Source organism: Ixodes scapularis, unplaced genomic scaffold, assembly GCF_016920785.2.
Source record: "Ixodes scapularis isolate PalLabHiFi unplaced genomic scaffold, ASM1692078v2 PGA_scaffold6__148_contigs__length_123643588, whole genome shotgun sequence".
NCBI classification, from domain to species: Eukaryota; Metazoa; Arthropoda; class Arachnida; order Ixodida; family Ixodidae; genus Ixodes; species Ixodes scapularis.
This window is the reverse complement of record NW_024609881.1, coordinates 49,830,477-49,899,227: the sequence shown is the minus strand read 5'-3', so window position 1 is coordinate 49,899,227 and position 68,751 is coordinate 49,830,477. Positions and strand designations below refer to the sequence as shown.

The window sequence follows — 68,751 nt, the reverse complement described above, 5'->3', positions numbered from 1 at the left end:
ACTACAGCCTACCCCATGGTGGCTAATTCTCGGAATTCCAGAGACTTATGATATCAGGTCGCGCCTGTTAGTGAAAAGGTCTATCGTACACCTGCCATCGTTTCGTCTATTCTAGTCGGGTATAATACGTACTAATACAGATCTCAGCCTGAAATAAAATTAATTAACAGTTTGCACATGCTAGCTGTTTTTCTGTCATGGGTTGGCGATCCGTTCATTGAACATCCGGAAAATTAGTCACCACCGTGCACCAGGTGGCTAATGGCTATGCCTGACAAAATGTAAAAAAAATAAAAATAAAAAAATAAAAAAAAAACATTACACCCTCACTACAACACGCCGGTCTAGAGAAGGGGCCCACAGTGATAAATTTCCCGATATTTACAAAAATCTTGCGCAATACTGATTCACAATTCAAGCCACTAAACTAGACTTCGAAATGTTGCAGACTGCCGTGAACTATCAAAAACACTCCACCACCATGCACATTTCAGTAGTTCGGTTACGCAGCCCAATCCGAAGAGAACACTTCAGCGTTGTCAAAAGGCTCTTTTAGCCAGGAGTTTGAGCTTATGACAACCGTGAATTTATTTAAAGTAATGAGATCATCAAAGTCATCCGTTTTATCTCTCACGTAACAATCGCGATGATAAATTCACGCGCGGTTCTTATCTTGCGCCCAGCTTGAAACAGTGATTGCAAATAAGGTTTTTTTCTTTGCGCACCCTTTCGCATTATCGTAAGAGTAAATCTTATTTTTGATGTATAGCTTAATAAACCGCAACTTAAACGACGTTTCAAATGACTTTTCGTACTCTAGGAGCTGTTTACCTTGATATCTGGTATAACCTGAAAAGCCTCCGTAGACTGAAAAGACACTTTCTTTTAGCTTAAATCCTTCGGATTGTATGTATGTACATCTTGTTTACCTATGAAAGAAAAACTTAACGATTCTTGATCTTTGCCTTTCTGGTTTCGGGCAGCCTAGTCTTTGCGAGCTTTGAATGTCGTTCGCCGCTACGGTCACTGCACACTCGTCACAGGACGATTGGTCACAGGACGATTCGTCACATAGGAACATTCGTCACAGGATGACTCGTCATGTGGGGAACTGGTCACATCGATCGGGCAGGGGACGGTAGTAAATTGTAAATCTCAACAACCGCCCACATTCCCTGATGAGGAGTTTCACGACTTCCCAATGTGACATAAACCAATAGTTAGAAAAACTAATCTTACGATACTCATCCGCTTTTCCTTTCATCATATTACGACTCTTCGGCAGGTTGACCTAAGTTGCTGGCTTGAACGAGCAATAACCGACTGGTAGCCAAATAAGTTTTTACTTTGCCTTGCATACAGCTCTTCGAGAAAACCAATAAGTATCGGAATTCTTTCTGCTGCATGCATGGCTCCACCTCTCTCTTACTCTCTCTGTTGCGATCCCCTCTATCCTTTTGAATGTAGCCCGAGTTTGAAAATAGTCGCTTTTATAGACCTTTTCTGTGTACTGTTGTCCCCAGCCACCTAATAGGCGTATCCGGTATGGGCGACGAAAAAATAATCCAACGTTTCTGGGACCGGACATTTCATCGAACGCCGTTTCGTCGAACGTCGTTTCATGGAAGCCGTTTCATCGAACGCCGTTTCATCGAACGCCGTTTCATCGAACACCGTTTCGTCGAAGCCGTTTCATCGAACGCCGTTTTATCGAACGCCATCTTATTGAACGCCAGGGTGGCATTTCCGCTTCCTGAAGCTGGTCGGAGGGGCCCATCCCGGGTTCTTGAAGTTTTTGACTTGCATCGCCACAGAACATCAACTGACGGAAGACAAGCTGGAGGCGATGCTGAGTTCCCAAGAGCCTCCTCGCCAGAAGAAGGCCATAGCGGCAAGAAATGAGAAGGTCCACCTTTTTTATGAGAAGCGATGGCTGTGGGGGACTTTTTGAGAGCAATTACTCATCATTTGAAAGAGTGAATGGCCGTCGCACGAACACATGAACCCCCGAAAATTTTCAAATAAAATTTGAAGAGACGTACTTACTTTCGACTTCATTAAGTCTTAAAACTAAAAAAAGAAAAACAATGTTGCGTTGGAGTTTCATAAATAGCACCTCAGCTTTAGCTACTGCAAGCTTCGGGCAGTATCAATAGAAATACATGAGAGGCTAGGAGGCTCACATGGCTACAGTTGTTGTGCCTGCGCAAAACCTAAATCGCCTTCTGGCTACAGTTGTTGTGCCTGCGCAAAACCTAAATCGCCTTCTGGCCTCCATGAGTTGGAGTGCGCTCTTACCGGGAGTGCGACTTTTTATTTATTTGTTACAATACCCTTAAGGCCCATCGGGTAATACAAAGGGGGTGAACAGATAAGCACAATATGCGAAACAAACATAAAAATCGGTACTTGAATAAAAATAAATTGTAACAGCTACAAGTTTGGACATTAAAAAACCTGACGATGAACTGGGTAATGACACGAAAATGCACGCGATCCGTGCATGAAAGACCATCTTTCACACTTTTTATATAAACGACATTCGATGAAACGGCGTTCAATGAAATGGCGTTCGATGAAACGTCATTTTTCTTTTATGAAACGGGGTTCGACGAAACGGCGTTGGATGAAATGTCCGGGAACACAACGTTTCAACCTGCAAATAGTAAAAAAATTAAGGGGAGGCAAAACGAGGAAGTGTGACGGTTACGCTTATCCTATATGCCTTCTATTAGCGTGGCGAAGGCAAAACAATGTTTTCGCCCATAGTGGAAGTGACGTCAATTGACCTTTTTCAGAGATCGCTGGGCGCATGCGCCGACTCTGAGAGAGGAGAGGAAAGGGAAAGGCGTTATTTTTGATGGCTCTCTCGCCCGCTCGGTCGCTCAGACAGTGCTGGTTATGCTTGACTCTTCCGGTATTCTCGCGGCTTGGCTTCATGGTCGTCATGCCTCACCACCGCGCAGCAGAAGGTTGCACAAATAGATGCAAACATTGTTAAAATCCCAAATTTTATAAAGTTCTTGTAGCTTTTGGCGTGTGGTACACGAAAGCACCCGATGTCAAACGCCCCGCCGTTTTTGCCCTGTTTTCAAAAGCCTATGACGAGAGTCCCCCGCGTCCAGTGGCTGGAACATCAATGTGACGGCGGAACATTCTGCTTTTAACTAAAATACAGTAATGTGAATATGATGATATACCTGAAATTGGGGCAGGAAAAGGAAAACGCAAAAAGGACACAAAAAAAGGACAGGCAACGTCTCCTGAGACGTTGCCCGTTTTTCCTTTGCGTTTTCCTTTTCCTACCTCAGTCTCAGGTTTAATAATATAAAATGAGCGTGTTGCTGAATAGATACGAATACATGAAAGGATAAAACATCAAGGACGGGGACGGATACAGGACTTCTTGAAAGAGGTACTCTTTCCGTCCCTGTCCTCGATGTTCCATGGAGCTTTCGTGTATTCAACTTACACCAGCTCGCCTGCACTCTGATTACTTTTGTTAATAGTAAACGTGCAAACGAGGTTGTGTGACGTAATCATGCCATACCCCGTACTGAATTTAAAAATAACAGCATAAAGCTTTACGTTCTTCAGGCGTGCGCTATACACATTCGCGTCTTGCCACGTTAAAAAAAAGAAAAGACAAAACATTTAAAGCGAGCGAAACGAATTTATGCCTTACGGAGACAGAACCTTGATGAAATTTCTTGGCAACCAACCGTGAGCTTGTGGCTGTTTGCTGGGCCCACTTTGTCGAAGGTTCGTAAACGTGCCGAATTCAAAGATGGGTTGTTTCTAACATACCGTTCTTTACTTTTTGACGGTGCAGGCCATCCTTCGCGATATCAAGATGGCCCGGATTTCGCACCGTCCGAGTTTGTTTACACATGCCCGAATACGGCCATGCCCCGTGCCCTCGCGCGGTACGCAGGACGGCGAAGTGACGGGCGCAATAAGCTTGAATAACTTAGGCGATCAAAAAGAGTAAAATCAGCTGTTTGTAGTGGCCGGGCCTTATAAACGGAGCTCACAATCTCCTCACAAGGTGGATGGTTGGGTCGGTATCCAAGCTGGTCACCATTACTTTCCTTACATAACACTCTGCGACTCTGCTTTGAAAGCAGACCCCTTTTTTAGTTGCTTGCAAGGCGCGACACCGAAGTGACGATGAAGTGACTCCGAGTCGATGGTAAGAACCGATGCGGCGTCGGCGGTCTATCCATCCCTGAAGGTATAAAAACGAAAGAGGTCCTCTGTATCCTAGACATTAACTTTTGTTAATCCTACAGGTCGTTCTTAGCCATTTCGAAGAAAATATTCACGCGAAGCGACGACAGAAAGACGCGTTCAGATTGGTGAAGGACGAAACAACGCCACCAGAGAACACACACAAACACATGGACCGGGAGACAAGCCACGCCTGGCGCGGACGACGGAGAGACGTTCCCGGAGCCACCAAATGTGTTTCTAGGGATTCCCGCGAGGGCGCGCCACGATCGTGGCCAAACTCTGAAAAAGGTCAATTCAAGATGGCGGCGCACTTGCAGAAAAGGTCTATATGGTCTCCCCATTCACCGTTTGGGACGGACCCAGAAGTTAAAACGTCTGCTACAAATTCTTCGATCTTGAGAAGCGAAAGACGTGCTAAGAGAAGAGGTGACCCACTTTGTCAGGCCGAATCAACATTCAATGTTCGGGACCGAACCAGAAGCTAAAACGTTTGTTACAAATTCTTCGCCTTTCAGAAGCCGAAGACATACTAAGATATGGGGTGAGGCACGTTGTCCGCCCGAACCAAATTGAACAATACATTTTTGGGGGGACGAACTATTGTAGGACCGTTTGGCCGCGTCACGAGTCATCTTATGACGAATGTTCCTGTGTGACGAACCGTCCTGTGACCAATCGTCCTGTGACGAGTGCGCATGTGACGAATGGACCGTATCCCGAAATCGCCAACTAAATGACTCAAAGTTTTATGAACCTCTTGCGGATGACCCTACGGTGCACCACACTCAGATTGTAACCTCCGTCCTTAAGAATCTCCTAGACGAGGGCAAAATAACCGCTAACGAACATAAATTAATGAAACCGGTACAGCTCTCCCCGGGCCGCTTCTGCATGCTCCCGAAGATTCACAAACCTGGTAACCCAGGGCGCCCAATCATATCCGGAATAGGTACAGTAACCGAACCCATATCAGGATATTTAGACAGTCTAATTAAACATATACCTACAAATCTCGGTTCGTACATTAAAGACACAACTCACTTCTTAAGGGAGATATCAAATTTATGCATACCGAAAGGATCATATCTGGTTACACTCGATGTGTCATTGCTGTATACGAATATCCCACACGATGATGGAATAATTTCTTTAATTGACATGTACGAACTCCACAAACAACCGGATACCCCAGATGGACACGTCGTCGCTACTCTAGCGAGGCTTCCCTACCCAAAAATCCGGTATAACTTTTCACTATCCGGATTATGGGACCGAAAATTTGTTACTGGAAACCTGAAATCCAAATTTCAGACAAATAAATAATTTCTGAAAACATAAATTCCAGATGGAGTCCAGATAGAATTCAGATATATTTCCGGTTCCATAATCCGGATAGCGAAAAGTTATACCGGATTTTTCGGTAGGGTTGTCTTAGAACTCAACACGTTTGAATTTAACAATAAACACTTTAGGCAGGTTAGCGGAACCGCGATGGGCACCAAAATGGCCCCGAACTATGCCAACGTGTTCATGGGAAAATTATAATCTCAGTTCCTTTCTGAATGTCCCATAAAGCCGCTAATGTACAAAAGGTTTATAGATGATATATTTATTGTCTGGCCGCACACTGAGGAGGAGCTGGTGGACTTCATAGGTCGATACAACGCTGCTCCTCCGAGCATCCGTTTTACACATTCGTACTCTCAAACCGAAATAAACTTCCTAGACGTCAACGTTAAAATAGACGAAAGTAAACTCGCCACGAGCCTGTACCGTAAGCCAACAGATCGACAGCAATACCTGCATTATCAAAGCGACCACCCACACCATTTCAAGAACAGCATTCCCTATAGCCACGCTCATCGTTTCAAACGAATTTGTTCAAAAGAGACAGATTTTGATGCGAGCAGTCAAAATTTAAAGTCAGTGCTTGAGAAACAAAAGTATCCACCCCGTATAATCGACGATGCAATCAGAAAAGTCAAGCAACTGAACCGCGCCGACCTTATCAGCCCGCGCCCCACGCAAAGCGACACACAACGCACAAATCTATGTCTAACTTATGTCTAACTCCTAATGTAAATAATATCTTAAGACGACATTATAACATTCTCGAACAAAGCGAGCGCCTTAAACGCGCGTTTCCATCCGCCCCTGGGGTAGTCCACAGACGATCCCGTAACCTCAGAGACACGCTAGTAAACTCTCGGATAAATTCTTTGCCAGCACCTAACGAATGTAGGCCTTGCATGCTCCCAGGATGTCTGATCTGTAGACAGATGCAGCACACAAGCACGGCCAGCAGCACGCACTCGCAGTTCTCGATCAAAATTAAAGGAAACTGAACATGTGCCTCGTCGAATGTCGTATACTTATTCAAGTGTACGGTATGCAAAATGCAATACATAGGGCAGACTAGAACGGCATTTAGACTGCGCTTTAATAATCACAGATTTCACGCCATAAATCTTCCGACACTGCCTCTATCCAAACATCTCGCTCTCCCAAAGCACTCGTTTGATAAATTGTCAGTGACGCTCCTAAAATCTGGATTTAAATCCAATCGCGAACGTGAACCGCGTGAATCCTACCTAATTTACCGATTCAACACTATTAAACAAGGAATAAATGAGAGCCCCGGTACTCTGGCATCGATTAAAATGCTAACAGACGAATAGCAAGAACGATGAAAAAACTCTTTTTTTTTTTTTTTTTTTTTTCTTCAGGTTTTAAACTTCATTGTTAACAGTGGTACTTTGTTTGTGGCCGGAACTGGACCATCAGCGTTTTACTTTTATTTCCAGGTTTTGAAGTTCATTGTATTTCTTTTTTTATTTCTAGGTTTAACATTGTTCCCTTCCAGATCTGACTCATGCATGCCCCAGAAAACAACACAAGTGACCGTGCCGTGTTTTTTTTTTGAGGCAGCACTTTAGTTTGCGCATGTAACTTTCATCTATTGTACGCTATCGTCCAGGTCACCCCTGCCCGCCCGGACACAAAGTGACCCTGCGCCCCCTTCTCAAGAAGCTACAACCGTCCCCCCGCCGTCCTTGAAACTTGGCCCCGACCGTCAAGCTTCTTCACCCGGATAAAAACTGCCCTAGGCTTCTCTCTCACGAAAGCTCCAACCGTCACCCCGCCGAAATTTGGACTCGACCGTAGCATTGTATAAATACCACCCGCGTTCATCTGTAAAAGTTAAGGGAAGGAAGTGGCCGAGTGGGCTAACGCGTCTCAGCTCGGAGCGTGGATCGAAAGCTTGCGCTGGGAACCTCCTGGGCTCGATCCCCGCCGCCCCCGCCCGTTTCGATCTGATTATCTGGATGAGTTTCGTACCGGCACGCGTTCGTGTGATCACTACTGCGTGATGCACGTTAAAAATCCCAGGTTAGCGGTTGTACCGCACTGGCTAAATTTCTCATCTACAGCTAAGAGACCGATTACCCGTTGAGGCGCATCTCCTTCAAGGCTGTATAAACATAAAGGGCAAGCCAATTTTTTCTGTAAAAGTTCTTCCTGACGAAGGCCGGACTCCGGCCGAAACGTCGAAGATTAAATCGTCCGTTGTTGCTGTTTTCCCTAAGGGTCTTTTCTTCTTCTGTACCCACGCCTTCGGCCCCCCCCCCCCCCCCCCCCCACCATGCCCGTTGTATATATATATATATATATATATATATATATATATATATATATATATATATATATTAATACAATTAAACGCCCTGAATACACCCGCACAAGAAATATAAAATGAGGCATCGAAGCGTTCTAATATGAAACGTAATAACTATGTTACACGAAATAAATAATCTGGACAATCAAAGTCATGTTTTTATTGGCCATCTGGTGGACTTTGCTGTTTCTTAGAAGATTTTCTGGCCCCCTGTCTGGTCAAAGCACCGCTTCGTCTTTGTCCTGAAAAAGAAAACCCAGTTCGTCTAAGCGCAAGAGTAACATCGCTCCAAAATGAGAGGACATTATGCAAAACGTGCCCTCGAGGCCTACTTGTACGAAACGAGGGCTTTCCAGCGAACATCGGAAAAAAAGACTAGTTAAATTTGGGCAGTTTTATCATTTGGCCCCACGTTCCAGCGGATAAAGTCAAGCTTGACTGTGTTTGCCGTATGGTGGCGCCCGTCGAGTCTCCTGCGGGAGAGATGGCCGCTTCCCGCAATACGTGGAAGTCGAAATTTGAGACCGCACCGTTACTCTGCTCCTCGAGTGCAGCATACAAAGTTACTCTACCGTGTTCCTTTCCAAAAATAATACAACAACAGAACAACTACTTTTTGTTTGTCACCGTTTAGTCGGAGGATTGTATGAATATAAAAGCAATCAGGTAATCTATTTACTCAATAAAACACATAACAGTTGGTTTCGAGGGTTCTTATTGAGAACTACAGGGTGTCACAAAAGAAAATTTACACGGTCTTTTTTACGGCAAAAATAAACTAGGCATCGCCGAACGCTCATTCTCCGCCCAAAGGTAGAGCTAGAGGTCACAACCAGATGCCAAAGTTTCAGCCCGATCCGATAACTTAATCAAAAGTTATAAGTGACTTTCTGAAAATTTCAATGGGAAAATGGAGCCCATTTTTGGCCGTTTTCGGTTTCTGGTGCCATAGAGCCCCATGTGTTTGAAAACTCCGTCGGCCGCCATTTTCCCATTGAAATTTTCAGAAAATCCCTTATAACTTTTGATTAATTTATCGGATCGGGCTGAAACTTTGGCATCTGGTTGTGACCTCTAGCTCTACCTTTGGGCGGAGAATGAGCGTTCGGCGATGCCTAGTTTATTTTTGCGGTAAAATAGACCGTGTAAATTTTCTTTTGTGACACCCTGTATTTACTCGACTGGTGATTTTAGTCTGGATGAAGTAATAACAGGGAGCTTCAGCGCGATGTCACTGGACAGTTCGAGAAAACGCACGGAGTCTCGACTATTGAGCATCTCATTATAGATGCGCAGCCATTGCAATATGCCTTTCCCAGAGCCGTTTCTTGAGAGAGTTTGGCAATACATTGGTTTGAATAGGCGAGCATCTCGGGGCCAACCACAGGCCGCGAAACAGCCCCTAGCGGTGGTCGTGTGCTCTTAATATCTGACACGACTAATGTGAGCCGTTTTAGCGTCGCTAGAGTGAAAAGGTTTAGCTCTCAGTGACTGAAAACTTTCTGCATGTGAGGTTTTAGCCACGCCAATATTCAAGTGTAGAATACACGAACGTGCGCTCCAAACCACGGCCGACTTGCTAGAAACAGCGTCTCAGCTGAGACGGGAAAAGAAAGCACTGCCAAAGCCAACGCACGAGCCGAGCGGGACTCCGCGTCTCAAGACGCTCGCGCGCCCCACCCTTTGCACTGTTTTCTTTCAGCCAGTCTCAGCTTAGACGCTGTTCTAGCAAGCCAGCCCTGAGCGAACAAACATCAGCAGTGCAGACAAAGGCATGGGCACGAGCGCGTGGTTTTGGAAAGTGAATCCTATGCACAAGTTCTCGTACAAACAAAAGCGTTTTGCTGAGTTAGGCTGACGCGCCTGTACCTGTGTCTTCACTGCCGACAATTGTGAGATGGAGTAGAGAAGCCGAGATTGAACGCTTCTATTTCACGCTTTGAATGTCGTTTGCAATATTGTGACGTCGCGGTCTCCTGATTGGTTGACGCTGTGTCACAAATTTAGTTTACGCTCTAAGCGTGGGGGGAATATTCGGCGCTGGCAGCGGCCTTTGCTCCGCCTATTGGCCAAACTCTCCCAATACACGGCTCTGGCCTTTCTCAAAAGTGAGCGCCACCTAGTAGTCCCTGAGCCAGTTATCCGAGGTCGCTATTGTTATGGCACGTGCTTTGATCACGTGATGGACACGAGGGCTGCGTCAGCCTTGGGCGTGAACTCGGCTCAGCTCACATGAAAAACGAGTAGACGTCATTTCGAGTCCAAACAAGGGCTCCAAGAAGTAGAAACTTTATGAAATTTCTTTAATTTTTTATTCAACTTGGATTTGGGTGTTTGTTACAATATTTTTTCCTCTGTTCCCTTAAAACTAATAATTTAATTGCTTGTACTAAATTTTCAAAGCCTCGTTTTTGTTGAGTTTTGAATGAATGTAAAAAATCTCCAGTTTATGCAAAGAAGGCTATATCGAAAGCTAGAAAAAGCAATGTGGGCAGCGGCGCCCCGAACTTTCGAAGTAGTCAAACGTTAAAATCTCCTCATTTGTTCAACATACCAGAAGATTGGGAAAGTACTTTTTCTTGTTCCTGATAAATTATTTTTCTAAATTATTTTTCATAGATTCTTCGACCACGCCTCCAGGCGCCCGTCTCGTAGGCGGCGCTCGCCGGCGTTTGCCAGCGAGGCTTGAACGGTAGGAGACGCCGTCGCTAAGTCTTCAACGCTCCCCTGAAAACACGTTTTATTCGCTTTGATGTTCACCATATCCTGACTTTCATGCATCCGCATACTATTTGCGTTACGTAATGGTACTGGTTTATAAAGAATTCAGACCGGACAGGTCTTCACAGATATGAAATGATAACGGAGACGTCGCTCTTCTATTGAACTTCAATGTATTTCGATAGAATATGTAGTTCTACCAAGAGCAGTGTAATCACAGAAAAAGCATTTAATTATTTGCGGCGAACACATCACACATCTGAGATTCTGTTAGTGTGCAGTATTTTAGCCTCTGAAATACACTGGAGGCCAGCAGAAGACGTCTCGAATTCTGAACTCACTATTATTTTGGAGGACGTGTGTTTGATAAGAGGTGGGTGTTACATGGTTGCCGTTTTCGCCATCTGAGTATCAGACTCGTCAGACATTAGATGACGTAATGACCTTCATGGTAGTCGGTTTATTAAAAAGATAGTTTATTATTTTTTTCATTAATGGTTTCATGGCTCATGTTGCCATATTAGTAAGGACGCCAAATACTATCAGAGGCGTCACCAATCAACAGAATTTGCGAAAATATAATAGTTTCCTTGACATACAACGATCAGTCGTTTCTTTTTACTCCCGATTTCAATATTGTGCACCAAAAGATTCTCATAAGCCCTGCCCACAATGACGCTTACAAGAATGACGCAGTCGTTTCCATGACGACGTCACTATCACCACAACGCCTCCTCGGGAATGCGTCAACGAACTTAAGTACATCTCAATTGCACCTCAATACAATTTAAGTCCAATGGGGAAGCGACTCCTTCGTAATCATATCACATCGGTGAAGAGCACTCCGGTCTGAATTGCATTTATATCTGGACATATGACAGACGGGGCCGCAAAGCATGTAAGTAGACATTTCGAAACTCGGAAAGCAGGCGATGCAGGCCTGCGTTCGTCGGCATGCAGTTATCTGGGCAGGAGTAAAGTATAATGAAGACGCCGGCATCATTACGTAACGCAAAGAGGATACGGGTGCATGAAAGTGAGGATAACCTCCGCATCAAGTGAATAAAACGTGGTTTCAGAAGAGCGTTGAAGACCTTCCGGCGGCGTTTCACACCGTTGACGCCTCGCAGGCAAACGCCGACGTGCGTCGCCTACGAGGCGGGCGCCTGGAGGCGTGGTCAGAAAACGTAATCTTTAAAAAAATAATTTCTCAGCAACCACAGAAAGCACTTTTCTAATTTTTTTAGATGTTCAACAGATGAGCTGGGTTTAACTTGTGGCTATTTAGACAGTTACGGGAACCGCTTCCCAGATCGTTTTTTTTCTGGCTCTCAATATGGCCTTTTCTCCATAACCGTCTAATTTTTAAATTTAATTAAAACTCAACAAAACGAGGCTTTAGAAATTCAATGCGAGCATTTTTTTATTAGTGTTAAAAAAACAAGGGAATAATATTGTAGCTAACACCGAAATCCAAGTCGAGTTAAAAGAATAAAGAAATATAATCGGTTACTTTTTAAAGCTCCCATTTGCACGCAAAAGGGCGTCTTTCAATGTTTGCAATTTAGTAAAAATATGTCATTTTTTTCAGTAATTAGGCGTCCACCTAAATTTGTGTAGTATGCAACCGTTTTATTAGAATGTTTTTCTTAATTACGTAAGTTTTATGCAAATTCCAGAAATTTAGAGAATGATATAAGAAAAACAAAAATTTATTCTTGCACGACAAAAAACATTTCCTTGGAGTTCAGAGGCTTCATTATCCAAATTATTTTTTTAGTACATATTCCAGACATGAAAAATTGCCGCGACTCCTCTGGCATGGAAAGACCCCGTGTGTGTTTTGCGGGTGCACTCTGAGCAGTTGGGCTTTCTTTAAAATTAAATTACCGTTTGTGTCGCGGAAAATAAACATTCGGATATTGTGCGGATGATATTCCTAAAAGTAAGGACACTATAATTTATACTGTTTTCTGAAAGACGAGATTTTACTGGACAATCCTTTAAGTTGTTAGTGAGAATAAAACCAATTTACTGCGGATATTTAAAAAAATTATACCGTGTTTTCCGCTTCATAAGCCACTATAACTTTATTAAGTTTATTATTATTATTATTATTATTATTATTATTATTTCCATTCCTTTAAAAAAAACCACATCTATTTTGTTTTTCGATAACTGGATTTTAACTGCGGAAATTTTCCACGGTATACATTATATTTCTGGTGCGAATCGTTGGCAAGTATATTCAAACTTCCTTTCGATTACACATGCACCGGCATCTTAACACACACGTGCAAAAGTTTTGAGTGCTGTTTCGCCCGCGCTGGCTGTACAAATCTATAAACCGGCGCGAATTATACGTAAGCTAAACTTATAGACCGAAAAAAAAAAAAACGGTACATAGGGTGAGGGAAGTGGTCTTACATCAGACAACCTTTCGCCTGGTCTTGAAGACAATACGAGAAATAGTTCGGTGGTTTGCCACGACCCAACACGTATCCGTGGTCCTTCCCTTTGCAACGGAGCGTTTCCTTCCCCGGGGTAGAATACCAAGGACAATATCCTTCATGAGTCATTCCAAGCCTGAAACGTTTGTTCCAAAGGTTTGTTGTTAGATGTACATATATATATATATATATATATATATATATCGCAGGATCAAGGCGCGTTTACTCTGTGCGATTGGTCTCACCGGTGACGTCATACGCACAAAGAGGGTGGGCGCCATGACCATGCACTTTTGGCGCTGGTTGATTGGCCCCACCAGATACTATAGGGAGCGCAAGTTCGTCTGCGTCTTGAACGAGGGTTGCGGTGACGTCAGAACGACGCCGAGTTCTGATTGGTTCTTGATTGGGAAGATAGTTGGTCTACCTCAGTGTTAGATTCCTCGAAGGCTACCCAGTAGCCTTTTTTTTTTTCGATCAGCCAATAAAAGCTCGGCGTTCTGACATCATCTCAACCCTCGTGTCCAGAAACAGACGAAATTGCGCTCGGCACAGCGTCGGCGGCGGTTGGATTTAGAGTGACACGGAATATAAATGGAACCCGAAAGAACTTTCCTCAGAACCGGATTTTGCTAAATGTCTCAAGATTACGTTCAAGCATAAAGCTATTAGAAAAGGAAAGACGCGCAAGCACTACTAATCATTGAACCGGGGGTGGGGGAGGATGGTCATTCTTGTAGCTGTCTTCACTTTTGTCGTTCATTGACAAGTAGGAATCATTTGATCGTTATCACTTTGCACTCTGATCAAATGGTCATGTAGTTTTTTTAAGAAATTAAAGTTAGGAGCTTTATGGTACGATAATTAAGTCAGAAAAACCTCACGATAAACGCAGGCTTTCACTCGTAGGCAGCCATGTCTTAAAGTTTGTTTTGGTCACCGTGAATGGAAAATGTCTTGTTTCAGCCAGGCTGGCAAAACATGTTTTGCTAGGCTGGTAGTTACGCGAAGGCTTGACTATCAGACAATTTTCACCCTCCGGTAGCAAGGCGGTGGCTCCCAGAGGCCCTGTACTTGCGCAGATCTATACTTTCTGTTACCCTAAATCAGAGCGCTGCTGACGTCACCACGCAGATGGTATATTCACGCAACGGCGAGAGAGCAACACCGCGGCGTTTGCTGTCTTTCTGAGTGTACACCATCCATGTGGCAACTGCCTACGAGTGCATGCCTCAATGGACCTGATGATGATGATGATGATGATGATGATGATCTTGCAGCTGTTCCCTTTGTATCGGGCGGTTCCGAACCACGTTCGTACCTAACCCCCCCCCCCCCCCCCAAAAAAAAAAATATATATATATATATTAAACGAAAAAAAAACAACACTTATTTCTTTCACTTTCTCCTTGTCCTTCGCGTTCAATTTGCTTTTGTCCTTCGCCACCAGTCCTCCAGTCTGCTTTTCGTTCTTCCGATTACTTTCCAGCTCCGTCCAATCGGCTTCGTGGACGCTGCGGCACGCGTTTCAACCTCACTTCGAGGGATAGCAGCACCATCTCTATCTAGAAACGCGTTCAGCGCTGACCCCGTCGCAGATGATTGGAAGCCGAGTGCTTCCGCCAGCAATTGGGCTTGTGGAAGGGGCTGGCCAGGTGTCTGTACGTTTTCAGGAGCGTAATACCACTGCACCGGATGGCTTGGTTGCAGGCTTGTGCATGAGAGGATGATGTGTTCGATGGTTTCGTCCGCTTCTCCACAAGCCCGGCATGTTGTTGTTTCCACCATCCGATTATATTTCTGTTGGTACACTAGTGTTCTCAGCCCTCCTGCACGTGCTCCAAAATGCAAGCGGCTGCCCAGGCTGTAACTTATAACTTAGCCTCAGCTGATATTGTTCTTTTGCTGAGGTTGTACACCCGTAGCGTTGACTTGCTCTTGGCCGCCTTTGCCCACTGAAGGGCCTCCTCCTCACGCACTCTCTTCCGCACCTCCGTTTCCCACTTTGTGTCTGTATTGGCACTCACGGGCACTGTGAAGAAACTAATTTTTTTTTCCAGTTGATATAGCCGCTTCCTCCATCTTGTCTGTATACTTGTAAGGTGGATGTATACGAAGAGTTTTGCCCACCGATTTCGATCCATGAATCGCAGCCGCCCGTTGTAGCCGATCTTGCTCGTCGCTTGTCTGGCTTCGAAGAATGACCACCCGAGGTCTCCTTGGACAGCCTCGTTGGCCACCATACCATGGCATCCTACGGCCTGCCTCCCGACGTCTCGCTGATGGCGCTCCAAGACCTCCCGCACATCCCCGGGTACGCAGATAACAGCGTTGGCAAAAGTCAGTCCCGGTACTATGGCCGCTTTCCAAAGTTCTCGTGTAACAACAAACCGGTTGCAGCTCCATAAGTTTCGTTTGCGAAGAAGGTTGGTGCCTCGTATAGCTGCCTGTCGGAGATGTAGATGGTGCTCGGCCAAGTAGTCTTGCTTATTGGTGAGTGTAATACCGAGGTACTTTTAAGTGTCTTGCTCGGGTTTTTCGCCATTCAGCACGCAGTTACCAATATTAGGCTCTTGAAGTCCAACCAGCTGCATCACTGCCGACGTTTTGTTGTTAAAGCGAAGGCCTCGCGCATCCGCCTCCTCATCGCACATGTATAACAGTTTCTGTAAGTCTTCTGCAGTCGCCGCCATCAGTATAGAGCCATCTGGGGAGTTGTCTGCGAACTACAAATGAAGAGCAGCCCAACATGCCTCCGCTCGTCATAACACATTATCGTCGTGTCGTTGTATCGGTTTTCAGTCCTTTTTCTACCCATACTTCCGATACAAAAACATAAAGTGTCAAAATAGACTCCATACGCGCGAAGATACATGCTGACAATGTTGTTGTCGCCACTTTCGCAGGGCACCGCGTCCCGGCGTCCTGCAAAAATGGCGACAGTGGGAGTGTACGGATGCGCCGTAGCTTACTGGAAAAGGTCCATTAGGGTTCTCTGCTTTTGATACATACCGATAAACCGCGAAAATTAAACACTCAAGTCGGCTTTATCAATATTACACATATATATATATATATATATATATATATATATATATATATATATATATATATATATATATATATATATATATATTTAATATTGATAAAGCCGACTTGAGTGTTTAATTTTCGTGTATATATATATATATATACATATATATATATACAATATATATATATATATATATATATATATATATATATATATATATATATATATATATTGTTGAGAGGTTGATAAAAGAGATTTAATAGAAGATAGGAGGAAAATGCGACCAGTATGAATGGCGGTACAGCATTCAAGAAGCGCCCGTGCCGAGCGCGCGCTTGGTCAAACCCCTGCCTGTCTGTCCGTGCCACTTCTTCTTCCTTACAATATCCCCCCGGTGTTGTAAGTGCCGGTCATCCGGCGCGTTTAGATTATGAGTCTTGGCGGTAATAGGGCTTCATGCGGCTGATGTGTACTACGTCGGAGGACTTGGAGCGAAGGTCGCGGTGCGGCGTAACGGGCTCGACTTCATAATTGGTTGGGGAAAGCTGTCGGATGACACGAAAAGGGCCAACAAACTGTTTGAGAAACTTCTCGCACTTGCCCGGTGCTCGCCGGGGAGACCACAAGAGGACTTCGTCACCTATGTTATAGGCAGTGGGGAGGTGGCGGTCGTCATAGCGCAGTTTCTGTTGTTGCTGGGATTTAAGGGTGCGGATGCGGGCAAGCTGACGGGCGTCTTCTGCTCTGGAGACAATCTCCCCTGCGTAGGGTTGCATGAAGTTGTCAGGTCGGTAGGGTAATATCGTGTCAAGGGGTGTTAGGGGTTCGGATGCATAGAGCAAGTAGTAGGGAGAGTGTCCCGTGGTAGATTGTCGTGCAGTATTGTATGCATAGGTTACGTAGGGGAGGATGATGTCCCAATTGTCGTGATGATCGGCTACGTACATTGAAACCATGTCAGCGATAGTATGGTTGAAGCGCTCTGTTAATCGATTTGTTTGTGGGTGGTAGGCTGTTGTAACGCTGTGAACAGTCGAAGAAAGGCGGAGGACATCTTCAAGTACGTTGGATAGAAAGGGAGTGCCTCGATCGGTGATTATGTATTGTGGAGCTCCATGGCGCAGCAGTATCGAGTGGATGAAAAAGTTTGCGACTTCGTGGGCGGTAGCGGCGGGAACGGAGGCCGTCTCGACGTAGCGTGTTAAATGGTCACTCGCAACAAGTATCCACTTGTTGTTGCGAGTGGATTGGGGAAAGGGACCAAGGAAGTCAATTCCGATGCGTTCAAATGGGCGGTGTGGTTGGGGAAGGGGTTGTAGGCAACCTGGAGGCTTTGTGGTAGGACGTTTCTTGGTCTGGCAGTGGTGGCACGCTCGAACGTACTTGCTGATGCTGCGGGTCATGCCTGTCCAAAAGAAACTGCCTCGGATGCGAAAGTAAGTTTTAGAAAATCCAAGGTGGCCAGCTGTAGGGTCGTCATGGTTTGCTTGGATAAGATCCTTTTGTAGTCGGCGGGGAATCACTAAAAGCCATGGCCGTCCTTGTTGTGTGTCGTAGTTTCGCCTATAAAGAATGCCATCTCTGAGTTGAAAAAGACGGGCACGGCGCTGAATTTGCACAGAAGGATGCGGCAAAGCACCTTCAAGGCATTGAATAATGGGGTGCAATAAAGAATCGAACCGTTGCTCTTCTGCAATGTTGACGGAGCTCAGGACAGCAGTTGTGTCTTCGTGGGCGGAGGAGTTCGAACATTGCGACCCATGGGGAAGGGGGCATCTGGAAAGGCTGTCAGCATCAAGGTGTCGTTTTCCAGATTTGTAATGAATCGTGTAGTTATAGTCTTGGAGTTTCAGGGACCAAGGTCTGAGTCTTCCTGAAGGGTCTTTTAGGGTGGCTAACCAGCATAGGGCGTGATGATCGGTTACAATAGTGAAGTGTGTGCCGTATAGGTAGGGACGGAACTTCGAGATCGCCCACACAACGGCCAAGCACTCGCGTTCAGTTATGGTATAGTTCCGTTCACTTTTCGTTACTGTGCGGCTGGCGTAGGCGATTACTCTCTGGACACCGGAAATGTTCTGGGCCAGTACGGCGCCGAGGCCATGGCCACTGGCGTCTGTACGTATCTCAGTGTCAGAGCCAGGAACGAAGTGACCGAGCACTGGGACACTGGTTAGGGCGGTTTTCAGGGCTTGAAAAGCATTGCTTTGGGGGCGATTCCATTGGAAAGCGGTGTTGTTACGGAGTAGCGTGTTGAGAGGTTCAGCGAGGTGGGAGAATCCGGGTATAAATTTTCTGAAGTATGTGCAAAGGTCGAGAAAGGACCGAAGGTCTTTTAAATTTTTCGGAGATGGAAATTCGGAAACAGCTTGTAATTTAGATGGATCAGGGCGAATGCCATCTGCACTAATGATATGACCGAGGACCTGAATTTGGCGAGCTGCAAAGATACATTTTTTTGTGTTTAGTGGCAAATTGGCGGTGAGAAAGCAATTCAGCACTTCTAGCCTGTGCAAGTGCTCGTTGAATGAGGCGGAGAAAACAATTACGTCGTCGAGGTAACAAAGGCAGGTTCTCCACGTGAGACCCCGTAGCACATTGTCCATCATGAGTTCGAATGTGGCAGGCGCATTGGACAGGCCAAACGGCATTACGTTAAACTGGTATAGGCCGGAGGGTGTAACGAAAGCAGTTTTTGGCTTGTCAGCGTCGGCCATGTGTATTTGCCAATAACCGCTTCTAATGGTCCATGGAGGAAAAGAATGATGATCCCTGAAGAGTGTCGAGGGTGTCGTCGATTCTAGGTAAGGGATAGACGTCTTTAGTGATGATCTTGTTAAGTCGACGGTAATCTACACAAAATCGCCATGATCCGTCTTTTTTCTTGGTGAGAACAACAGGGGCCGACCATGGGCTGGATGAAGGCTCGATTATGTTTCTTTGGAGCATATCTCTGACGTGATCGTCGATGGCCTTACGTTCGGTGGGTGAAATTTTATAAGGGCGGCTTCGAATGGGAGATGCTGTGCCGGTGTCAATGTGATGACAGACTACCGAAGTTTGAGCTAGAGAGCGGCTATTAAAATCGAAGAGTTGTTCATACGAAACAAGAAGCTTTGTTAGGGCTTCCTTCTGGTGAGGAGGCAAGCTAGAGTCTACCATTTTAGCAACTTGTGTGGCGGTGCTTTGGGCAGCTGACTGTAGCCTCGTAGATGTAAGTTCGGAGAGCGTTGCAAGCGTGGTATAAGAATGAGATGTTAGAGTGGCCAAACGTGCACCACGGGGAACAATTTGCGACTCAGTAGATGTGTTGGTGACGAAAAGAGAAACTTGTCCTTGAGTTGTCGTGGCGATGCAGTAGGGAAGAATAACTGGCTTCTTTGCGACAAAGTTGGGGATGGGTTCAATGAAACGAGAGGTGCTTTCGAATGGACGGTCCGGCAGGAGTGTGATAGCAATAGCGGAAAGGGGGGGCAAGAGGTAATCGTCGTCGGTGTGAAGCGAAATGGGTGAATTTTCGTACACGTCGTAACTAGTCTGCCGAGTGCTCAAATGAAGTTCGCGGCTGGCGCAGTCAATGAATGCCTCGGTGGCCGACAAGAAATCCCATCTCAAAATGACGTCGACGACACAATTAGCAAGTGCAGTACACAAAATGATATAGGAAGTGCCTCCGATAGAAATAGGGATGGTGCAGTAGCCAAGAGGTTGCACAAGTTCACTGTTTCCCATCCGTAGAAAATGTCCAGCGGGTGGAGGGGTGAGCACTTTGTGTAAACGGCGGCGAAGCTGATTAGAAATGCAGGATTTTGCAGCACCTGTGTCAACTAATGCTAAAAGTTTTTCTTCTCCAATGTAGACGGTAATAGTTGTAGGGCCAAGGTAAGGAGGATTTAGGACCGGAGTCGGTAGTGCAGCCTGAGCTCCATTGTTAAGACAGGCTGCGCTGCTTAGTTTGACGACGGAAGTACGGTAGTAGCGTCAGTGAACGGCGAGACGGAGCGGTTTCGTCGAGGATAGGGGGAGGGTGATCGACCACGTCGGAATTCAGCAGCTGGAAAGGGACGTGTGTTGCGATGGTCGTCAAAATTGCGGCGGTCACTGGAACTGCCGTGGTTGTCGAAATTTCGGCGCGTGTCGTGGTCGTCAGAATGTCGAGTTTGATTCTGTGGGGTGCGACTGTAGGCTTCAGCATTCATGCGGCGTCGGCAGTAGCGGATGATATGACCTGGGGCGTGACAGTAGAAGCATATCGGACGTTGATCTTGAGTGCGCCATTCCTCTGTCCGCCGGGGTGATAGGTATCGTGTGGATGGAATTGAGACGTTGTGAGAAGTTTGCAGAGCGCAAATATGTGGTGCTGAGTGCTGTAAAGAGCAGATGGGTGGTGAGGAAGTCGATGGTGCCATGCATGTGGGAGACGACGAAGAAATAGGACGAAGGGCAGCACGAAGTTCGTCTTTGATTACCTGTTCAATCTTAGGCGCCTCGGGTTGCGAGATTGAAGAATTGGCTGAGAGGCGCAGGGATCCCAAGAAGTCGCGTAGTTCGTCTCGAATTATTCGCCTGATGAGATTGGGGAGGTCAGTGTCGGCAGTTGTAGTTGAAACTTGAGGGAGCCGTTCAAATCCGGTGTTGGAGATCCGACCATTTTGAAGGTCTTCATAATGCTTGCATTCTGCAATGAGCTGCTGCACGGTCTGAGGTGACCTGGGTGCGACGATGGAAAACAGCCCTTGGGATAATCCTTTGAAAAGGTGCTTGATTTTTTCATCCTCCGGCATAGCTGCGTTGACACGTCCGCAGAGGCGAAGGACGTCCTCGATGTAGGACGTCGATGTTTCGGAGGGGGCTTGGTATCTTCTGGAGAGTTTGTCCCGCGCTTGTTGTCTTCTGCTTTCAGGTGTACCGAAGACGTCTGCGAAGGCGGTTTTGAACGCATCCCATGAATTAATTTCTTCCTCGTGATTGTCGTACCATTGGAGTGCAGTCCCTTTGAGGAAAAATACGACGTTGGCGAGTTTGATGGTGTCGTCCCAACGGTTGTGTTGGCTCACCCGGTCGTAATTTTGGAGCCAGTTCAGGACGTCAGCGTCGGCTGAACCGGCGAAATCCTGGGGGTCACGTTGGCGAGTTTTGACCGTTGAAGTGTTGGTGGGGCGCTGGTCTCTTACATTCCCGTTATCGTCGTTCATGGTTGTGACAGTCGACCTTCCGCTACGCAGCTCCAGGTCGGAATTACCAGATGATCAGGTTGGGGATCGCTAGCGCACCTCCACCAAGTGTTGAGACGTTGATAAAAGAGATTTAATAGAAGATAGGAGGAAAATGCGACCAGTATGAATGGCGGTACAGCATTCAAGAAGCGCCCGTGCCGAGCGCGCGCTTGGTCAAACCCCTGCCTGTCTGTCCGTGCCACTTCTTCTTCCTTACAATATATATATATATATATATATATATATATATATATATATATATATATATATATATATATATATATATATATATATATATATATATATATATATATATATATATATATATATTACAAGCATCACGCGTAAAGGAAACATTTACGTAAGGCTTCATTTTGCGCTGACCGGGAACACAGAGCGCAATCAACAGTCCCCGAAGCTATTTCTTGCTTGGGAGTCACTCATCTTATCTCTCGTTTCTTTTTCTTTTTTTTTTATCGGTAAGGAAACGTCTTTCAAGTGCTTGGGGTCACGCGAAATCACCCGTAAATCGGGAAATTCTGTGCCCGTGTCCCATTCTTGTCAACTCCCTTTCTCGGTCATTGGAAATAGATACCGAAAAACACCGAATTGGAGGGATGTCTAGGACGAACTTAAGGACGACTTCTAGGACGACCTCGAGGATGAAGCCTAGAGACGATAACAAGGTATCAGAGCCCTACTATCTCATAATGCCAAGGAAGGCATTATTAGATTATTACTCACGCTGGTTGCCCCCTCTTTTTATTTTTATTTATTTATACATGCCACCGCCAATGGGGAATTTTTCTGTTAACATGGGCGCACGCATTGTTCCCCAGATCCTAGCGCATAACAGCTTCGCTGTAAATGACATGGAACCAAAGTTTACCAACATGGCGCTTGGCGAGATTTCGATCAGGAAGTACGTCACGTGAAACCGTCCTCTACGAGACTGACACGCTAGACAGTTCTTAATTTCTGCAATAGTTGATATTCCTGGCAGCCACTGCTCATATACTCACAAGTGTCCCAGTTCGCGAGCTATGATTTTGGGCTGTTTCGCTCCTGGTCGGCCCATATTCATCGTTTGAGCGGTGATGGGGTTCTTCTTGCACACGTGGCAATATTTTGAGCATCCTGAAAAAACAGACGGGGCTTTATCAACCAGAGAACAGACAAGGGAATCCGAAGGCATGCTTCGTACACTGCCATTTGGTTCCTCCGATCGACTGCACTACGACAATATCAGCTGGAAAACAAGGCGCCCCTCTCCCCCAAAACCACACCCAAACGTCATGACTGGTGCAAACACGCAGCGCCACATAAATCGCGTCAGCGTCGCCTCCGACGCGACTTTCAGCGTCTCACGACAGGTGAGACGCCGAAAGTTCCAGCTCCAGCTTTCCCACGCCACACGATAACGCCACGCATGCTCACTTGGAACCAATTGGCGCTGGAGGCGTGAGCCATTAATGTTCAAACACTCTCTGTGGTTATACACAAACTCAGCTCTGTTACGTCACGGCGCGGCGGTGGCGCGTCGGGCGCACTTCCAGTCTGGGACAGTGGCCGGAAATCGCCATATGGTACGTGCATTCATCTGTTGCTTAAAAAAAAAAAAAAAAAAAAAACAACAACATACAAAAGCCGTCATCTTGTCGAAACGCCGCGGCAGGGGCTGTATGAAAAGAGTCGGGAAAGGTCTGAAGGACAGTTTTCATGCGTTTTCTGCCTGCACGGTTCGTGGTAGAAAGTGAATAGGTGACGTGAAAAAGGAAAATCAGACGCCGTCCGACCACGACTGCTTGTGCGGGAAGCACCTTGGATTGAATTCATGGATACTTCTGGTTGTCAGATATGTTTGCGTTGCTCCACTATAAACGCTGGAAAACCGCCAAGTTGTACGGACCACCGGCGGACGACGTTCAGTGCATCTTCAAGTTCAAAAGGCCGCCTGATTGTTCGAACTGTCGTTTGCCCATTCAAACGCTCCTGCTCGTTCAAACTCCGCTTGGGCTGGAAAAGTGTGAACCCTAGCTACGATGGTCGACAGTCGATACTAAAAATCGCAAGCAGAATTAGACCAAGTAAATCGAGCATAACAAGTCGGTGAATGCCTCTGGTAACAATGATCAACATCTCCTTCTATCTAGCGTTTACGCCGAGCCTGCTTACAGCAACCAACCATTAAACTTAATAATCTTTTTGAGGCCTGCACTTATTACTTATGGGAAGACCAACACGCGGCCCTGGCGTCACACAGCTGCGGTGGCGCTGTCGACGGCACTGCGCATGCGTAGAAGCTTCACGCGAATTCGGTTTCGGCGCACGCGCAAACGCGGGCTTGTTTGTACACAGCGTGTCGGTCTTATAGATCGACACGCTGATGGTTGGTTGGTGTAAGCAACGTTGGTTGGTGTAAGCGTAAATACTAGATAGAAGGAGATGTTGATCATTGATACCAGAGACTTTCACCGACTTGTTATGCTCGATTTACTTGGTCTAATTCCGCTTCCGATTTTTGGTATCGACTGTCGACCATCGCAGCTACGGTTCACGCTTTTCCAGCCCAAGTGGTGTTGCGGCTGAAAACCGCGAGCAGAATCTCATCATGCTGTTAGCTTCCATTCTGCGGCGTTCACGCGAATGAATCGCCACACGTCACATTGTTTACAGGGAGTTTTGGGGCGCAACGAGGCCTCATTATCTTTAGCTCAGGCCATTAAGGTGGTAAGACATTGCCAAGAAGACGCAAAATCAAGAATTCCGGTGCGAAAAAAGAGAGCGAGGACTCACACCGACGCCGACAACAAAACATTGCAATGGTTTGTTGATGCGGGACTCTGCGCTTCTTTCCACCACCGCACCGCGCATGCGCGGCGCCGGTAACGTACCGCCATGGGCGCTCCGGTTTGTTTGTAAACATGAGTTGGTCTATAGTTGCTCCCTTCTTTTTTAATCTTGTCTCTCTAGAAAACCCAACGGTACGCTGTCACCATCAATCAGGTGGTTCTGGAGCTGCATTTCACCAGACCAAAGGTTTTGCAGCATTCGCGAGATTAAATGTTCATACTATCTACGACGAACGGTGGTTAATATTATTGTCAAACTTTTCTTCAAGCCCGGGGTGAAATAACGACGAACAAAAGAATAAGTAAATATAAGAAAATCTTCGAGTGTCCCACGGCTATCCGATAGGTGGCGCCAGTGTATCCCCCCGTCTCTAGCGATTATAAGACTGCACAACGCACTCATTTGCAACCAAACACAAGTGTGTGAGACAGATTTTACGTCAACTGCGTTGTCGCAGAAGTCAATGGCGAGAAATGGACGACATGCTAGCATTATAAAAACGTCATTGGAACAATTTATTTGACGCGCGAATTATAACCAATTTAGTGGGCATGTTTTTTTGTGATGTGAATATTTCTATATCCCAAATAAAATCATTGAAGAACAAAACCAGAGGTTTTTTTTTCTTGTTTCTTTTTACCGTGGCTTCTATATGACCTGTGACAAGCCGATGAGTGGCTTGCCATTGCCATTAATCATCTATTTCCAGCTTGGCAAATTTGCACCTTTACTAGGTGAGATTTGATTGAGTAATGGAAACGTGTACATACCATCTTCAGCGCCACGCCGATGCGGGAGCCTGAAAGGAAAGACAGAGAGCGTGGTATATACGCAGAGCGAACAAATGCCATCAGAGTAGCGTGACTCCTGAGTGATTCGAAGTTGATCCGCGATAACAGTGCATAAAATGTGAACATGGCTGCTGTGTGTGCAGCGCGTCTTGATTTTGTGCCACGAATATCCATTCATAAAAGACACAGTCGAAAGCGGCGAAACATTTTTTCCAAGAATGGCGGCATTCTCCACAATCCACACACCTATTTTGGGGAGAGTAGCGGACTTCAAAGTTTTGATGAGTCATATATAGAGTCCTCTTCTTCTCAAGTGACCGAGTAAATATTATCGAATAGTTTTTTTTTTTTACAAAGTGTAATTGTAAATGTAGTTGATTAGTTTTGTCGGGTAACGTGCACGAGACTGCTGACAAGATGCCTGGCCCCCATGCACGCGTTCTTCGCTTTCCTTCGTGCTTCGGCTCTGCGAGCACGCTCGAGGCCAAAGCGTTATCGAAGGTAGAGCTAAAAAAGGGGCTACCATACCTCCTCCCTGCCGCTGTCATCCTGTCGATGACTATATAGTGTTTGCCACTCTTAATGGGGCTCCTATCATCTTGGTGTTGTGCCTACGATCAAACCCAACAGCGTATAGCAAACAGCCTACTCGGAGATTTGTGGCTTTCTTGTCGGCTCCAGCCGGTTCGCGCATCAGAACACTTTGTAGCACTGTTTTCTTCTTTTCGAAATGTAAGAAAACGTTTTCGACTTAGCTGTCTTACTGTACTGTACTTCGTTTCTTCTTCGGTCTGGACCTAGCCGACGCTAGACGAGCTGATGGGACCGCTCCTACAGTTTGAAAGGCACACCAACAGGGTGTCCGTGTCGTTTCTGTACACGTGTTCTATTATCGCTGAAAAAATAGTGTACATGGAAGGCCCGCTGACTTACACCTTTGACGCCATTTGATCAGCTTCATGAGTCTCATCAGCTCTTAGCGTCGGCTCCTTCCGGATCTAAGGTGAAACGAGGTATCATACAAGCGTTCCTCATTGTAAATTTTAATATAAGAAGTATTTTCCCCCTAATTGGGGTCAAATTTCTCTGGCAATGAAACCAAGGCCACAGAGCCGAAGCACGCCGTCTTACTGCACAACTGAATATAGTTCAACCGAAATAATTTTCTGGGTGCAAGTTAACTAAATAAATCATATATATCAAATTGTTAGGTTTTTTTGAAGCTTTGATTTTGTAATGTTACTCTAATAATAGTCAAAAATTACCAAACGTGAAGCATTTCTTTTTTTTCTGGCTCCTTCGGGTTTTCTTGCTTTAAGTTCGTCGCAGGCCTTTTAGTTCCCCTCAAAACAAACATGGCCTCCTTCTCTTGTTGCGTGCATCGTCGGTGGTGGACAGTGCCGGTTTTAGGGGTGGGCGACCTTTGTGGTCGCCTAGGCTGCCATTAAAAGGGGGGCGACGCCGCGCCCCCTAATTGAATGCTTTACCTTTTTTTTATACTTGAACACAGCCCCTGACACGACGCTATATGCTTGTGTTGGGCCACTACTCGCATGTTTACTAACAGCGAAATGTCGTATACGTAGTAGTATGGTGCCTGGAGCGCGCCCATACATCAAAAGTGGTCCCAAAGTGGCAACAAATGACGTCACAGAAGCCGGAGTGTCATGCTGTAGCCTGTCGCGATCCTGGCGGCTGGTCGTAGAAATGCTGGTGAAAAGCACGAGCGAACTCGAGTGTCGCTGTCGTCACGGCGTGCCAGGCGTCCCAACTTCCTGCTGCCGAAGCTTCCGTGGACTGTCGAAGTGAAGAGCGACCTGCAGCAGAACAGGCGTCTGCCACATACATACACCACAGCTGCTGAGACACCACCAGGGTCGCGACCGGCGACAGCATGACACTTCTATGACGTCATCAGACGGAAATCGAGGGACCACTTTTTGGGGCGCGGTAAACACACCAGTCGGAGACGCGTTCCAGGCACCATACTAGCAGATATGGGCGTACAAAAAGGGAGGGGGAAGAGGAGCGCGACGGCCGGAGTTTGTGGAGCGCGCTTGAGGGTATAACCCCTATAAAAATTTTTTTTTTTACTTTTTAGTAAAAATGTGTTAACTTTTTGTTGACTCTGATTACTTTCTTTTCATTTTGACTTTCTGTTGACATGGTAAACAGAAAGTTTGTTGACTTTGTGTGGAAACTTTTCTGGTGATTTCCTTCACTCTGAGTCAAAAGAAAAGCTGTAGAATTTCTCCTCCTTTATGTTAATTTTTTTCTGCTGACTTCCTGTTGACAGTGTCACCAGAATGAACGCAGACTTTCTGTTTACTCCGTGTTGAAAATGTTCAGTTGGCTCTCTGTAGCCAGTGTCAAAAGAAAAGCTATAGACTTTCTGTTGAATTTTTATTGGACGGAGACAAGCGCGCCCGTGCAGTCAAATCAAGACGGAAGGCATGGGGTGCGTGCTGGAGGCCGGGCGTCCGGAAGACAAGCCCTGCCGTTCTCACTTTGTAAGTGACTTCAGAGACCTTAATTACCTTATTAAATTAGTAAACCAGTAAAGAAAAGCAAAATAATTATTTTTAAGTGGAGAAACTGCCTTGACTGCTTCGTCCCCAGTGGTGTTATGCAGAAAAGTGATAGCGTTTCTTCTAGGAGCCATTTTTGTGGATGTTGCCTTATCGATTGCGTCGAAATATTATTAGTTGTACCAACGCTTTTAAGTAAGAGATATCATCCACGAACGTCGAAACACTGTTTTCACTTTGAGCGACTTCCGTGGAAGAGTTCAAATACTTGGAACCATGATCGGTGCTGAGGTGGTCACCGCCCATATTATTACCTTCAATATGTAGGCTATACACCAACTCATGTTTACAAACAAACCGGAGCGCCCGGAGCGCCCCTAGCGGACGCCACCGGCGCCGCGCATGCGCGATGGGGGTGTGGGCAAAAAGCTCGCCGTCGCCCATAAATAAACCATTGAAATGCGATGTTGTCGGCGCCGGTGTGAGTCCCCGCGCTCTTTTTTGCGTTGGAACTGTTGATTCTACGTCCTCCTAACGATGTCTGACTACTTGAGCAGCGTCAGCGAAATTAACGAAGCTCGTTACACCGCAAAACTTCGCGTGAATAATCTGGCACGCGGCGATTCATTCCGCGCGGACGCCGCAGAACGTACGCTAAAGCCTGATTCACACGATGAGATTTCGCTCGCTATTTTCAGTAGCGACATCGCTCGGACTGCAAAAGCGTGAACCGTAGCTGAGATGGTCGGCGTCGATACTGAAAATCGCAAGCAGAATCTAACCAAATGAATCAGGCATAACAAGTCGGTGATGGCCACTGGTAACAATGATCATTCATCATCTCCTTGTATCTACTGTTTACGTCGAGCCTGCTTACCAACCTTCAAACTTAAGTCTTTTAAGGCCTGCACTTAATTCTTATCGCAAGTACCGGGCCCACGTTTCGCCTACGGGCCGGTGTCCTCTAAAAGAGCAGACGACAAGCAGAAACGTTTGCAAGAGTAGACGACAGTTCGAACGATCAGGCGACCGTTTGAACTTGAAGACGCACTAAACGTAGTCCGCAGGTGGTCCGTACAACTTGACGGTTTTCCGGCGTTCATTTTGGAACCAAACAAATAAATTTGATGGCCAGTAGTATCCGTGAATTTAACCCAAAATGCTTCCCGCCCAAGCAATCGTTGTCCGACGGCGTCTGGTTTTCCCTTTTCACGGCACATATCCGCGTTCTCGGACGAACCGAGCGCATGAAAACTGACCTTCAAACCTTTCTCGACTCTCTTGGTACAGCCCCAGTCGCAGCATTTTGACGACAAGGCAGGTTTTTGTCTGGTTCCTTTCAAAACAACGCAGGAATACACGTCTCAAATGGGCACTTCCGCCCACAGCCCCAGACCGAAAGTGCGTCCGACGCGCCACCACCGCGCCGTGACGTAACAGAGATGAGTTGGTGTATATAAGGCCCTGGAGCAGTCAAGGGAACTGTGATTCAGGTGTTCGATGCTTCATAGTGTTTGTTTGTGTTCGATTCTATATGTAGTTGTGAAATGTATGTAGTGCTTTCAAATACCATAGGTACACCATTTACACCCTCCAAAATAAAAATTATAAAAAAAAATCGCGTATTTGCTTACGCGATTTTACTGCAGCCAATTCAGATCAGAGTGGAAAGCCGTAGTAAGCTTCCAAAACTGTGTGAAATGAATGGCTGAATTGTAAAGAATATTTTTCTTTCTAAACGGCTGTAGGTTTTCAATTGAAAGCTGGACATTTTCAATTGAGAAGCTACAGCAAAAGCATCTTGGAGGCAATAGAAATACCATTGACTTTTTATTAAAAAGTGGGCCAATATTCAAAAGAAAATTTACAGAAAAACTAGAGAAATTCAGATGAAAAGCAATTGACATTTTATATCCTCTGCTGACTTTTTTCAACAACCTTTCAACAGAACAGCATCACAGTCTTTTGTAAGGGAAGGCCGGCCCTGACTGTCGGCATGGTAAATCGTCGCAACCTTCCGTAAGCACGCCCCGTTGTTTGCCCTATACTCTTTTTGTGAAGTTTGGCAACCAAAAGTTGTCAAAACAAACCAAGCAAGTGGCATGCAACGTGTACGCACGACTGAGACAGAGGAAGCCAGGATCCTACATTGTTTCCGTATACCGGTTGGTTAGCGAGCTCCCCGTCGTAAGCGAACAGGGGTGGGGATTGAGCCCAGGATCTTTGGGTTCTGCAGCGCGAGCTTTCGCTGTATGTATTCCAAGCTGTGGTGCGCCACCGGACTCCCTGCGGCCAGCAGTAACTGAACGGGATCCTGAAAGGATCTGACTTCTTGCGTAGGCAAATATTTCGCTATGCCTCTCTCGCGCTATAATTATTCAGAACCAGGAGAGTTTACGTAATATTACCTCGAAATTGAAGCGCCGAAAAAATTCACGGCATTTCTTAAATCGTCGTTGCATATCTGCGGCGGTCGCTGGACAAATAGAGCTCGACAAGGTGGACCATGGTGTAATTCACCCCCTAACTGGGTCTGAGTGCTACAGAAAAGGCGGTGGCTCGTGCTTAAAACCGGGTGAAACCTTGGGAAAGAGAAGCGCATATGTCTGCATTCTCGGTAATCGCGATTCAGAGCCCTCTATCCGATCCTCATACGAAAATATGAACTGTAGCAACTGTATGGCGTTCAAGCCAAAGTGTAAACTGAAACCGAAACCAAAACAAAATTGTGCCGAAGTCGCCACTGTCACTACTCTGATTCTCGACAAAATGCATTAGTATTCTGAGCAGGGGTTTTTACTCAGCGAAGGATGGGAATTCCAACCTCGCAGCGGTCCGCACAATCTTGTCTCGGAGAGCCAGTCTGTTCTCCAGAGCGTAGGCGGTTTCGGATTCAGCCAGCACACCTTCCTCCGATCGCCACATATATGATTCACATACTGTTGTCTACAAAGAGCCAATCCTTCCTCCCGAGTGTCGGCGGTTTTGCGGAAACGGCATAGTCGCCGCGCCTCGGCATTACGTTGTCGCATAATCTGTGCCCCCGCCACGGCCGCTCGATATCCTTCTCTCCTGCCCAAGCGGCACGTCATTGGAAGCGTGGCAGAAGACTCTCCCTCTTGTGAGAGGGAAAGTGGAGGTAACGAAAGAGTGAACGGAGCGAAAGAGCACGGCGGGAACCGCGCATCGGTCTCATGGAACCAGTCCAGTCCAAACCACAACCGTTCAAACCAAGGGCGACTGAATGGGGCAGGGTGATAAATGGTCACGCATTTAGAAGTCTGGAACTATTTGGCAAGCACAGAGACGTACCTCCCCCCCCCCCCCCCTTTCCCCCCAGCTTTGTCGTCACTGCCACCGATAGATCATCGCATGTAGACAATCTTCCTTTCCAGTCTGTGAACATTCACAAGTCCTATACACCAACTCAACTCTCACTCTCCCGTCACGCCTCCAGGGTGGCGCTGCTGTCGGCACTGCGCATGCGCGGATGCTTTCTTTCACGCGAATCTAGTTTCTGCGCAGATGCAGTGCAGGCACCTGGTGTGGGAAAACGCCAGCTTGTTTGCACATTAAGTGTTGGTGAGGGATATAGATTTTTTCAAAGACAAAATTGTGGATCCGTGGCAGTGTGTGCAAGTACAGCGAGACTCCGAGCACATGAAGTGAAATCTCGCGCTGCAGACATTCGGTGTCGTATTCCCTCCCGGCATGCTTCGATATAAGAGAGCCTCGTACACGCAAGCGGTCATCAAATGATTCGCGAGTGATGCACCTGAAAAGCACCAGGTTAGCAGTCGCACCTCTATACGGGGTCTTATTGTTCTGGCTTTACATATGTTTCTTTAAAAAATCCCTGAAAGCAACATTAATGCTCTGAGCGCGGGTGAGTTATACGGCCTTGGGGACATAATATGGGAGGATAAGTACCACGATGGGTCGAATAACTAACTTAAACTTGTAAGTTATCTTTAACGAAAATAAACATATGGTTTCAATTGGAACCTTGCTGGACGTCATTGAATATCACAAAGTCATTTTAGAAAGGCTAGGAGCGCGTGTAAAGCACGGTGAAGCGCTAAAGTTGGTGTGACGGGCGCAAGGCTAGCGGCGGGAAAACCCGGACGACGAGAGACAAAAAACCAGCGAGGCCACGTTCCCGCACCCCCAGGTTGTGCCATGTTGCATGAGTGATAACTTAAGCGTACACCGATCTGCCCACGTGTTTCGAGCCTCTCCAGAATTCACCGAAATAATGGTCCTGAATGGCGCGTGTATCTTTGCTTATTAACAGGTTATTTACACATCTTTGTTAATTAATTTACTTGGGACAATTAACTTCATATCTCATGTCCTCATCGTTTAACTGACCTGCACAGACCTCACAAGGGAAGGTTTTGCGGCTTTTCTTAACAGTCTGTAAACATCTAATAAGACACCCTCAATATAAGTCAACAATTTACAAACAAAGACCTTTATCAGACCCCGAAAGACGCGCACTCAAACGAAACACTTGCCAGGTCTTTGAGCCATCGTTAGGAAGTTTTAGTAAATCTGTATGCGTTACCGAAGAAGAAATGTCACGGAATACGTTACTCCTTACTTGAAAATAAAAGGAGTGCGTCACCGATCTACGTTACCTATAAATAAAAGGAACGCGTTACGGATACCGTTACAAAAGTAACGCGCGTTACTTTTGTGTCACTTTTGAACGGCGTTTATTCATCCTGCATTGACGCCGAAAGCGTTTCTCGACACTGGAGAAAAAGCGTGTAGGTTTCGTGGGATGAGTGCAACAATTAATAGGATTTGGCGCAAAGACACAAATAAATATAAAGTATTTTATAAGGTCTTCGAAAGATGTAGAAAATAACGTAACCACGTTCCCCGTTACTGAAAATAAGTAACGTTAATACGTTACCCGTCACTGTTTTGAAAAGAGTAACGAGTGTGATATTACGTTACCAAAAATGTAACGCGATGCCGGTAACGTCATTAGTGGTAACGCGTTCCCGCCAACACTGGTTTTAGTAAATCGTTCCGATAACTCGAATAAGGATATTCGATACCCCGCTTACGAATTTGCGCATCTATCGCATTGTTATCGGGTATCGTTATCGGAGGTATCGAAACGATTTACCAAAACACTCTGTTAGTAAACAGAAAGATTGGTTAGCTTACGACGAGACATAGATAATAGCATCCTGCGTGTCCTCCGTCAATGTTGCATTAGCGTATTCGTAGAAGGTCTCCACGGTTCCGCATGCATCAATAAGCCATCGATCACGTTCAGGATCGCGGCCCATACTAGTGAACGTGTAGTTCTGGAACAAAGGGACAGCCATGTAAAGGGATCATGTAAAGGGATCTATATATGGTGCCTGGAACGCGTCTCCGACCGTTGTGTTTATACCGCATCCTAAAAAACTGGTCCCTCGATTTCCGCCCGACGATGTCGTACGTGTGCCTCGTTCCAGAGCCGTATATTGGGAGACTTTGGACAATGGGCGTAGCCGTAGGCCGCTGCCAGCGCCGAATATTCCCCCCGCAGAAACAGCGTAGGCTAAACATGCGACACAGCTTAGACAAATCGGCAGACCGCGACGTCAAAATATCGGAAACGACATTTAAAACGTGAAATAGAAGCGTTAGATCTGGGCGTCTAGGTTACAACGGCGTCAATAAAAAATCGAGAGCATTGGTTGCCCTGTTTTGGAGCACATGTTCGTTTATTCTACCGTTGAATATGAACATGACAAAACCTCACATGCGCCAAGTTTTCATTCGCCAGGAGGAGTATCTTTTTACTCTAGCGACGCTAAAACGGCTTAAATTAGTCAAGTCGCATTCTTAGAGCTGAGGACAACCGCCAAGGGCTGTTTCGCGGCCTGTGGTTGACCACGAGATGCTCGCCTATTCAAACCAATGAATGGCCAAACTCTCCCAATACACGGCTCCGTCGCGTTGTTGTCGGCCGCGACCCTAGCGGTGTCAGAGAAGCGGTCGTGCACGTGACAGATGCTTGTTCCGCTGCAAGTTGCTCTCTGGCTGGACAGTCCACGGAAACTTCGGCACCATGGAATTGGGACACCTCGACGACAGCGACACCCGCGGTATCTCGTACTTTTTTCTGTCCCTTTTAGCACCAACCGCCAGGATCGCGACATCCGGCAACGTGACAGGCCGGCTTTGGCGACGTCATTTCTTGTCACTTCGGGACTGCTTTTCATGCGTGGGCGGAATGAGACGCTAAACAAACCAGTCGAAGACGCGTACTTGGCAGTTATTACAGAGAAGCGAGAATGTTGTTCCGCAACGTACCGTGAGTTTCGTGATGCTCAGAACGATGAACTGCACTTTAGGCTTGGTCAGTTGTTTGTACATCTGGTTCACCTAAGAAAGGCCGAAATATTAGACCAATGTCGGCTCTGACCCTGGCGGCCGCGACGTCACCAGCGAGCACTACCTGACCGAGCAAACGAGCGGGACGTTTTAGATGCTCCCGCTTATTTTGACAAAATGCGCCGCAAGACAGGGACAGAAGGGAGACCAACACGAAGCGCTACTTTCAACTGAATGTTTATTGAAACAACACTCTATTTATACACCCAATCGGGCTTCTCCAGCAAGAATTCAAATTCCTTGTCTGTTAGATGAACTGACGGGGCACTTATGTATTTGTCATCCCCCTGCATTCCAATATTAAATGACTCGAACATCTCCCTCGAGATTTTACTTCTCAGCTTCTCAGTGTATTTATTTATTTTTATCGCTTAAACACGCACTTTCGAGTAATAATACAAAACTATGTATCCCTTGAATGGTTAGGATTTTCTGTGGCGCTCGTGAAATCAACATGCGTTTCGGAAGCTGATCATTCCTTCGATCGTCAGTCCAGCTAAAATTATTCAGTTCTTTAGCTGGAATGACGAGGTACCTTCCAGCTTCCGTAACGTTTCCCGATTCTGTGATCTAGATCTTAATTTTTATGATACCACACTGTCAATTTGTCGCAAGAAGAAAAACAAACATCGATACGCAACGAAGACATAAGTGAAAAATGAACTGATGCGACTAAATGTGGGTTCATGTACTTTGATCTATTAAAAATGCTAACTGATCTTCAATATCTAGCCCTGGTTTGAATCAAAGTTCTTTTGGGGACTGATAGATTAGCAATAGAACCCTGGCTGTGGGAATATGACCGCACACTGCCCCCCCCCCCCCCCCCCCCAGGCCGCCTATTATGTACCCAAACTTTGAACTTCATAAGTCGTGATCTGTTCTTTTAGCTTAAGCATCGTAACACCATTAATGTTAGCGGAAAATAGCGCAAGGACAAGGACAGAGTATAAGGCGGTAGACACACACAGCGCTGACTTACAAGTCAGCGCTGTGTGTGTCTACCACCTTCTACTCTGTCCTTGTCCTTGCGCTGTTTGTTTTACGCTAAAATGAATGACCAACTAGCCCAATCGTCAACGTTACTAAACCATTAATGTGATTGGCCTAAGCCATTTTGGCGCACGTTTCGGAGCAACCAAAACAGTGTTTTGGAGCAGCAAACGTGGCCTTTGGAGCAACCAAAACAGTGTTTTGGAGCAGCAAAAGTGGCTTTTGGAGCAGCCAAGACAGTGTTTCGAGCAGCAAAAGTGGCTTTTGGAGCAGATATTCTTCGAAAAATAAAAATACTCGTTTTAAGTGCTGTACAAACGAAGGGCACTTTCTATGGTGTTCTGATGTGACGTGTTGTGACAGAACTCGCTGCTTGTATTTTTACTGCTGAGACATCCCGCAAGTGTATAGTGCGATAGGCATTGCCGAGCAATTCCGAAAAACCGCTTGCCACCGTTTTACTGGTTTCCGACATGCCAGGTTTTCGTCTAAAGTAAGCAAACGTAAAACAATGAATTGACCCCGTAAGTGATGACGTCACAATATGGCGCCTGGGTCCAAACAAACCGTTGCTAGGGACGTTGCTATGGACTAATGCATGGAGACTCCCCATGAGGCTAGATGTTTACTTACACGTAAGTAAATAATTTTTTGCAAGCAACCTAACTTCTTGATATCTAATTACGAAGATGTTCTTGTGATCTCAGCGTCGTATTGCAACGATGAAAGTCATTTCTGAAGTATTCCACTCCGCTTTGCTTTGGCAGCAGACGACACGATAGATTTGCTGGCCTCTGTGGCAGCGGGCGTCTTCATTGAATTGCGTCGGTAAACGAGCGACAAAAGTAAGCGCATTGCAGTGGCCATAGAAACCTCGCAATGTGCGTTTTATTTTTCTGTGAAGAGCCTAGCTTAGTTCAGAGGGGTGAAAATGCCGTAAAATCAAGCCACGTCATGCAGATCACTTACGGCGACGACCTGAAGTGCATTACCGGCGTACTGCAGGCCAGTATGCGAAACAAATCGTGACGTCAAGGTAATTAATTTATTATTATTATTATGATTATTGAGGTTTTCAGGTTATTAAAGAATTCCATGTCTATCGCGATTTTTCAGTAACCATTGCAGCGATGGTTACAACCAGGTACGACGCACCCTCACATAGCGCGAGTCCACAAACAAAATTTGGGATCTCGACCGATCGCCTGAAGTGCTTTTCACACGGGTCCAATGCAGTCGTTTAGCAGACGATCATCTCGATCGACGCCCGGACTTCCGATAAATCATATTTTGCATCGCACCCCACTATGAATTCTTATAAATGTTTGAAACTCATTATATTTAGAACAAATGCAATATCACAATATCGTCCTTATTCACACGATTCAAACGACGGCGCCGGCTTGGCCTGCCGGCGTGTGGCAGGCGACATACTTCTTGCATTCGTCGTGTCCTGCAGGCATCTTGATGACCGGAAGTTGCGGTCCTAAATATTTCAGAAACAAGCGATTACTGGCACACTTCTGTCGAAACATAAATGACATTCAAGCTTTCTATATCTGTGATTTTTAGAAGTTTAAATCCTACTCCTGATTTTTGAACGGTCGGGTTTTCGTAGCGAATCCTAGCCACATGTATTTGTCCATAACAACGACCCTAGCAACGGTTTGTTTGGACCCATGACGTCACACTTACGGAGTCAATTGCAAGCACCTCAGCTGGTGTCTCTGTCACGCACTCATGTTCGCGTGCACGTGAGGCCAACTTCGGCAGGCATGCAGTTGCACGTGCTTCGTCGCGCGAGCGGAGGCAACGGCTGTGCGATCGAAACCGAAACCATGCCACTCAGCTCCCAAAATTGCCGCTAACTGATTCCCAAAATTGTACGCAAAATGCAACTGTTCGACATAGGATAAAAAGAGTACAGCGGCGCATGCTTGCCAGGCCGGCGAACACGGTACAAGCCAGGGTGTAAGATAGACAGGTGGGGAAACGAGAGCCAAATGAGCGACCGGATTGTGTCCCCCTCGGTTTTCTCTTTTTCTCTGGCGCCATCTATGTGGAGCACCGCGAACTGTCACTCCGGGTGGGTGACCGGTGGTGATCGGCTAAACTGACGGAGATGATTTCTCGTGGATTTTCAATGGAGGACTGTCGTACTATCGGTTTATTTTGCGCACTCTCCCATAGAGTTTCGTGCAAATCCGATTCCAATTTTTTTCCTCTCGCCGCAGCGCCATCTGTCGCAAATGGGGGTACCCGCAAGCAGACGAGTACACAACCCGGTCACGGCGCTGCGGTAGGTTTCTATGGGCCGTTTCCCCACCTGTCTATCTTACACCCTGGTACAAGCTAAACATACACGAAGAAAGCTCGAGGTACACCAAAGCACTTAAGAGTTGTGAATGCGAAAGCATGCAAGCCACTCGTCCACTCCCTTTTTCGTCTGCTGCGTACTTTTTGTCGCCGGTAGGCGCGTGTGCTCCCCTGGGCACGGTGATCTTGTACGCTACGTGTTAAAGGGAACATGAAGGCAATTTAATTTTTTTTAAAAAGAATGTGTTTTCGGAAGCATTGGGGTCCTGGCATGCCACATAATTTTTTCTAGAACGTTGTGACTCTTATTTCTGTACCTGCAAATAAATTTGCGAAACCGAAACAAACATCCAGATTTCTTCCCTTTTTCGCCCCTGGAAAGAGAAGTGACGTCAAGGAGCACTGTCGGCATCGGTAGGATTTAGTGCACACTCAGTGTGGTTCCCGTATTTCGCTCTAGTGTACGGCGGTCTGTGAAGAAAACCTGGAAGAAATGGACGACAACGCCGCGCTCGCAAACGAGTTTGAGCTCCCGTTCAGCGACCTCCCGCCGACTGAACGTGAGATGCTGCTAAGGACGCAGAACTCTGGATTAGCGCTTTACGAGGGCGCCCCAGACTTACCTGACACCGCTGTCCACAGCTCTACGCAAGACGACCGCGCGCAACCAAATGCTGCGCATTGCTGCATCATTAGGCAGTTTATGCAAACTAACGTCGCCCGATCGACCGCACGTCTTTAGCCGACCTTTCGCGCAACCTACTACTGCACATTAACGCGGCATGACTGGTGAGACACCAGTTCACAAGGCGAACACGAGACGACGCACTAAACCAAAACCAAAAGTCCGCCGCCCCCGGCGCTCGTACCTTTTTCTTTTTTTGTCCATGGTTGCTCGATGCTTGTTACGCGCCCGAGGTAGCAGTGCGGGATGCGTTCAACCAGTGACAAACGGAGGGATCGCTTCAGATTATGCTTTTATACACGGTATGAAACCTATTAATTCCCAACTACAACTTCAAAAGATTATCCAAGGTCCAAATAAAAATTTTTCATCACATCTCACCACCGAAATTGAAACCAAGAGCGCGTCTATCGTTTGAACCAATCGCCAGACGAGAAGCCCGTTGTCGTCACGCTTCGACGGCGCACTTTAGTTCACCTTTCTGCCGCCGCCCCGGTGGGGTCTCAGGCATCGTTCCCGGCGCTATGATTACCGCGCCTGTTTGCTCGATTGGTGTGGCACCCAAACTTCTGTTCGGGCTAGAACTTGGTTAACAGTATCTGAGACGTGCCTGACATCCATTTCAATCGTCGAATAAAACTTCGAAACTGCCTTCATGGTCCCTTTAACGGCGCGCTGATGGACACGCAGCGCCATGGAGTGAGCGGTCGTGGAAACTAACGAGCGCAACGGCCAAAGGGAGCCCCGCCGACGCTGGCCAGCCAATAGAACCGAGGCGAAATCCATCAGCTTTACTTCGCTCCTTTCGGATCGGGGAAACTATACTTTGTCTCATCGTACGATGGATTGATGCCAAAGCCACGGGCCGCCAGGTCCAATCACGTTACCCGCTAAACTATGACATCTAAACATTGATTAGGGGTGGACGAATAATGCTCCGAATCAAAAAGCGCTGCATCATTTCTATAGCTTTGAGACTGCAAAGCGTCTGTATGTCGTGGCTTTCTTTGCTATGTAAAATTGATGAGTCACTCAGTGCTATTCAATTCGAACCACTGTCCACCCATACCCATTAGTGATCCTAGACGGGGGCACCGACACGTGCATCGAAGCGAGATACCACGCAATTTCTAAGAGGCTTGTGATTGGATCTGGTGGCCCGTAGCTTTTACATTTAGTCCATCCTAGAGTGATACGAAGTTTCTATAGGTGCCGTTTTCGCGCTTCAAACTGATGACGTCAGCTCGCTGCATGGGGCAGTTAATGCTTTCGCTTTAAATAAAAGAATCTGAGCGCATCGATGCACCCAGCCTCAAAAAGTTCTTGGAACGCTTTGCGCGACGACTGAACTCGAGACAAACAAGCGCGCTGTGCGGGTTCAGCGTGCAGACATCGCCTTCTTTGCTTCAGCTCACTTCTCTTCACCAACTTTATTTTGCAGCTCATTTTTCACGTACCGGGGTCCCTCTCGAAAGAACGACCTCCGAGAGGAACCTAGATAATCAATACTTCGACACAGCAGTCTTTGAATTAAAAATATATATATTTTTTTGTAGTAACCTATGATTTAAACAAGAACAGGAATGTTGATGAACATACGGTGGTACTTAGTTTCATTTTAGAAAGCGCCATATCTGCAGCGACGTCGAGACGGCAACACTCGACATCGCGCGACCACGGTGACTGTAAGGCAGGGACCAAATATAGCTCTCCCACAGCCGTTGCTTCAGCTCACAAAGTAACTGCCACGCGCAAAAACGTGGTTTCGTTTCACAGCATGACGGCATGCCTTGTTCCCGGGCATGCCGTCATTCCCGGGTACCAGCGTCGGGGCGTCTGCACACACCTGCGTCTGTCGTTGAAAATATTTTAAAAAAGGACGCGAGACGAGACCCACGAGATGACAAGAGCGCGAAACGGGAGACGGCAAGAAAACCATGCAAGACAGGGTGGACAATTGAAGCAGTGTGCTTTGTGTCGGGCGACCGCTTCCGCCATATAACACAGGCGTGCTCAATTACTGTACTCAGTTTAGTTTCGGATTTGAAAGGCAAACGAAATTGTTTTTTTGGCGCGAACTTGGCGCAGATTACTCATATATTTTGCAAAATCTGGCAGGATATGTAGCAGCGTTAGCCCCTTGGCGCAGTTTGACGCAATTGGCGCAGCTATCACATCACTGTGAAACAGTCCACATTATTGTAAACAAAGTAATTACGGCAGTAGTGTGGTCCTACCTAACAAAACCGCCTTTCCTAGAATGTGTTTCGGAATGACAAACCTCGGTGTAATTGTGTGTGTAGCGAAACTCATAATGCCAATAAGCCCCTTTCGATACGAGTGCGCCGGTTGCTGGGCAAATTATCTGATTCCGACATTGTTTGAGAACCTTGTCGAAGCACTTATTGGACACGAGGGATGCGTCCGTGTTCGGCGAGGACTCGGATCCCATCACACGTTTCTTTCCCGAGCAATGACGACCGCCAATGTTGCTTGACGACGCTTTTAAAAAAGGGGATTTCATGACGAAAACGCCATTATTTTTCGCTATGATCCCACGATCTCTTACATCAGTCAATGAGAATGATGTGTAAGCGTTCAATCAGACTACGTCCCACTCCGCTTCGATAATTTAGAGGGTAAGATTGGGCTCGCGCCTCGCTCAAATTAGCAGGACTCCCTGATCGCTCAATTCTGTCTTTTTTTTTTTTTTTGCCTCGTTTTTTGTTTTAAAACATTTTCTCGGAGTGCCGAAAATGCGTTCTACGTTGAATGTTTTTTTTTTTCAATCCTCACTTTTAAACGATTGCACCCGTTTTTTTCTGCTTTCTGCTAAATTAACACCACGTACAGCCCTATGTGTTTCGAACCATTAAATTTCACAGTTAAGATCTGTAGACAACTATTATAAAACAAATTCGTCATACCTGACTCATTAAAATGCCAAAATACTTAATGAAATCATCCACTGTTTTCTTTGGGCCGAAGGAAGGGTCTGCAAATATTCTGACTTCTACAAGAAATTCTTCAGGTAAGTCCTCGAGTTTTCTTTCAGACACTGAAAAGGACAAAAAAAAAAAAACAAAAAAAAACTTCACCTACCCCATTGCACGTTCTGCGCTAGAATATATAGCCTCCTATAAGTAACTAAGCATACAAATAATCTTTGACATGAATTGACAAACACTCATCAATTATATTATTAACAACACTAGTCGCATGACTGGGTATTTCCCACGTAACATCCTCGGGGCACCTTCAACTTTCAAACTTCTGCCCTAGAGAACTCTCGTCCACTCTAAACTTGAATATGCTTCTTCAGTGTGGGATCCAACCTCAAATTTCCTACTAGTAACCTAGCATCAGTTCAAAACAGTGACGTGTGTTTCATTTTCTCTAACCACTCTCGTCTATCGAACGTACCATCAATCAAGTCTATTTTAAATTTTCTCCACCTTGTCCTTTTCAGAAGAGTATCAGGACAAGCTCTCACTTTCTCAAAATGTACCATTAGAACTTATAACTATAAAGTTGGCGTCTTACATACAAACGTAGTATTTCTCTCATACAGACGCACTTCATAAAGTAAATGTCGCTTATCTTCTCTATAACACTTTTTCTAATTTATCTATTTGTGCCAAAGACAAGAGCTGAATGGAACCACCTGCCGACCTCAATTGCCCTTGTGACCGTACGGCCACGTTTTTAAAGTCGCCATTTAAGATCACTTTCTCTCCTATGCTCCGTTTCCCTTTAAGTCCGAGCGCAATCGATGCCACGATCCGGTGCAGCCAATCAGGCAGCAGCAAAAGTGCATCGTCACGGCACTCGTCTACTTTGTGGATTGGCTATCACTGGCTCGACCAGTCGCGCACAGAATGAAGTTCGGGATCAGGGCGCATTCGTTTTGCGTGATTTGTTTAGGCGACGATAGCCAATCCACACAAACGACAAGAGACAGGGCGATGCAGTTTTCGCACTGTTTGATTGGCCCTTCGTCGAAACGCATATCGTTGGATGCGGTCGGACTTGGAGTGACACGGATTACGTGAACCTATATACATTCGTTGAGGAACACAGTCAATGCGAGGGCGAGCTGGCGGAAGTTTATCGTGGTGACTTTAACCCGTGACTGCAGGGCGGAAAAAGTAAAAATGTATTCAGTGCTAGCGTGGGAACCGTGACAAATGCGTGTCTAATTAGAGACCCCTCTTTTCTTGTTTATTATTTTTTACCAAAAATATCAAGCAAAGTTTTTTAGGTCTTGAGTGAAAGTCAATTTGCACGATGCTGCGTGATCAAATCCTGAATTTTGTGCTGGGATTGCGATCTTCCAAAAAATGGGAACCGAGTGTTTGGAGAGACTAATTGACAAACGAATCGTGGTCGACTTCTTTTTGGAATTAGAAAAGAAGCGGTGACAGACACGTATTTAGTTAAAGACCTGTCTGTCCGTCTTTCTTTTTTTTTTCTATTTCTGATAACATTTTTCGACCTGCCCCTTTTTCTGGTTAAAGACATCATGATAAACTATTTTGTTTGCTATTTTGTCTAATGTTTTGTAAATTTTTATGCATTTGTTATGACTGCATTCCTCTCCCTTCTGTAAGACTTTCGGGGACTTCAAGGTAATAAAATAAATAAACATAATCTCACTTGCCTTCAATGGTGGACAGGCCAGCATCCTGTGCTGGACAAAGACTTTGGTCTAGAACTGTGTGAAAAGGCATGGCATCGTATGATAAATTAATATAATATTTTTGATATTGTAATAACTTAAAATAGTAATAAATCAAACAAATATTATTGTTAAATACTGTTATGCTTGAATGGAAAGCTGAAGTAGTGCTTCTTAGGTTTAAGTAAAATTTAATTTGCACAATGCTGGTCACTAAAGGTGCTTACACTCATCTGAAAGCAAATTTCTTCCAATAGTTTCTTTAAATTTGACTCTTACCAGAGTTGTCTTCGAGCTGATTATCGATGTCATCAAGAGGTGATAATGTGTGCGCAACGAGATCATCTTCTGACCGGCGACCTGACGCAATCGGCTCGATTGAGAATCTGTTGTTGAGGATTCCCCTCTACAAAAAAGATCGGTCGTAAGCCACGCATTAGAAAAGGCCTTGTGTGCAACGATGTATTTAAACGAAGCTTAGATGCTGTTCTATCAAAAAGAGAATTAAATCATACCACTTCCACAGCTCCCTTTTCTTCATCAACAAACACAACAGAGCTGTGGTTTCGGTCTCGATAAAAGTTCTTTTCTAGGTCCTTGCCATTCATCTGCAAGGAATTTATTAAACGATGGAATAAATTGTGTAATGACTTCGCAAACACTTGCTTTCCCGAAAAAAATATTCTTTATTTCATTTTGAATGCATCATATTTACCTTCCGCTTACAAATTTATCACGAGGTTTGCTAGTTGTTATGCCCCCATTGAAATATCAAATTAAACTTATGACCACATATGATAATCATGTCATAATCTCCTGTTTTTTCGTGGTTATGAATAGAAATATTTCCTGGATGAGGATGCACAGAAAACACATTTATAATTTTGATGACTGCTCAATGATTTCGTTATACAATCTTATATGTGGGTCATCAAACTAGCCGAGATGGTGTAAGATACACCGTAAATAGTTAAATATTAGACAGGGAGGACCTAAACCTCTGAATGTATGTCGATACTGGTTCTACTGAAGGTTCTATAAAATGTTTATCCGGTTGAGAGGCTGGATAATTTTGTTTTGCTTTTTTTTTTAGCTGAGAAAGTGATATTAACCATTAAAATTACTCGCGGTGACTAGATTCAATAGCTGATGAAGTTAGCACAGTCAATCAGAATGTATACAAGCACGTCTGTCAAGGAAACAGTGTAGGAAAACCCCATCGTCGGGGAAGTTTCGCATAATCGTAATACACAGTGCGGCAAATTTAGCAGTCCTGAACAATGGAACAAACGACTACGTAAATTTTCGTCGTAGCTTGGATTGTACAAGTACAGTTCCAAACGGCAGAATTAAACTCATGTTTACTACGGATAAAAGAACGATATAAATTGAATATACAAGTTGGCAACGTCACACATAGATGCTGATTAATCAGCATTTCAAACTAAACATTCACTAGCGCAAGCGCGTTGTAATTACAATTACCTTAATTTGAAATAGTAAAAGAGCTGGCAATAGTAACTAAACTTAATTAAAACGTCTAAACTTTCACTACGTTGTCACAAGTCGGGTTATCAGTCACGTCCGTCTTAAAAGTATGATGGCGACATCTTGCAGATCGAAAAAAAAAAATAAAGTTACCTAGTACACCTATCCTAAAGCATTTAACTCGTTTCAACAGAGGATTCATTGGAGGTTATAGACCAGTGTCCGGAAGTGCTCTTTTCAGCCTCGACCGCAAGGAGCAAAAGCGACCAATAATTTCGAACCCAGCCGCTCACGGGGAGGGGGGGGGGGGGGGGGGGGGGGGGGGCTGCGTCGGCCTGCGTCGGCTGCTTCGAGCCGCGGGCTTCTTCGCTGGTGTGCCTACTGCCGTTTCGCCGGCATCGGTCCTGTTTACCGCGGTATGTGAGTATAGTGCCCGTAATGTGAGAGCCGTGTGTCCATACGCCACTTTGCCGCTGTTGGTTTCCATCTAGCCGAGCCAGAAAACATCTCGCGACGATTTGACCGTGCCGCGAGTGACGAAGAAAAAGCAAACATGGCGACGGTTTGTACGATTGCTTTGGTGGCTCCGGTGTTGCGTGTCTTCAACGTCCGGGTGAGAAGATTCCCCTGCCCTTCGAAGTTATTGCAAGCTCCACGAGTGGCACGAAAAATGTGGAATCATCGTCTCAACTACAAATAAGCAGGCCTTCACGAGCAACGACGATGCCGAGCAGGCGCTCGGCACCGTAGTGTCGTCAGATGCTCTACAACGCCGAAGTATTTTCATTTATCATTTGGAATGGCTTCAAGAGTGTGAAATTAATCTATTTCGCGGAATGTTAACGCCGAGGCGAGTGCCCCTAGTTGCAGTACCGTTGTCGCGCAAAGTGCACAGAAAACCAGGTGGGGATGGCGGTGGTGCTCTTTGATCGCTTTGATCTTGCGGCGTCGGGTTCATGGAGTCCGGAGTAAACGTACGTAAGCGCGTCTTCTGGATCGGTGTTTTGGACTGCCTCAAAACTCTTTCTCACGGGCAACTTCCTTGTGAAGCTTAGTAGCTCATTACACCTCGTCGTCGACTGCGCTCATTTGACTACGGCACAGTAGCCTGCGTGATGTGAATTTCACTGCCTAAGATCTTTGGTGTGCTGTAACGAGGGCTAATAAAATATCACCGCGAACTTCTGAACAAACGAGTCGAAGTTTCGTCTGTTATCTTAACTGATCTCCTGTCACAATATTAATCAGTAGCGTTCCTAGACTCTGCCCCACAGGCACCCTGCTTCGTTGTCCGATAGTAAGCGTCTCCCGGTACCTTGTAAAACTCCAGCTCCCACTTCAAGTAAGTACCATCCTTTAGAACTGGCAATTAATAGTTTCGAACCCAGACGCTCGCAGCGTGTGTTTGTGTGTGTGTGTGTGTGGGGGGGGGGGGGGGGGGGGAGTGACGGGGGGACGCGTGTTAACATACTCGGAGCCTTCGTTTACGCTACTTCGCGGCGGCAGACGAGGCGACACATTGTAAAAGAAAGCTAATCCGAACTGTCCATGTAACTAGACCCATTCGCTAATAGGAACGCCACCATTCGCTAGTCATTCGATGAAACGTCGTAGTCTCGTTTTCATTCGCTAAAACGTCGTTCGATCAAGTGAACGCCTCCCACTTATTTCGGCTCGGCAGAGCCGCGCTGCCGCAGAAAGGCAAGTAGATCGCGAAAATCGGTCTCAACCCTGCCACGAATGTAGTGTCGTATACAAGAAGCCAACAATGAAGCATTTAAAAGCTACAAGAAAGCGGTAGCGAAATTTTTACTAGGCAATGAACCCGGACTGAAACGCGGATGTCAAGGGTCAGCAGACACCGAAAACATCTAAGACAAGAAAGGTTTTCCCTTGTTTTCTTGATCGAGATGCGTTCTCGAATAGTCACGACATCTTATCTGTTGAAGAACGGGCCGCAGAGGCTTCTGGTGAAGACTTCTTTCACGATATTTCGGTGCATTCATACAGCCTGCCGTATCCAGCTCCCCAAAGCAACGCCGCCAACGCAGCCCCTCCCCCCCCCCCTTCCTGCCTGCCAGTTCTTTCCGCGTGGTGGCGCGAGCGCAGATAAACATACCGGCGCCCTGGAATTGGCGCGGACACTGGTCCATTACTGTAATGAAGAAGTTTCACGTCTAAAATTAGATTACTTTGTGCCAGCCTATACTGTATATAATATCAACGAAGCGTTTACACGGCACCTAGAATTTGGCGCATTTCGTGTCATTGCTAACCAAGATCACAACGAACGATTTGATGTGAATATGTAGAAGCTCTTGTCAGTTACGTTCATTGCATTTCTCATGCCTGGATGGTGAAACCTTGGCAGCACCGAAATTGTTTATATAAATAAGATTTTTTTTAGGGCTGTACATATTTATTTTTAAAGCGGCGAACGGCTTTATTAATACGGTATGTGCATGTTAGTTATACGGGTCTAATCCTAATATGTCGAATAATAAGTTGATCTGCTCATTTGCTTTTAGAGTGCAGCTCTTAGGCGCCCGTTTCCGGCTTGAGCGGCGTCGGCGTCGCCGTCGCCGTCGGCGTCGCCGTCGCCGTCGGCGTAACTGTGCGGTGCATTATGGGACGTTTTCCAAGAAGATGTCACACGTGAAGTCACGTGTGACGTCACGAGGGTTACCAGTGACGTCATAGATGACGTCACCGCGTGTTGCCTTATGGATAAATTTTCCCGCTAAATTCCAGGGTAAAATTTCCCCACTAAATTTACCGGAAAAACTTCGCCGCTAAATTTAGCGGAAAAAATTCCCCGCTAAATTTAGCGGAAAAGCTTCCCCGCTAAATTTAACGAAAAAAATTTCCCCGCTAAATATAACCGAAAAAATACCCCCGCTAAATTTAGCGGAAAAATTTCCCCGCTAAATTTAGCAAGAAATTTTCCCCCCTAAGTTTAGCGAACAAATTTTCCGGCGAAATTTAGCGGAAGATTTTCCCAGCTAAATTTAGCGGAAAAGATTTCCCCGCTAAATTTAGTGTTAAAATTTCCCCACTAAATTTAGCGGGATACCCTAAATGGGAGGCGAGCAGGAGAGGAGGAGGGGAAGGTACGTATGAGGAGGAGAAGCATATTCTCTTTGCACCTTCCCCTCCCCCTCCTCGAGAGCTGCGCTCTAATTTAGTGTTACAGGGGATTGTAAATGTCTCATTTTTTTATTGAATATACATCAATATGGAGTTCAATCGAAAACGTGCAGATGAATGAACTGTACTTGATCGAATGAAACAAATCCTATGAAGCCGCGGAAGGACCAAATCTATTGTAGAGCCGGGATTTGAACTCCGCGCCTCGCAATATTAGAAAGTTATTGAGCGTTCTGAAAAACCACTATATTAGTCGATTTTCAAAAGGCCTCAAGCAAGTGTCAAGTGTGTGAGGGTGCTAATGTTACCACCTGCGATGCAGGCGCAAGGCTTGCTTTACAAAAACATAAATGATAAAAGAAGCAAAAATCGTGCGGGCGCGTCGGAGTTGCATACATTTTGGCGACCCAGAGGCCAAATTCACGAACTTCTTATAGCTTATGAAAACAGCTAACAAGATTATGAGGAAAGGGGCTTTCTCGTACCGAAAAACAAGAACGATTGGTTGTTGCTATAACAGCCAATCGGAGCGCTCTTCAAGAGCGAAGGACGTGGATTTTGGATCACGTGCCTTTTCCGGCAGAGCTTGTTTGGGTATCGTGTCAGTGTGGTGTAATGTCGACATAATTATATCAATTTAAACAGTCCCAAATACCCGGCACTGCCGAGGACGGGATAACCGCCAGGGTCGTTTGCGACGAACTCGATCGCTACAAAGTCAACGCTACTACCATAGTTTGCTAAAAGGAGACGGTCCGCATGGCTCTGCAAAGCGTCGCACAGGAAACCAAATCGCCGCGGCGTTCTTCGTGACCCCGGGAATGCAGGAGGGAGACGACGTTCAGGGAGATACGATTGAACTACAAGAGTGTCAGCGAGAGCCACGTAAATGCCCGTTCACATTGGGAGCGGAACCGCTCTGGCACCGCGATATTGGACTGCGTCTTGGTAACCCTTCGGGACCGATCTTTTATAACCGGTTATACGAATCGCTGGGCCACTCGGCAACCGCAGCTCGGTGCTGACGTGACGCTCGGCAGAGGAAGGTTGGACCGGGATTGCGTTGCTCGCGAAAAGTGCTCTAATTCGACATGTGTTGGTGTACCGTCATGTGGGAATAAAAACGACATACTGAATAAAGTGTACGTACCTATGTCGCGAATCAATCTATAAGGCGTTTATTTGAGCACTATAACACAGAAAATGGAAATGGAATCGAAGGGAGTGGACCCCTTTTCGACGAGATCGTTCACCACCGCTGATTCCGAAAATAAGGGGACGACAAGTGCAAGAGTCTGACCCTCTTCCCTAAAAATAGAGGTCAGGGTTCAAACTATTCATACGGGAAGGGCCCACAAAAATCGCGCGGGCATATTACGCTAGGCAAGCCAGCCGTTCGTGGTTAGACGGCCTTGGCCAGGGACCGTCAAAGCAACGTTGTGTTGGAGTACATTGCGAGGCCTAGCCCTCCTTCCGCCCTTGGCGATCGCTTGGTCGATCATTAAGAAGTTTTCGTAGATCGCTTTCGCCGTCCCGCAACGCTCTCCTTAACCCGCTACGGTACCTGGAACTCTACAGTCAAGGCCATCGGGGCGCAGGCGCAATAGCGGCTTCTTCGTCACGGAGGGCTTAGAGGAGGGGAATACGAGGTCTCCGGAAACTTCCTATTGCCGATGTAGCTTTTTCCGGGTATCCGTACCAGTTGCAGCGTTCGTCTGCGCGGCGTTCAGTCTCGGGTACTTATTGGTATTCTCTTCCTGCTTGAAGTTGGGACGCGCGCAGAGAGCACGTAAAAACATAAATGCCCGTTGGTCGATCGTCGCGACGACGAAAGCGACCGATGTTGCCGGCCATGGTGATTTGATCGTAAAACGTGCGTAAGACACGTCTGGAGCTGTCGTAGGATTTCACCGTACCCTACCCAAAACTTACGATGATTTCGCTTCGGGAATCCGAATTTGTTCTTAGGTTTTGTCGCACGCACCCGTTGTGTCATATAAGATCGTTTCGTGAATCTGGCCTCAGACAAAGGGAGCACGTGCACCAACCTTTTTTACAAATGACTGATTTAGGGGTATTTGTCGAAGCTCAGCAAGCTTCTAAGCGAAACCCTATGTTTATTTGCAATAATAAAAAGCGCATTAAACAGCTAAAGCTACGTGTACGACTTATCATTATTCCATATATTAGGTCCCCTGTCCACATAAATCACCCGAAAAGACAGCATTAGTGGAGCTTTTACGGCGTTTATTTAGAAAATTCTGTAAAGTCTAAAACACGACGCCCCGTTGAAACCAGCAAGACTCGAATGTACTCACGAGTATCTCGTGCCGATTTACACCGTCGTCTTCTGAGAAAACAAAGTTGTCCGAGAACACTCTGCTCTTTTCGAGGCTCAGCACGAGTCCGGGTCGAATGTAGAGGGTTCTTTCGCCATTCAGATCTCTGGATTCAATGATTCTCGGGTACACAATGTTCTCCGAAGGAAGCCCTGCTGCTGTATAAGTGCATTGATAGCTTAGATTAGGTCCGCACAGGCGTCGGATGTAATTCTAGAACTCGAGTTCTCAAAATACACCATTTTCAAAAGTCCACACCAACGCCTGTCTACCATTGCTTGGTCACGAACTCTGAGCTCGTATTTGACAGGAGTGTGACGTCAGCGTTCGGCCAGGGCTCGGAACCAACCAGATGCCTCGTGTCCAAGCAATGGCGACCACCAATGTTGCTTGACGAACTTTAGAGAAGGGTCTATTGCTCACGGTTATGCAGACCACAAACAACAAAACCAGTACGATTTCTTCACAACTTCCCTCAGCCGCCATCGTATTGTTTAAGGGGAGCACCGGCGATTTCTCGAGGTACCCAAACTAAAGCAGGTTTTCGGAATATCCAGGCATCACTCTTCCCAGCATGCTATTTCCTATATCTAAATTCAAACCAGCTACTACGAAAACGTCATACAAGAAATGTAACCAATATTAACATTTTTCTCGCTTGCCGGGGGGTTACGTCACACGTTGTATAAACTGCAAGTGGATCAGGCAGTCTAAAAAGTTAAAGCAGTTTGCGCGTTGTTTTTTGTCTTTTCTTTTTTTTTCTTGCGTGAGTTTACCCAGCATTGATTTCAAACCAATACAATTCTTTTAATCCGTCTGAAACACACTGTACTATGATATTGTAGTGAGTGCGTATTAAGCTTTTGACGTCAGGTTTTTCATTGTGTCCGGCAAAGCATCTTAGTCTCTCAGAACAAATTTAAAACATTAACAACTGCGCGAGAGAAAAATCAATGTGACTTGTAATTTTGGTTACTAATTCCAAAATTGTTAATGTGTTTAACCACATTTGAGGCAGGTCAGTTTCTACCAAACTTTCGCTAGAGAGTTTAGCGTGTTTAGACATAATCTAAGTAGCTCATCGCGAACAAAGCTGTTTGGTTCACGTCGTTTATTATCTAATACCACAGGCATTGTCACACTTACCTGCTAGGACAGCACCCAGCATCAGTGCTACAACGAAACCAGCGTCCTCTGACATTCTGCCTGATCGCAGGCTTCCAGTGCACGTTGCTGTCGGCAATCTCCCGGACTTTTATGGTCGTCCCGAGTCATCCCCGTAATCAACGCGGTCTTCCAGAGTTTAGAACACGACACCAGTATGACATTTCGGAAGTATTGAAATGAAAAAAAAATATGCATCCATTGTCCATTGTCACGCGATGCCTCCTGCCACTCTTGAAGGGTTAATAAACGAGAGTCAATTAATCATGTCGCGTACGTCATGTACTTGACTAAACTCCGTCCCGGCAACGTGTTTGATCACCTTAACTTAAAAAGTTTTCTAAATTGATAAGTCCTCGCGAAACCAAAACTAAAGGTTAGCTCCAAAAGTCCACGGGAGAGTCAAGAGAACACGTCAAGCAACGACGGCTTGAAAATAAAATTTTAAAATGTAAAACGACTTTACGACTTTTGCAGTTAAAGGTTCTGTAGCGAAAGTTCAAAATGACTTATAAAAATCTTCATCTTGACACAGGCGAAGAAAAAAACTGTCGTAGAGACATAACCTTTAAACTTGAGGTATAATGATCCAGCGAACGGCCCAAGGCATTTCGGACAAACAGTGCAAAAACGAAGCGTTGTCTGGAAAGAAAGATTAAATTAAATTTTTATTATTTCATTATTTGTAATTGACAACTGCGATTCATAAATGACAGTGCTCAACGAAGTCAGAACTTCCACACATGAGCGTGTCTTTGGACAACCCTGTCTGAATCCGGGAGCTATACAATAAGCGCAATTTCGCTCAAAATTTTCCCGACAGCTTGACCTTCTCTTTTTTACCGCTGCTTAACTTGTCTTCCGCTATCCGCTTTTTCTCCAGTTATATTTGAGTGCCTTGAGTTATTGATTGAGAGCCGTGCCCGAAGACAAGACGTCTTCAGCAGCAGAGATATCCATCGTCTTTAGGTGACAATACTACAGTGGTATAGGTGTTTGAACAACACAGCCTGGGACTGGGGGAAGTTTCAATGCGAGACATTAGAGAAGAATTGTCAGTACAATCATCATCATCAGAAGGACTGCGGAATTTTCAGGACGCAATTGACATTCACCCAAGCTCCAAAGTTATGCTGGTGCTAAAAAAAACGACAAAACATCGACCACAATTTCGTGTCTCGGATGTCAACCCAGACATTTTATCTGCGAAGTTCTTCACAACACTTCAAAGACAAAACCCAGAGGTCGAAATTGCACTTCCGTACTTCCATCACCGAATTTCATTAAAAAAATAATCGGGGAACAACACTTACATTTTTTAAGTGAACGCCAAGGTCTACGAAGAAACTAAACGAAAAAAAAATAACTGCGCCTAGGCTGGACATCCTGCTCCGTAACAGAGAACTTCTATGTCCCAAGGAGCGACAAATGTTGCACCACAGGACATACTAAAGCCAAATATGCGTCACAGATAATCTTCTGCTCCACCTGTGCGGGCAACCACTTTGCACAAGAGTGCAGAATAACAAACTGCGAGGAGGGTAAATGCCGTGCATGTATCAACCGAAGGGTCAATGCCAACCACCCTTTCGGAGCACGCGAATGCGGTACACGCGCCTTCCATGTTTCACAACTCCGGTCTCGAACAGATTGCCCAAAATAAGTAAAAACAAATGTAATAATAACAAATAACATTAGAATTTGAAGAAAAAAATTAAGAATGAACAGCCCGAGTAAAATCTATAAGCAAAAACACCTCACTAAAGCAAAACAACAACAACAAAAATATGTGGGTGGTTGATTAATAAATAAAATATCACAAATTAACTTGGAGATCTCAAGGGCTGCCACTAATAATCTTGTCATTATATACACTGAAACTAACGCTGAATTCATTCTAATACAAGAACCACCATTACAAGTATTCTAAACTCGAAACCGTGTTTCCACTACCCCAAAACCCCAAATGTGCCATTATAGCTAGAGAGCAATCTTGTTCAATCTTTTCAGAACTACTTGAAAAAGAACTAATAGCCTTTCAGTATACATATTCAAACAAAACAGTAACAATATTAAATGTCTACATATCTCCTACAACTTCATTTAACACATTTCGAACGAGACTTCAGTCAATCATAACAATAAAAAAAAAACGACATAATCATTGCCGGAGATTTTAATGCAAGACACACCAATAGGGGGTACAAAGTAGATGATGATCGTGTGGATCAATTAAATATTTTTGTATTAACGCATGATCATATCAAATTAAGCGATTAACACTCCATTCCTAGATTCTCTACTGTAAATGGAGAAATTTTGATAGACCCTTTAGTCATAACCCCTTCTTTAGCTCACAACGCTACACATTGGAAAGTATTAGAAATTGATAATTTAAGTGATCATAATTGGATTGCCTTTAGATTCTTTAATCAAAGACAAACCATACAAAAAATTAACCTTAAAAAGCTATTAAAAAATAGAAGCACTTATACAATAAGATGATTGGTTTAAGACCTGGGTACACTACTCACCAGAATGGATAGATCACATTTTGGATACATTATACAGAAAATTCTTAATTTGGACAAAAAAGTGTGAACGAAATGTTCGTTCCGGAAATCGCACAGTCCCCTGGTGGTCAGTCGATCTACAAATCATGAGATCTTAACCTTATGCACTGAGAAAAGGGTACCAAAGATCATATAACACAGAAATTCGATCACGGCAAAAACAAATTTATTACGACTACCGAACTACATACAAAGAAGCCATCCTTCACGCTTGAATTTCACTTGGCAATAATTATGCTCCGCTACCAAAAAAAAAGTCTATATTCGAAATCCCATACAAACATCCATTTAATAAGCTAAAATCACCACTAACTTTTCCACCAATATTGAAAGAAAATATTACTATTACTTCTTCATTTAATTAATCAGTTCAATATATTTTAGGCTCAGTGATCCAACAGACGACATCACAAAAGATTCATTATATATAACTAACCTATGGTAATATTTATGCACTCCCTAATTTTTTTCTCCTGATGTTCAACTAACATTTCAAGAAATATCAACATAATAAATAAACTTCGACTGAAATCCGCCCCCGGATTAGACAAAATTAATGTTACGTTTCTTAAAGTTTTCTGGCATAATCACCACGAATTTTTCTTAGCGTTATTCAACTCTTGTCTAACATCTGGATATTTTCCAAAAGTGTGGAAGAAAGGGAAAATAATACTACTAAATAAGAAACGATAAAGACAAAGCAACACCCAACGCCTATCGCTCAATTTGCTTAAATTCCATACGCGGAAAGGTTTTACAACGTGCACTCTATAGCAGATTATATTCCTTTCTTAAAGGGCAACTCCGCTCAATTCCGAAGATTTCGGGATAATGAGTGATTTCGAATTAAAAAGCCCTAGTAAAAGACACTACGTCTTTTGCTTCGCGAAAAATGGGATATATATTTTTAAATCTAATTTTAAACACGAGCGGAAATCGAAACCGAAACTTCGGCTCCGTCCGGCAACATTGGCCTCAGGCCGCCATGTACATGGCCATCACGTCGTGCGAGAGGTCACGTGGTCCTCGGCCCAACGACGGGCGGGATGGGGGCGGGCGGGCGTGCGGCAGGCGCGAGTGTCGTCTGCACCGCACTCTTCGCCACGTTTCGGTGTCTACGGCATTCGACGACGTCTGCACAACTGCGGCCTAAGTCTGGGACTCTGCGCACGTGGTGTCCATAGTGTGGACGAAACTCCGAGAGGCAATAATCACAAACGGTGAGACGACGACGGTGGTTGTGACGCGGAAGCCGGCGGTAACGGCGGGACCACGGCGGGCGGTTGGTCTGCTCCCAAGAAGCGCGCTGCGCAGGCGCGTACGTCAATCACGTGGACACCGCTGAGCGCCGAAAGGCAACGTTGCTGACGTCACGCGCTACGCTCGATCGGAGAAGTAAAAACAAGCACAAGGGGGCCATGTAGATGGCGTTTAGCTCAATGTTGGCTCCGCCCATAACGTAACCTTGACTGCGCTGTTGGTTGCGCCTGAATTCGCCCGCTCGAGTCAGCCGATTTCGGCAACTTGGTGAGTTGCAAAGTTTGCCGGACCGTTTAAGAAACATTTAGACAGATCTGCGTCGTAATATTTGACGTGTGGTCTTCCTAGGCGATACTGAAGAGGACTGCATTGTTTTTTCAAAACCAAAAATGAAGCGGAGTGGCCCTTTAACTAAAAAAAAAAAAACTACTACACCCACTACAATTTCGGTTCACACATCTTGCATCATCTACACAAGCTATGTTCACATGATCTACACATTACAAAAAAATATATATAAACCAACAATTGTCGCGTTGGTATCCCTAGATTTCACGGGAGCATTTAACAGCTAAGTTATCCGGTAGTTTTGGCCTATTTAAAACACCATTCTCGCCTTAGTAATCTATACAATATGCTATACTCATTCTTCCTCGATAGAACCCTGAGATATATTACCCCCGAAAAACAAGAACTAAACCAATAAATTAATATGGGATGCCCCCAGGGCTCTCTACAAAGCCCTTTACTATAGAATATTTTACTATCAGGGTTATTAGAAAGAACCTTTCCAAATCACATATATCTAGAAGCATTTGCACATGACATCGTGGTTGTCATAGAAGGAAACTCAAGAAGAGAATTAGAAGAAAGAACTATTGAAATACAGCAAGAAATGGGACAGTGGACAAACGAACATAAATTATACTTTAACTACTCGAGATGTAAATGTCTAATAATAACTAGAGTTGAACTATATAAAAAGACCCCCCTTAATAAAATTTCACCATCATAAGCTGGAATTAGTGACACAACTTAACATTTTAGGAGTCATTTATGACTCAAATTTAAACTTCCTTCCACACCTTCAATAGACTAAACAGAAAGTCCGAATCCATACAGCCAATATTTCAAAAATATACTCAACAAATTGGGGTGTTACATCCAGTCAAATACGTGAAATATACTTATGCAGCATAAAAAGATATGTAATGTACAGATCATCCACGTGTTGCAGATCATAATGCAATTTATATATGTTAAAACAATTACGATTCATACAAAAACTACCACTGCTCAAAACAGCGAGAGTGTTCCGCACAGTTTCTTACATAAGTCTACCTTTACTATGTAATACCATCCCAATGAACATCACATTTGACGTAAAATCATTTATGTTTAATGTCTTCGAACGTACAAAACCCGCCCAATTCGATAGCCTTGGTATTTCTCCCACAGTAGTATCATATTCTATAGACCTTTGGAAAACTGATCCAACGAAGAGATTTAATATATCATTCCAAAGAATGAATTCGATTACTCTATCTCAAATAACTAACGTCATATCACTCTATACAGATGGTTTAGTGTGCTTAGATCAGGTGGGAGCAGCATTCATTATTCTGAAAAACAATAGAGGGATTAAAAATAGAAAATATCGCTTACCCAAACAAAGTAGACTATTGGATGCAGAGGCTTTTGCCATATTGAAAGCCTTTGAATATATTCTTGCAACAAGAAATGAACACCATTGTAAGATACACACGGACAGCCTCTCAATCCTACAAGCATTGGCAAATCCAAATAATGAAATGCCTTTAGTTAACAAAATAAAACATAGAATCCAATCACTAAATACATTTAATACAACGTCATTTTTTACGTCAAAAGCCACTCTAATATATTAGGGAACAATCTAGACGAAACATTTGCAAACTCGGCTCGCTATAATAACGAATACATTCACATACCAAAATAAAAACAAAATATAACAAATACAATAATGGGATGAGCACGTAGGAGATGGAATTACTCTTGGCAAAACGATGGCAAAACACAAAATTATTTAAATGGATACCATCAAAAAATCACATATCCCCATTAGTTTTCTTCCTTCTAGAAACATCACAGAAATTATTACTTCACATGATAGCTTTCCTTTTATTTTTATAGATTTGATATACACAACCACACTATTTGTCCCCGTGGACAAACATGTACTAGTACGAACCATAACTCTACTAGATGTCATCTAACAAGGCCATATTTTAAAAACTTGCAATTTCGAACATAAATTTGAATATTCGCCAAAAGCTGCTCAACTCTAATACTTACCTAAAGACTCTGGAGGCGTTAGTTAAACATATTTAAACACCATACTATATATGTATATATATATTTATGTATGTGTATATATATATATATATATATATATATATATATATATATATATATATATATATATATATATATATATATATATATATATATATACATATATATATATATAGAGAGAGAGAGAGAGAGAGAGATCAAACAAAGTTGAAAATAGAAGATATATTAATATCAAAAGAAAAGCAAAAACTGCTGTGAAAAAATTCCTTACAAACTAACTTTTACCCCAAGCAAGAACGAAATCCAAGAAAAAGACAACCAGTAGTCACTTTTACACACCACAACAAGATCAGGGGGAGTGAGCTAGTTTCATTCCCCGGGCTTCCTTTAACCACCCACGACAAACAGCCACCAATAGAGAAGACCCCAAACAACAGGTTGCACATCCTACAATGGACTAACGGCCAAAGCCACGGGCCGCTAGGTCCAATCACGTTCCACGCTACACTATGACACGCTTAACATTGATTAGGAGGGGTGGACGAATTATACTCGAATCCAAAAAGCGCCGCTTGATTTCTATAGCTCCGACGCTGCAAAAAGCTTATATGTCGTGGCTTTCTTTCCGATGTAAAATTGTTGAGTCACTCAGTGCTCTTTGATTTGAACCACTGTCCACCCGTCCCCTCATCAGTGGTCCTAGACGCGGGCACCGATACGGTCATCGAAGCGAAATACCGCACAATTTCTAAGTGGCTCGATATTGGATCTTGCGGTCCGTAGCTTTTGCCTTTAGTCAATCGTACGGTGAGACGAAGTACAGGAGGACCTTAGGCCAGTTCCAGGTTTCTCGTAGAGTTGCTCAATATCAGCTTAAATACTACTTTCATATTTTCTATTAGTAATATGAAAAAGAATTAGCGCAACGTTCAGTCTTAATTTAGAAGTAGTAGATTCATTTAGCAGTGTCAAGTTTTAGTCAATTTGATGCTACAAGATTTTCCATAATGTTTAATTTCCATTCAAATTGTTACCCTCATTTAGCCGCTTCGAGTTCTAGTCAATTTCATGCAGCAAGTGTACATGTGTTCATTTTACACTTGAAAACAATTGTCAGCAAGTTTAGGAGACCGCTGTTTCAGTCAGCCTTCTATTTCCTTAACAAAAAAAAAAGTTTTTTTTTTTGTTTTTGTTTTTAAGAGTAGCGAAAATTGTTGAAATCGTTGCCGCGCCCCTCCTCCCGGTGATGGTTCTCCAGAGCCCTCCGCACGTTCGTGTCTACTTTATCATTTTAAGACTGGTAAATGCGTCTGATTAAATCACTGGATGAATTTCAATTTTATAAACACATTTACGGACTCGAAGCACGTCGTCCGAGAATGCAAAAGACATGGAGCCACGACGTGCAGAACCATCAAACGCATTTTCCACACGGCTCTGCACCTATTCTCTGCGCACGAAACAAAGGTCTGCATCCGATGGATCCCGAGACACACGAGCTAAACAGTCCTCACCCCTCGTGTGGCACCAGAGAATCCGACCCTTCATCGACTAACAGTAAACTGCCGATACAACATACGACCCGGTTGAAGGTATGCGGAAGCACAAAAAAGAATGGAAGGGCGGGGGGCATCGATTCGGAGGAAGCCTGGAACCCCGAACAAAATCCCATTCGCCCGAACCACTTCGAACGCAAGAAAATGGTGATATTGCGACGAACTGGTACGGGTGCCGCAGCAACGACATACATGACTCAAACATTTGAGACCATCAAGGAAAGAAAGCTGAACCCTGATTACGAACCCTCCGACCAAGGATGTCGAATATGCAAAGGAGACGGCACTCTCCCAAAACTTAACCTCCTGATTTAAGAATGTAAGGCTCTCGCCACAGAAAGGAGCGATGCTTGGGCCCAGCTGGGCCAAGACACCCCTAGCTCCTACGAGGAGTGGATCAGACCTGCTGGCGACTCTGAAAGACGAATCCGAATCTTACGGATCCTGCACGATTGCACGACGTCGGGCGGCCTCCGTCAGAAAATTTAGAATGGAGGCTTTATAAGGGAAAAGTCCCCTTGAAAGAAGTCACGCGCGAGTGCGACCACTACTTCTTTCACATTTTTTCTCATTAAATGTTTTACACACTCACACATAAACAAGTACCGCCAAGCCGGTGCATGCTGGGACGCACTTGAGCCAAAAACGATGGAGCCTCGCCGCCAATCTATCAAATGTCTCAAATAGCGACCAGGCTTTTTAAATCGACCACTAAATTGAATTTCTTAACCTATCACGCTTCGATTCTGCGCAGCCTTACCCACAGGTGGTGCATTTTTTTTTTATTGAAAAGAGCGAATTAATTTGTGGAAAAAGTGAAGAAAGAAAGTGGTTTTTACTCCTATGGAAACGCACCGAAGCCACCAGTCGTGAAACAATAGGGCGTCCTATTGTTTGAAGACCGGTGGCTTCGCTGGGTTTTTATAGGAGTTAAGACTTTTTCTTTTGTTTACTTGTTTCTCAGGCAATTTCGCTCTTTGCAAATCTTATAAAAGAAAAAAGTGCACCTCCTGTAGGCCACCCTGCACAAAATCGGAGCGCGATAGGTTAAGAAACTTAGTTTGGCTGTCGTTTTAAAGAGCCTGGCCGCTCTTTGAGACACCCAGTATATTTAGCGCGGCAGCGCGGCGGCGCGTTACCGGCAGCCACTGGAGACTAATAGGGGCATGCGCGTCTCGATCCAATAGGAGCGCCCGCCGCAGGATCAAACGATGGCGGTATTTGGATAGGTCAGGATATCCAGCGCTTTACGGCTGATTAAAGCCCCTTCATGTTTGGAAAGTAGCGCAAGGTGCGTCGATGCACCAGGAATTTGCAGCGTGCAACCCTCCGAAAGATCATGGCGACACAGCGCTCCTCAACAACATGACTATAGTGAATTTCAGCAATTTTTCAAGCTACTTCGAGATTTCTCATCGAGAAAATAAAGACGTTTCCAGCATCCCAGCGCGACCGAAAATCCTACGCCACCCATTGGACAAGCATATCTCGAAACTCAACATTTGTTCCCGAAAACTCCACTGCTGCAGACACAAACAACAGTGTGTGAAGACTCGAAAGCCATCTCTCAAGTCAAAGTTGGTTTGGAAAATTTACCTGTTACCTTCGACCGGCATCGCCGCATGATTGGAGCGCCAAGGGTAGTCCGAGCTGGTGGCGACGGCTTCCACTGTCCAAAGTTGCTTTTTTAAACCCCACTAAAGCGTTTATAAAATAAAAATAAATTGCTCATTGAAGCCGTTGTGAACCACAGATGTGACTGCGACAAATGCATTTTACAACTCCACCTCGCTGCTCGCCATCTACCGGTCGAACAAAGAACCAGAAAAGCGGGGACGTCGGAGGGGACGGTGGCAGCTACCTACCACAGCCGCAGCAGATGCAACGGCAACGTTCACTGGATGAGCCCGAGATATGTCCCTGCTGCAAAGAAACCTTGAGTGCAAACCTGCACCACCTCGTGTGGTAGTGCGGTCACTTCACCGACGCAAGAAAGAGGGCGCTTAGCCTTCTACCACCCGCCTCGAGGCCATCCAGCCCGGAGGGCTGGGCTTGGCCTGATGGAAACTGGGCCAGAATTGCAATGATCCTGGACTCGTTGCTGCTGTATTTGGAGAACACGGGCCTGGAGTGGACATTCTGAGCCCAGCCGTTCCTTCACGACAAGGATTCCCTCAGAGCCTGTTCTCTCCTCAAGCCACGCCTAGGGTGACAGTCCGAATGTCTCCTGCAATAAACTTTTACTGACTATATATATCTAAGAAGGTAACAGGGGACTGCCAGCCTTGGTGCTGCTGTTCGTGTCGGCGTGTTCGTGCATAAGGCAGTGTTCGTGGAAAGAGCAAGTGCGTTCTGAGAGGAATTGCTGTGGTGAGCTTCGAAACATCGTCGCATAAAAGGACCGTGACGTCGCATTTCACCAGTTGACATGAGACATCACGTCACGTTGAGCACAATCTGTGCTCAACGTGACGGCAAAAGCCTCCGCTAGTAGTGCAAAGCACTTGCGAACGATCTACGAAACGTTTATTAATCCCAGAAAGTACAGGAAAGAACTGTTCACGAGCGATAGACTTCGGGAATGAGTTCGTAATTCATGCGCTGGAAGGCCGTGACAAGGAACATGAAACTTTGCTCCAAGGACTTCCAAAAGACTGATTACGGGTACCTGCTTTTGGTTAATTCAAAAGGAAAATAAAGAGATGACTAGCATTTTTAGACGCGTCGTTCCGATCGTGAGGTGTGCTTAGAACGGGCAGTTTTGGCGAGGTGGGTCTGGACGATGCGAATAACACGGTAGACAGGTCACAGGTGTAGTATACTGCAAATTTGAATATTTATTTTCCAAGAGCGCTGAAAAGAAAAAACACGCCGATGGCGTTGTTATGCAGTCTTGTATAGCGTTACCGCAAGGTATACCGTAGGCACGGCAACGCTCATGGCTCGAGCTGAAAATCGGGCTTCCAATGTAAACGCCGGAGAAGAGGTCGCCGTTCCTCTCAATCGCTCTGCAAAAGTAGGGGAAGGGGGGGGGGGGGGGAGGGAGGGGGGAGTTTTCGCTAAACTCTACCTGTCACGAACTATACTCCGTTTCAAACATAGCGTGCAACGCTGGGAAAGGTACTGAAATAGCGCACATGAAAAAGAAAAAAATGTTACTCCGCGCCTTTTGTGGACGAGCGGTACAAGGCGCTGCTCTGGAGATACCGACTTCTCGGTGGCAGTGGTTCGAATCCACTTCGGGCGCAAAGTTTTTTTTTTTTCCCCGACGTATTTTTTGTACAAACATTGTGCTCATTGCGGAAGTGTACATTTCAAATCCTATTTTCTTGTTGCTTTTTATTTATAAGGGGGTAGACTAGGGGCTGGTGTTCCGTTTGAACCCCGCGCCGGCCTCGTCAAAAAGGAAGAAAGGTCGAGATCCAGGGCGTCTCTATTTAAAGCCGTTTATTTACATGGTGAAAATTAGAGAGTACCCTGAGAGTGCGGTGGACGGTCCTTTATACAACGAATACTGGGATGAGGGTACCGCACTGCCATTGGTCAGACGGCTTGGCATACCCTCGCGTGATGTGACTTCATGGAAGTTTCCTTCAGAGTCCAAATACTCGCCGGTGTATGGAAGTCATCCAGACGGCAGTATCTCGCTGCTCGGGTGCCGGCGCCCCCATGAACCGGGAGTGATTCACAATAGACGCGTACACAGCACACGGCACTCGAGATCAGGATCGAGTGTTGTTTCCTTTTCCGAGGAAAGCAGGGGCCTCGGAATACAGGCACAGTCATGTGCGTCGTACACTTAGCCGACCAAGGTTAAGGTGCCTCAGGCAGACGGAGCCGACCGAGGTTACGGTCCCGCAGGCAAACGAACCCAGACGTTTCGGAATGCAACCACGGGCATCGTCCGCTTAGCCGGTCAAGACAAAGCCTTAGGCACGAGTCATCACCAACACGGTTCCTTCTCGAGGCTTGTTTCACTTTGAAGCCACAAGGCCGATTTTAACACCAGAAATAACAGAAGGCAGTTCACAACACGGTCCGCGTGCTCGAAACTTTCACGTTGCGAGGTCCTCGCTTCGGGGACGCCACCTTGCCAGACACTCTGGTGTCGTTACTGACCGTCTCCAGGACTTCACGGACCAACGTCTCCGGTAAGCGCGTTCTTGAACTCGCGTACGCGTTGGCGATCACCTGCTTGCACTTTTTCGAGATCTTCACACAACGAATCTCCGAAAATATCCGAGCAGGAGAGGAAAGCTTCCTGTGTAAGACGCCATCTTCTCAAAACCGGCAAGGCAGGGGAAGCCGCACAACCCGAAAACCCGAAGCGACTGCCGCACGGACGAAAACGGAAAACAATTTGGACTTTGGAGTAGTTTACAATATCTTTTTCTTTTTATTGAAAAAAAAAAAATCGGTGTTCCGTCGAAATCATAACGCCACTATCAGACTGAGTATCAGTTACTAGCTTCAAAAATGCACAATTTACGACTTTTTTTTTTCTTTTTGCAGGGGCAGGGCTATGTTATGGGGCGAACGTAGGCGGTCGGCAGTGCAAACCGGTGCGCTAGCTTTGACTGCGTTGCACGCTATGTATGAAACGGAGTATACAGTTTTCTTTTGGCTCATGGCTCACACAAACCCGCCTTGACGTGACTCACCCCCACTGCTGAAGACGAACGCCTTTTTTCTTGCAGAAACAAGGATAAAAAAGCAAAGCTTTTCCAGTCACTGTTCCTGCAACCTACTGTGGAACACAAATTGCTATCCATTGCAGAGAAATTTTCAACATTGAAGCTGCAAATAAAAAAAAAATATTCTCTATCGTTGCTTAACGGCTCATCTTTCCGCCTTCCCATCGCTGGCGCAAACTGGCAGGAAAAAGTAGGGATTTTTTTCAAATCTTGGCAGTAGACAGTCGCCTTCTGCAACTAACGCGGTCACCGTTGTAAAAAAATTCAGTAACTCCGCGGAAACGTTTTATTGCTATAAAATATTTTTTCTAGAATTTGAGAAAGGGTTATGACCGCGGTCTGAAAAATTCCACCCAAATCGTAGTCTATCGAAAAATCGGCCGAGTTTAATAGCCGCTTCACGAAATGGGAACTCGCGTAGCAAGTGCGAGTTTGCGCCTCCCTATCAGCGACACGATAGATATATACAAACAACATAAAACAAAACATATACACCAACTCATGTCTACAAACAAACCGGTGCACCCCTAGCGGACGCCACCGGCGCAGCGCATGCGCGATGGGGTATGGGCAAGTAGCTCGCCGTCGCCTTTAAAGGAGTTATGACACGCCAAAAATAAAATATGAGATAACTATACTGCTAGAACCCATTGCATATTCTTATAATCCTGCTAAATTATAATCCTGCTAGAATGAGAGAGCGTTCATGGTCACGTGGTTTATGGACGCCATGGTGTGACTAACTTGGGCAGTGTTGCCTGGTCACCAGATGAAAACGATAAAAATTCGTAAATTGAATATTGCAATTACCAGAGCTCTAACAATCGCGTAATTTAGTGTGTATACTAAGTAGCCTATGAGCATTCCATTTCAAGAATAATCTATATGTTTAATTTTCGTGTCATAACCTCTTTAATCATTGAATCGCGATGTTGTCGGCGTCGGTGTGAGTCCCCTGGCCTTTTTCGCGTTCGAATTGTTGATTCTACGTCTTCCTGACGATGTCTGACTACTTGAGCGGCCTCAGCACAATTACCGATGCTCGCTACACCGCAAAACTTCGCGTGAATAATGTGACATGCGGCGATTCATTCCGCGTGGACGCCGGAAAATGTACGCTAAAACCTGATTCGCATGATGAGATTTCGCTCTCAATTTTCAGTCGAGACGTCGCTCGGGCTGCAAAAGCGTGAACCGTAGGTGAGATGGTCAACGTCGATACTAAAACTCCCAAGCAGAATCGAACCAAGTGAATCAGAACAAGTTGGTGATGGCCACTGGTAACAATGATCAACATCTCCTTGTATCTACTGTTTACATCGAGCTTCCTTACCGACCTTCAAACTTAAGTCTTTTGAGGCCTGCACTTACTTCTTATCGCAAGTACCGGGCCAACATTTGGTCTATAGGGCGGTGTCCTCTAAAAAGCAGACGACAAGCACAAACATTTGAAAGAGCAGACGACAGTTCGTACGATCAGGCGGGGCCGTTTGAGCTTGAAGACGCACTGAACGTAGTCCTGGTGGTCCGTACGACTTGATGGTTTTCCGGCGTTCATGTTGAAACAAAACAAATAAATCTGATAACCATAAGCATCCGTGAATTCAACCCAAAGTGTTTCCCGCCCAAGCAATCGTGGTCCGACGGTGTCTGGTTTTCCCTTTTCACGGCGCACATCGACGTTCTCGGACGAACCGAGCTCTTGAACTGACCTTCAAACCTTTCTCGGCTCTTTTAGTACACCCCCGGTCGCGGCTTTTGACGAGAAGGCAGGTTTTCGTCTGGTTCTTTTCAGAACAACGCAGGAATACACGTCTCACATGGAGACTTCCGCCCACAGCCCCAGACCGGAAATGCGCCCAACGCGCCACCACCGCGCCGTGACGTAACAGAGTTGAGTTCGTGTATAACTTATTCCGCAAGAAAAATATCATATTAGTTCCCCCCCCCCCCCCCCCCCAAAAAAAAACCACTCATTAAAAAGTATTCAGAAATAGATAAGTCATGAGCGGCCAAAAAACGCTGTCTAATTGATCCATGATTGAGAAAGAGAAAGAGAGAAGCACTTCAAGAGTGGGGTGGGGAGTGGTTCGAGCAGTGACCGCGCGCGGCCAAGCTTAAACCAGTCATAGCGTCGCCGTTTCGCCGGGCCTTCTGTCGTCACGGCGCCCACCCGTCCAGGGGTCAGAGGTACCGGACACCAAGGTGTCTCCTCCTGGCCACAGAAGGTTGCTCGAAGACCGGGCCGCCTAGCCATAATCTGACTGCCGGCTGCTGAACTTGTTCGAACCCTGCCACTTTCTCAATCGTATCATGCCACTTTCTCAATCGTATCGTATCTCAACCGTATCGAAAGCAATCAGCCTACAGCCGAGACAACCACCCCGCAATTCTGCGCTGACGAATAAGCACCCTCCCTTCCATCGACATCGCAAGTTCGGCGGCAACATCGTCCACCCTAAAGTCCCCGGATCTGGTGATTTTAGCCCACCAACTGAACTCTCTGAAGGACAGATTTCGATATTCTACTTAATACTGTTGCACACATTGCATACATCGTTTTCAATCCCACTTCTAATGTAGAGTGAACGTCTTCCTAAAAGAACAAGTGTCTCGTCTTATCTTATAAACTCCAAAAGCAAAAAAAGAAACAGAAAAATTATCTTGGTGACAAGCACCTAAATTGCCACACTATGTCGGACCTTGGCTTTAACGTCTTAATATGCAATTTATATACAGGGTATCACCAGAAAAAAAAATATGAAGGGTTTGTTTCACCGGAAAAATAAGCTAAGCGACGTCGAACGCCCATCTTCCGCCAAGAGGTAGCGCTAAGGGTCAGAACCAGATACCAAAGTTTCATCGGGAACCAATATCTTATTGAAGAAGTTATACCTGATTTTCTGAAAATTGCGATGGGCAAATAGAGCCCATATTCGCCCGTTTTCGATTTCTGGCGCCATAGAGCTTTATGTATTCGAGAGCATTGTCGGCCGCCATTTTCCCAAATGAAATTTCTAGGAAATCGCTTAGAGGGAGCGCAAGTTCGTTCGCTTCGTTTACAGGTGTTATGGTGACGAGCTCTGATTGGATCTGATTGAGGGATCGTGGGTAGACCTCAAAGCAAGCCGCACTGAGGTCTATAGCCACTATCCTCCACTCAGAGCTCGGCATTCCGACGTCACCCCACAAGCCCTGCGAACGAAGCAGACGAATTGCGCTCCGCATAACTTTTGAATAAGTTATCGGTTCAGGCTGAAACTTTGGGATCTGGTTTGTACCTCTAGAACTAGCTTTGGGCAGGGAAGAAGCGTTCGGCAATACTTAACTTTTTTTTTGCGAAGAAAAAAAAACAGTATATGTTTTGGGGTCAGAACCAAATTAGGTGCCAGTATTGATGCCTATGAGACAACACATGAAACGTTTCTTTTCGATTATGAATAGCGTTCATTGTAACATACAGATAGATATCTGCAAGGTAGTTCGTTAACCATTTACGAATATTAGCTTATCACAAAGTTGTTTGTAATTCAAATAATAACTCCTTGTAAGACACCTTGTTGACTGCTTTGGATAAGTCTGGCATCCCCTTAGTCCCTATTAATATTTACAAGGGAAAGATTATGAGCGCCCTGTTATTCTGGCCACAGTCGAGAATTGTCATCTGAAGCCGTGCTGGTAGAATTAATATAAATTTGTTCTACGAAATTTGAAATGTGCTCAATCTTTTTTGCAGCAAGTTGAATTGAAAGAGAGGCATGTTGTTAGGGCGTTTGCTTCAGTTACCATATTTATATGTGAGAATGATCCACTAATTTTCACTCTTTGAATTTTTATTCACTCGTCCGAAACGTTCTCGCTTGTTTATTAAAATGATTCACAAACGACGTCATATTTTTCGTGGCGGAATACAGTGCTGTCGCTGTCGTACTGCAAGAGCACAAGTGCATGTTCAATCCGATGGACGGCAGGGTACGCCGGGGTGCCTGTGGTCGACTGCTCACTAATGGCGGCACTAAGCTCCTGTGAGAGGAAAATTTGCCCAGATGGAAAGAAGAAAATTGCTGGCGAATCAAAAAGCGGATGATAATCTTATCATCCGCGTTTTGGATGATACTCTACATGAATACAAATCTACATGGATACATATCGATGTTATGGTTTGGACACATTGAATAGTCTCCCAGTTCCGGCACTCATTGTGCACTTCATAAGAGGACAACCAAGTGTATGGCAAAGACAAGAACTCGCAGGAAAAACATAAAATGTGATAATATCCGACAGATTTTTCCGATTACCATGAAGGCGAATTTAGAATGAACATTGCAGCTAGTATAGTTAACACCTATACCCCTGCAGTATTGTCTCCTAAAAACAATGAATATCTCTGCTGCTGACGACGTCTTGTCTTCGGGCACGGTGCTCAATCAGGAACTCCCGCCACCGAGACATAACTGGAGAAAACGCTGACAGCGGAAGACAAGTAAAGGAGCGTTAAAAACGGAAAGGTCAAGTAGTGTGGAATATATTTATCACAACTGCCCTTAATGTATAGCTCACGGCTTGAGACAGGGTTGTCCAAAGCCACTCTCATGTATGGAAATTCTGACTTCGTTGACCACTGTGATTTTTTAAACGCAGTGGTCAAGGAATAAATAAATAAGAAATATAAAATTTATTATTTTTTTCCAGGCTGCGCTTTGTTTTTGCATTGTCTGCACGAAATGACGGCACATTGATACTTTAGACCCATGTTGTTGTAAAAAAAACTATCTCCAAACTCTGGTCTAAAAACATGCTTTTCGTGCAAGGCTCGTCAAATTATGAGGCGCTGGAGAAATGCAGCCTTCTGCGTTAAGTCCTTATTTCGAACTCTTTTTGTTCGCCTTCCGCCCATTGAAAAGCATGCGGGAAGGGCCTTAGAACGCACCTGGTATCGCTGCGCCGCAGCGTTCTTCCGCATCAAAAAGTTCGTCTGCTTTCCTCGTCGTCACCATGGCAACGAACACCGAATGAATAGAAGCACGCACGGTACCGCCGCGTGAAGCCAGCAACAGCTGACGCCATTTTACGAACGCCGTCTGCTAGCCAAAGCCGAACGCGGTGTGTCAGATCAACCGCCTCCGCCGGTGCGCCGCAAGCAAAGACGACGAAGCTGAGACACGCCGACGGCGATCGAGCAAGCAACAACACCGCGGGACGACTGCAACGGCGGCATTTATTCGGATCAAAGGCCGGCTTCGCCGGTGCGCCGCTAGCAAAGACGACGAAGCTGAGGCACGCCGACGGCGAATGGGCGAGCAACAGCACCGCGGGACGACTGCAACTGCGGCATTTATTCGGATCACGGGCGCGAAATAAGCAAGAACAATTTTTATTTGAATCATAACACCCGATATCCAAGTTGGGGACCACATACCTTTGCTGGGTCTTTCCTGTGAACTTTTTACAGAGACACGGGGTGCCACATTCAAAACACGGCTCCGTTTGCAAAATATGGGGGCCCTGAGAAGGGCCTTTTAGACCGCTACCAGAACCTATAACTGACATAACGAGCACTTGACGAGCGGTTGGCGCATAAGTCGTCTTTATGCACGCAGGCGGGCGACGGGCTCAGCGC

At 45.4% G+C, this 68,751-nt stretch overlaps 1 protein-coding gene across 1 annotated transcript; it reads right to left on the bottom strand.

Annotated features, from left to right (window-relative positions):
* Positions 1-8,099: 8,099 nt before the first annotated feature.
* On the bottom strand, positions 8,100-50,751 carry LOC120838085 (venom metalloproteinase antarease-like TtrivMP_A). The gene is made up of 12 exons (XM_040207838.1): positions 50,697-50,751; positions 49,530-49,708; positions 43,092-43,184; positions 42,856-42,982; positions 42,559-42,612; positions 40,826-40,956; positions 33,824-33,895; positions 32,684-32,826; positions 27,802-27,830; positions 22,353-22,467; positions 13,058-13,216; positions 8,100-8,151 (listed from the first exon to the last, which is right to left on the bottom strand). Exons 1-12 carry the CDS (start codon positions 50,749-50,751, stop codon positions 8,100-8,102), a joined length of 1,209 nt encoding a protein of 402 aa, XP_040063772.1.
* Between the last annotated feature and the right edge of the window lie 18,000 nt (positions 50,752-68,751).

What these genes read in the sequence shown, in the direction of transcription:
- LOC120838085 (XM_040207838.1), bottom strand. Translation starts at nt 50,751, where the DNA reads ATGTCAGAGGACGCTGGTTTCGTTGTAGCACTGATGCTGGGTGCTGTC. An exon ending in TGAGCATCACGAAACTCACG is followed by an intron (nt 32,827 to 33,823) that starts GTACGTTGCGGA and finishes CCTTTGTTCCAG; the next exon opens with AACTACACGTTCACTAGTAT. An exon ending in GCTCGCGAACTGGGACACTT is followed by an intron (nt 13,217 to 22,352) that starts GTGAGTATATGA and finishes CAAACGTTTCAG; the next exon opens with GCTTGGAATGACTCATGAAG.